Below are 72089 nucleotides of genomic sequence, written 5' to 3'. Positions count from 1 at the left end.
GAAAGCGCGGCGCCCAGTACAAAGCATTTCACGTCCTCGTACTGTGGCCCCATTCTGTTCCGGAATCATTCCGTCCCCACGTGAATCCTATGCGTGTCATACTCGTTAAAATGCCAGTTCGTTTATACGAGAATTGCCAATACTATTCCTACAAATACGGGGAAAATATGTGTATTCTGCTCTCCATAACGTGACCTGCTCAGGTAACATCTCATTACGGCCGAAGTCTCAATACGGCCGAAAGTCTCATTACGGCCGGAAATCCTTTAATCCCCTCATTACGGCCAAAGTCTCAATGCGGCCGATGGTAGTCTCATTTCGGCCGAAGATGTTTCATTACGGCCAAAAAAGAAAGGAGAAGCATCTACCATATTAGCCATCGCTGTGTTTTATGCTTCCCCAAGTGTGACCGAGGCGGCGTGCCCCCACGGCTTGTGTCACACACAATGGTTCATGTACACAATACTGCGACACAGTTGCATGCATCCCTCGTGAAAAATGTTTTTATTCCCATATGTATCTGTTACGCCATTTTCTCCCAGTATTCGAGCAACATTCTACTCATTGGTTCTGCGAGCAAACCGTCTGTGTGTGTTCTGAAAAGGTTACTCCACAAGGGCATGTACCAGGAGCCACAGGACCTATGACCATGATCTTTTCCCCCACTACCTGCGTTCTACAATGTACGTCCACCTGAAATTAAAAAAAAAAGTACATAGGGTACTGAACAAAACGACATATGCTCTTGTTTGATGCTGATCATAAGACATATGTTGTCAACCAGACTTTTTTTTCATATATTCAAACCATATTCAAGAAACTACAGTAAACAATGACAATTATGTCATCGTGATGCAGTTGCATAGTCATAAAAATATTTCAGAAGGTGTTTTTTGAGGCTTTACAAGGGGTGGAAGAGTCCCCCTGTTCATCTTTGAGTGGCACTACATTAGTGCTTATGCCACTGCACTGATGTCACAATGTTGTAAGCGTGTGTCACCCTGGGCATTCGGAATTACTCTATAAGCTAGAATATGTAAATTCAGAATCAATATATCAGAAGGGTAAGCAGCAAATGTTACCTGCAGGCTTCACGCTGAAACGCTTGTGCGCAAAACACTCCCGCCGTGGTGGGCGACGTCGTCAGTTTAATCATACACGCAGGACAATTGCGGGCACATGGAGCAGTGGTAGCAACCTGAAAACAGTACATTTTCTCGTTATATATGAGCAATCAAAAGTATACCTTCCCACATGTCTGGTTTTGTCGTTTGTAGGAAGCGCTAGTAAGGGAACAGCTCTTGGTTGGTCACATGCAAGCTACAACACGCGAGGTGCCGATGTTACTTGCGACTTTGTTATGCGTCTTATCTTTTAGCTGGCTTGTCATGCAAATGGAGGATAGTTGCAGAATAAGGGCCAGCGATTGAAGCGAGGTATGTTGCGTGATTGTTGCAGGAAAACATTTATGCGTGCCACTACCTATACTTTTGCAGCCTTTTTTCTACAGGTTTTCTTAATGAAACAGAGTTCCCAGTTCATTCACAGTCAAGTATGGAGCAGCACTGTTTACTGGCTATCAGGGTGATATAATGTTGTGAAGTGTACCTTTTGCACAAACAGGATTGTAGATACTATAAAGTAGCAATGTGGGGTAATTGGCGTTGTCTATTCATCCCAAAGGTACAACATAGGACAAGGACAACAAGTGTAACGGCAACTGTCCTATTCACTCGTCGTTTGTGTTCTGTGTTGCAACTTTGAGATGGACAGGATGAACATACGTTTTTCTGAGATGCCAAAAAAGTATGTTCAATGCAATGTGTCGATAATAGCCATTCCAGTAATCCAGTTCTTGAACTATGAGTTACTTCTAGAATGTTCTCAGAGTGAGAAGACACCGTCAAAGGACCACCACCACCTACTGGACTGCATTGTCCTGTAGCAATATATACTGTATTTGGAATATGCTCGAATATATGTACCCGTTTTGGGAGTTTCTAGTAAAGCGAGATGTTCATATCCTCTACATTTTGTTCTTTCACTGAGATTGTAGTGGGGTTAGTAGTCAAAGCTGCAGCTTCTGCTTCAGGGTGGCTCCGAAGATGGAATGACATCAAACATGTTCCTGTTGAATTCATTTCGAAGCTGATTACGAGTCAGCTGGAAGCTTATTTTAGCTCTACAATCCACTTGCGAGTGGGCCTAGACTGGTCCCACTGAAATCCCATCCGTCAAGTGGTCCCACTTCCTGACTGGTTCCAGATCCCAAGTAGTCCCCATTCCAGAGTGGTTCCCTGCGGGACCACTTGGGAATGGGGACCAGCATGAGGCCTGTCTCAAAAACCACTTTGAACTGGTCCCACTCTAGATTTTTGCCTGGGTTGTATTCTCATAGGAGTAATTTAAATGAATCAAAACAGCCGAAGTGCCTGTAATAGATGTAACTCGGTATCTGTTCGTAGGTTTGCGCCGTTTCTAATTGGTTGCGCGTTTAGGAACAACAAATTTATTCGAAGACGATAAGACACCGATAATGCGTCACCGCACAGCAGCATTTACTCGTATCATTGTGAGCCATATTTAATTTGTTAAAATTTGTCGCCGTATTTGTTCAAAAATAAAAGCGCAGGTCGGCGTACTTGAATTGATCTCCTTGAACTGCTTACGTCGAACGTCTGCAAATGTTGTACTTATGTGCCTTCGCGCTCCATACTAGGCACAAAAGCATATCTGATTACAATAAATACTTCAAGAGGAAGTCATTCAAATACATTGTTATTTATAGCTGGTTTTCCATTCCAGGCATGGTATGTGGCTGCACGGAGGATTCCGAAAAAGAAAAACAACAACATGACTAATAGGATGTTGCTGCCCAGGGAGTCCTGGCCGAAGAGGTGAGCTGTTAAGATCATCATAAGGTTCTGTTTTGAAGTGAGAAATTTTGTAGTAGTGCACGAATGTTAATTCGTGCACTACTTTTATAAAAAAGAAACCAGAAATGGAAAGTTATGCATGCATCATTTCATGAATTGTAATGTATCACTATTTGGTATTTACATGTTTCCATTAAGGGAATGAACTGATGAACCTAAATTCATCTCATGGTCATGCCCTGTGTTTACCTGGAAGTCACATTTTTAAGGCTTGTCATTCTTTTGTCTAGATGAAGGTTTATGTTAACCTTGTATGTAACAGACACATATGACCACGTGTGCAGCTTGTGTCCATTAAAACCAGACATGTAGAAACAACTGCTTGTTTTCTTTTTTTTTTTTTTAAATATTCTAGCTTATTCATGGTTGCTCTTCGCTTCTTGCAGGTTTACTCATTCCAGAAGCAAGAATTGTACCATTGCAAGGCTAATGGAAATAAACTGACATCAACTGCGATAGGCGTTCCTTCTTGGCTAGTGACTGTAGGATGACTCCAAAAGCGTCACAACAAAGCTAATATCCATCTAGCTCTCCACAAGTAGCTAACTCCACATAGTAGCCTGCTTCACAGCAACATCAACACTACCTTGTGGCAGTACACATTACACAATATGTTTCATTGTGCTGTGGTATGACAACATACCTTTGGTCTCGCAATATGTGTATATAAATATGATAAGGGCCCTAAGGGCACAGTGCATGGCTTATACCCTGCTGAATATACATCCATACCTGGTTGCGACATTGCATATCAATGCAGGTTACAATACAGATTTTCACATTTGGCCGTTATGAGACATCTTCGGCCGTATTGAGACATTAGCCGTAATGAGACTTCGGCCGTAATGAGATACAATCCCAGCTCATGGGTTTGGGATGACGCACGTCAAAGCAGGTTTAGGAATTTCAGGATGACTGATGATGCTCTTTGTGGTATGGCCATTATACCTCACAGGGAAGTGTCCTTAGTTATCTGGCCGTTAAATGGTCCCGGAAAAATGGTCCCTAGTTGTGTGGGCGAAAACGGAAAAAAAAAAAGGTCCCGCAGGCACCTGGGCGGTCAAAAGTACAGGGGCGTAATTGCTGGTATAGCTGATGAAACACGTCACAGCCGACGGAGTGTTATCATTCGCTCTTCCGATTTGTTGAAATTGGGACAAGAAGTTCTTTTTTTTTTTCTTGCGTCAATGGAGAATGAGTTCTACACGCCATTGAATGGTATAGGCTCTGTGCATTGCGCTTGTGGCGCCTCCTCGCGGAAAGAGCGGCTATCGCTCGGGGGAGACGCCGAGAGATTGCGTCTACCGTTCGCTTGCTTTGTAGTTGCCTTTCGCGATGACAAACAACAAGAATTGTTGCCTTGTGGATTGTTCGAATACGTACAGCAGATGTCCACCAGGAACACGCTTCTTTAGCTTCCCTACAAGACCGTGTTACGTGCACCAGAGGCAGGAGTGGATTCGTGCTGTTCGCCGTTGCAAGTACGTCACTACGTATGTAGATCAGTCTTATGTACACAATTTAACAGGTCGTTTGTTATCTTCTAGCTCTGACAAATCAAGCTGGATACCAACGAAGAACTCGCGTATTTGTAGTGAACATTTTACGGTGGTGTCCAGTCGAAAGATCCGTCATCTCCGTCGTACGCGCCAACCATTTTCCCTGCTCGCTACAGAATACGGAACGCAAATTTGGAGGGGTCATAGCTAGGTTGGCATGATTATTTTCAAGTATAATATGAACCTCTGAACACCCGCGCAGCGTCCGTCTTCAGGACGAGAGGGGGGTTGCACGCTTTGTCCTTCCTAGAAGCCCCCAGTTCAGAAAATATCGCGGGAACGCTCATTGGAGCGGATAACAAATAATCACTTGAATCTCATCGCTTGGACGTGAAGCTAGCAGCACATTATCGACTAGGATAAAGTTGACACGAAGGAGTTTCTAGAAGATGAGAAATTTATTTGATCACCTGTATTTTCACATCGTACGGCTTCTTCCGCATGCTTGTTTGTCACACGCACTTTGCGATGACCGAGCACGACGTCACCGTCTCCTCCTCACGAACTTTCTGGACATGGTTGCTTCTGCACAACAATTCTCCTTTCTTTTCCGTCTTCAGTCTGAAATGGCCCCTCGCGTCGATGCTGTCAAATCCCGCATGTTTTATAATGTGATTTCCCGCACGATCCATTGCGAGACGGTGCTAGACGCTCCCCCGAACGAACACAGTCGCCGTCGCAGAGGGCGCCACCGGTAAAGTTATAGCGCCCCCAATAGGTCGCGCACGGAGCCTATAACGTAAAACGATATCATTCGTTGCACTACTTCGCTAGCGATATCGTTCGCTGGTTGCTAGTATTTTTCTACTGTTGGTCAGCCATGGATTTTTACAATTCTCCCATGCATCTTTTCTGTGTCGATATTTATGAACAGCAAAACAAACAACAACAGCTGTACACTCGTTCATTGCTTCACTGCCCTTACAACTCTGCTGAAGATGTGGTTCATCGACGTAAAAGGTATGAAAGAACAACTGCAAAATATTCGTCTGACGAATAATAGGAACATACTAGCATCCCGGGTGAGTTGGGAAGTACATTCAAGGGCACCCACGTACAGCGAGCGTGATGTCTGAACCTCAGGATGGTGAACTCAATTTACAGCGTTTTTATGCGTTTTGTTTCATTGGTATGAGTACAGAAGGGTACGAATTGATTGAATTATTGATATGAACGATTGGTATAAATCCATTTTGCTTACTTCTCTAATACAGCAAAACAGTAAAACCTCCGAAGTCGGAAACCTCCCCAGCTCGGGCAACTCCCTATGTCGGACAAGATTTCATTGAACCGGCAGGCTCCCATTGAAAATACATGGGGACGAAATTCTCTATGTCGGACAACTCCCTATCCCGGAAGCAGGACAGTGTTTTCCCTTCTAAGTCGGGCAGAAGCCTGGCCAAATTACTATCTCAATCTCAGTCCATCTTTGCACAGAAAAGACCCAAAATGAGCCAGTGCCCTTGACTTTATCTTCTTCCCCTCCCCTCCTTCCCCTTGTTATTTAACCAGCCAACAACAACAACAACACCTCTTTTTTCTTTTCCTATCCGCTCCTTGCAATAGAGTTTCTCCATAAAGCCCCTATACTTCGTAAAAGTAGCACATACCTTTGAAGATCGCCGCTTTCCTCCTCCCTTACGCGGTCTACTGCGTCTCGCCTCTTTCGCTGGCATTTCGCTATCTCTTTGGCCTTTCGCTATCACGTGGCGCGGAGCCCGTGTCTTCCCATTTCGCCTAATGCTTTTTAGCGGATTATCTCGCAATCCCTTAGGAGGTTCACCAACTTCCAACTCAAGGGGGTCCCATTTGGCCTAATGTATGCTGCAGACAGTCACACTTCGCCTACTGACCCGTGTCACGTGATGAAAGAAGGCGGTCCACCGGCGTGCTGCCAAAAGTCTCTTTCGTATCTTCACATAACTTTACAACCTTGTTGGTTTTATTCAAGCATATCATTGCGTTAAATTCATTGTTTAGTACTTCCTGAAAAGTAAATGCGAGAAATTTGTTATGCTTTGTCGAGAAGTCAAAGTTAACTACGCATCTCTACATAACAGCTTTATCCCGTTGCTAGTCCTATTCAAGCGTGCTGCCAGAGGCCACTTTACCTGCTATATTTCGTATCTGTGTGCTAGGCCAATGAAGTCTGTCACAGGTCACGTGCACAGGGTGCACTTCACGACCATCTGGTTGGTAACGGCGTACCCTTCGCCAGCCTTCGTGTTCCCTCCGCTCTTTTCACGGGTGCAGTTTTCTTCCTTTTTTTGAAGTGAGCAAAATCCAAAAATCTGCCCCCTTTTTTCATTCCAAGCCCAGTTCTCTGAGCCGCACGAAAAACCTGTGTCCCTGCTAGTGATTTTGCAAAGTGGTAGCAGGTTTATTTCCGTATCCAGTCTGTATGGAAACTTATCCCTTTGTTTACGTTAAACATTCGTCCATCCATCCATTCATGGATCAACGAAAACGTTTTACTCGATAATAATCGATTCATTTTATTATAGTATCGCACATACATTCGTTTGCAAATCATGCCCAAGAATTAGGGACAAAACGTAAAGCAGGCTTCACCTAAAACGGCTCCCATAGAGCCTGTGTATTATGGAACGAAAAGCGCGTGCTACGTATTCTGCTGGCAGCGCTTTGCATTCGTTCTCTAATGGCATCTTGCCTCTGCCAGGACAAAACTTTTGAGCAATTTTTTGGGCATGAATAGTGGCATCTTCAAGGTTCCATTCGGGTTCCAAATTTTCAACTTGTAAAGGAGCCTTCCATCGCCGCACGATCACGTTGCGGCGAAGCCTACGTTCAAGGCTACGCGCAACCACAGGTTTGGGAAATGGCTCAGCGCAGAAGAGACTACAAGAGAAGACAAACAAGAAATAACAATACGCGGAGCAAAGATTTGTGTGTAACATCACGTGGTAAGGGTATAGGATATAAAAAACTAAACTTGATAGCTGTTAGGAGAACTAACATCGTTGAGGTTGTTATAAAGAGCAAACGTGTGTACATTATGGCTGTTACGAAGTCTGTTGGTGTCTGCTAAACTGTGAGCAATCAAACAAAACATAAAATAAAGGTGTGGTCGGAGTGAACGGCACAACAACAACAACAATAAATGATGACAATGAGATGGGGTGTTTCACCGCGGAGGTGCGCTCCCTACACCACAGCACATGGAACGTTATGTGAAGATGATGAAGATATAGGATGCAAATACAAGAAAGAACTAAAATTAACGGCAGAAAATGGACCAACGACAGCTTAAGACGACATGTACTACTTTGCGCAGGAAAATGTGATATCTGAGGTTCTACGAACTGCTAAGGTTGTCAAACCAAGTTTATCGAGGATAGTTTCATAATTATAGACACCAATATAGAATGTACAATGACTTCAAGGGCTTCGATGCTGTCATTGGGTCAACCTCTTATCTTTGAAAATTAGTGAAGCTAATTAAGTAATACCATTTTAGTTAGCCATCGAACACTGATGCGAGCATCTAGGAAAGATATCCGAGAGGCTTCGTTTTCGTTTCTTCTTTCTCGCTCTCTCCTTTCTCTTTTTTTTTTGGGTGGGGGGGGGGGGGTATTGTGGGGGCTTATTAATACCTGAAGACAATTGATGATACAGCTATAGGATGTCACGCTTCCTCGCGAACGCAGGAGCCTCTCTAGCGAGGAAAACGCTATTGTAAAAGGCGGTCACTTGGCCCATTTGTATTATAACACGTTACTCTCCTCTCTTTTGATCACAATAATGCTCGTTGCCTTGTCAATGTCATCTGCATTTTTTAGGTACTGTAGATTTGTCGTTCACCTCGAAACTACAACAACAACAACAACAACAACAACAAAAAGTAGTTAACAAATCACGACTTTCTGCTGTTTAAGTTTGTGTTTGTGTTTGATTTGCGATTTTCTGGCGACTTTCTGTTGCTGTCATTTCTCAAATTGTATCTATCAAATTCCATCAAAATAAGCACAATTTCAGACAACGAAAAAAAGGAAAATATCGTTCCTGTCTTTTATTTTCCATACTTAATACAGCTAACGCCGTAGTGGGTCAAATCTATCCATATTGCAGCCTAATGCCGCGTGTTTTTCGACAGCAGTACGCCTGGCTTCGTCTGTGGAGAGGGTGCTAGCGGGTGTGCTGTCTCATCAGCGTTCTTCTGAAGATTTACAATCTTGATCCAGCCGTACATGCCCGCGCTTTCAGCAGTACTGCTTGGGACTGTGTTGTTCGCTATCGCGTCCTTTTTCATTTGTACATCTTTGTTTCTGTAGGTGTGAAGAAGAGCTTATTGACTGGTTGATAAGGGCAACTGCGTGCACCACGTAAAAGTCAGTTGTGTAGCATCGATTGTTAGTACGTATGAGTCGAATAAATACGAATGAAGCAAGATGAACATTTGTACACATCAGAGTTAGTGTCCTCTTCATGTTGGGAAAAACTTCGCATGGCTGCATATGCGATCACAGTGTCCTCCTTTAGCTTTGAAGCCAAAATAAACAGGGGCACTTCAAACCACCTTACTCAAACTGCCTTTTCAACTCAAACTGCAACATTTGCCTCAGCTTGCCGTCGTCTGGATCTTTGGACGTCGTTCCCGATTTCCGTTCTTAGCTCACCTCGCGTCATAGAGTCGACATCTAACATGCGTGACACGCGCTGTTCGAGTTCGAGTTCGACACTTAAACGGGGCCTCTTTCCTCTTGGATGCCACCTTCTTCAGAGTACGTGACGTAACGTTTCTGATATCTCCTAGCCTGTAGTGCAGATGAATTTTCTTTTATCCTTTAACATATTTTAGCCCATCCCATGCTGCGTCCCTTTTGTTTGTTCGCCGATGATGTAGGTTCTCTAAGGCGCAATTTTTCTTTTCTAGTCCTTGGCTAGAAAGCCATCCTAGTCAGCGCTGCTGCATGTGGTTCATCGCGGCGTGATGCGAAAAAATATGTATATACGGGGTCACGCTCTCCTGCCCGTACCCCTTGCATTTGGTTCCCAGATCTAGAAACATAGTTAGGACGTTTAACGTCTCCTGACGCAGATCTTTCCCTGCAGTATCTTGCTGAAATGTTTTTACCCCACCTCTGAAAAGATCCTATAACAACTGCGCTCGTTCAGCTCTGGTGTCCGAATAGAGGACTAGGGTCACAAGGCGTGGTAGATTATCAAGGAGTAAATCGACATTCTTTCCTGTTAATGATGTGGATTTAGCAACTTCCGTTTCGCTGTCAGTGAGCAGTCTGACATTCGCACCAGATCCCTTTATAATGTCCACCAGATTTCTCACGGACGTGTCTTTTCCTTTCGGGTGGCGCACTTATTAGCAGTGTATACGTCCTGCATTTCCAAGAGCAGGTCTCGACTATTCGTACCTTCCTGTGCAAAACATCAGGGACAATGAAGCGGGGTTCTATGGAGAACAATGGGGGATGCCGCACTGAATTTTTCATGTTGCCATTCATAACCTCAATAACCTCAATCCTAACCTCAATCTGCGTCTGCTTCCCACTGGCCGAATAGTAACTTTTGTAACTGAGCGTTTGTGTTCCCTTAGAAGTCGGCCCAGGACGCACATTCCCCCAGGGCGTCAGTCGTGACGTTGCCCACATACGTGAGGCCGACAACGGCAAGCCCTATCACCACCACCACCGTTTGACAAAATTGACTATCATAATAATTCCTAAGAGGATCGTTAATCCAAGAGCTTATATGCATTCCATTACCGATGCCAAACAATTTAAGAAATGTTTATGCGACCGCTGGGGGGGGGGGGGGGGGGTGACGTGGAAATTCCAGCGATCTGCCTGCCTACACAGGCGGCACTATGCTCGGTGAAGGGACGAAGAGGGGGAGATGAAGAGGAAGGCTCACGCGTCTGGCTGACATGACCGTTGCGCTGCATAGTCATTTTTCAATTTCCACGTCGTACGTGTTGTCATTGTTTGCTCCAGTTGACCAAAACGTTCCATGTACCTGTTTATTTACCTCCACGTATCTGCGCAATTTTTTCACGTGGTTGTAAACCTTGCTGCTATGTTAATATTATTCTACCAAATGTTAACCTCCCGTTTGTATTGCCTCATGGCCGCGAGAGTAAATAAATAAATTAGTCTGGAGGTCTCACAGCACAACAACCGTCCACCTTCGGCGTACAAATTCTTTGAGAGCGATAAATCAGCTTCTTTTGCGGGACTCGCCGATGCCACGCAACTACTGCAGTTTCTCTCACTCTCTCTCTGTTTCACTCCTTTTTTTTTCTTACAGCGGCTGCAGACCGGCCACTGCTGCACGTCTAATGATGTACTCGTACCGGGGCATCAAGCGCGGAATTATTGCTTTATCTGTATCTTGTAGAGTTGCCCGCTTCATCACGGCTTCCGCGTTAACCCCATGACAGACAGAAAGGCGAGGGCGATTACAGCAGCTATCAAGAAACCCGTGCACAAAAGTATACTTTTGTATCAAATCAAACAAAACAATAAGTCAGTCGTTACGTAACGACTGACTTATTGTTTTGTTTGATTTTAGTGACCTTTTTTTTCGTTCCATACTTCATCCAATGAAATCATTCCTTGTTCATCAAGATATCTACTGGAGCTGATAGCACTGCGGCCTTGCCTTGAGTAGGAAGAATGCTAAGACGTTGCCAAAACTTATTCGCTCTGCGCGCGTTCTCGCTATTGTTCTTGTATGCAAGAGCTTTTGTGCCCGTATAGCTCTGCGGCTGAGAATTCTGGGAGTCTGCGACGGGAGTACGAACAGATGGGCTTTCCTATATGTCTTCAGACTGCCTGTACGCCGTAGAACGAATAATTGCTAGAACCGTAATCCATAATCTGTATGAGAATATGCAAGGAATATATTACACATCCGTGAGAAAGCTGGTGGACATTATAAAGGGAGCTGGTGCGAACGTCAGACTGCTCACTGACAGCAAAACGGAAGTTGCTAAATTCACATCATTAACAGGAAAGAATGTCGATTTACTTCATGAGAATCTACCACGCCTTGTGACCCTAGTCCTCTCCTCGGACACCAGAGATGAACGAGCACAGTTGTTATGGGATCTTTTCAGAGGTGTGGTTAAAGAATTTAAGCAAGATGCTGCAGGGAAAGATCTGCGTCAGGAGACGTTAAACGTCCTAACTATGTTTCTATATCTGGGAACCAAATGCAAGGGGTACGGACAGGAGAGCGTGACCCCGTAGATTCATGTTTTTTCGCATCACACCGCGATGAGCCACATGCAGCAGCGCTGACTGCGATTGCTTTCTAGCCAAGGACTAGAAAAAAAAAATTGCGCCTTAGAGAACCTACATCATCCGCGAACAAACAAATGGGACGCAGCATCGGATGGGCTAAAATATATGTTAAAATAAATATAAACAACTGTTCATCGTGCTTCATTCAGTATTTATTCGACTCATACGTACTAACAATCGATGCTACACAACTGACTTTTACGTGGTGCACACAGTTGCTTATCAATCAGTCAATAAACTTTTCTTCACACCTACAGAAACAAAGATGTACGAATGAAAAAAGACGCGATAGCGAACAACACAGCCCAAGCAGTACTGCTGAAAGCGCGAGCGTGTACGGCTGGATCAAGATTGTAAATCTTCAGAAGAACACTGATAAGACAACACACCTGCTAGCACCCTCTCCACAGACGAAAAGAAAAGCCAAGAGTACGGCTGTCGAAAAACACGCGGCAATAGGTGTAGATTTGATCCACTACGGCGTTAGCTGTATTAAGTATGGAAAATAAAAGACAGGGACGCAGAACAATATTATCCTTTTTTTTCGTTGTCTGAAATTGCGCGTATTTTGATGGAATTTGATAGATACAATTTGAGAAATGACAATAACAGAAAGTCGCAGGAAACTCGCAAATCAAACTCAAACTCAAACAACAGAAAGTCGTGATCTCCTAACTTTTTTTTTTTGTCGTTGTAGTTTCGAGGTGAACGACAAATCTACAGTATCTAAAAAATGCAGATGACATTGACAAGGCAACGAGCATTATTGTGATCAAAAGAGAGCAGAGTAATGCGTTATAATACAAATGGGCCAAGTGCGTGACCGCCTTTTACAATTGCGTTTTCCTCGCTTGAGAGGCTCCTGCGTTCGCGAGGAAGCGTGACATCCTATAGCTGTATCATAAATTGTCTTCAGGTATTAATAAGCCCCCGCCCCCTCCCTCCGCCTCAAAAAAAGAAAAGAAAAAGGAGAGAGTGAGAAAGAAGAAACGAACGAAAACGAAGCGTCTCGGATATCTTTCCTAGCCGCTCGCATCAGTGTTCGATGGCTAACTAAAATGGTATACTTAATTAGCTTCACTAATTTTCAAAGATTGACCCAATGACAGCATCGAAGCCCTTGGAGTCATTGTACATTCTCTATGACCGACACATTGGTGTCTATAATTATAACCTATCCTCGATAAACTTGGTTTGACAACCTTAGCACTTCTTCGAACCTCAGATATCACATTTTCTTGCGCAAAGTAGTACATGTCGTCTTAAGCTGTCGTTGGTCCATTTTCTGCCGTTAATTTTAGTTCTTTCTTGTATTTGCATCCTACCTTCATCATCTTCACATAACGTTCCATGTGCAGTGGTGTAGGGTACGCACCTCCGCGGTGAAACACCCCATCTCATTGTCATCATTTATTGTTGTTGTTGTTGTGCCGTTCACTCCGACCACAACTTTATTTTTTATTTTGTTTGATTGCTCACAGTTTAGAAGACACCAACAGATTTCGTAACAGCCATAATGTACACACGTTTGCTCTTTATAACAACCTCAACGATGTTAGTTCTCCTAACAGCTGTCAAGTTTTTATATCCTATACCTTTACCACGTGATGTTACACACAAATCTTTGCTCCCCGTATTGTTATTTCTTGTTTGTCTTCTCTTGTAGTCTCTTCTGCGCTGAGCCATTTCCCAAACCTGTGGTTGCGCGTGGCCTTGAACGTAGGCTTCGCCGCAACGTGCTCGTGCGGCGATGGAAGGCTCCTTTACAGGTTCAAAATTTGGAACCCGAATGGAACCTTGAAGATGCCACTATTCATGCCCACAAAATTGCTCAAAAGTTTTGTCCTGGCAGAGGCAAGATGCCTTTAGAGAACGGATGCCAAGCGCTGCGAGCAGAATATGTAGCACGCGCTTTTCGTTCCAGAATACACAGGCTCTATGGGACCCGTTTTAGGTGAAGCCTGCTTTACGTTTTGTCCCTAATTCTTGGGCATGTGTAAAGGGTCCTCGTTTCGGACGACGTAAGGTTGTTGTCGGGCGAGCGCATTCGTTTCTTGCAGACGTCACTATCTGGGCGGGGCATGTAAATAACGCCCGCTTGTAGACAGTCCTGTTTCGCCTAATGAGATTTGCACAGCAGTCCCATTTCGCCTAACGCCAGTCACCACTTCCACCTCTTTAATCCTATAATGCGGATTAGGCGAAATAGGATCTAACTGTCCACTCAAAATCCAAAAAGGGGCAGTGCCCATTTTAATGCCATCAGCGCTCTGCTTTAGATGCCATGTTTTTTTTTTGCGAAACTCATTTGAATTTTTATTTAAATAATGAGCGCCTCCCACTCATTTACACGGTGCGCAGTTTGTAGGTGGTATCGGACAAAGACTTGTAAGAAAGAAAGGTCGTCGAGTGGTGCACCCGTTAGTGAATTATTTAGCCCGGAGTTTTAACTGAGACACACGGTATATGTGACTGTAATTATAACTAGCAGTTAAACTACAGTTTTCTCTAGTTAACTACGGCAGTTACGTTACCGTGGGCTATAACTTCGCATTTTAGGACTGTCTCCAATTTGCTTCGCAGCTCTGCCGGCGACTGTAAAAACGTAAACACGATACATGTCGTGCTGGCATAATTTTTTGTCTTAGACAAACATGTATACGCATCTTTTATCCATCCGAGTACACGGCGAATCAGAGCAATAGGGCCTGTGCCCCCTTCCCTCTCAGCGGTGTCGCTCGGTATAGTGTGCAGGTAACAGGCGTGTTTTGACGATGCTCGCTAACGACGGACAGAAGAGACGAAGACAGGCGCTAACGCGACTTCGGAATGTCCCGTTGTACTAGAAGTGTATGCTAGCAAGGTGGATGTTTGGGCTTGTTGGTACTACATAAATAGACTACCGTATTTTCACGCGTATTAGCCGCAGCTTATGCGCGATTTTTTTTTTCGCGGATGCTCTGCGGCTTATCCGCGGGTGCGGCTTATCTGGTGACTATTTTTCCCTGGTACTTTCCCCATACCCCTGATTAAACGAAAGGGCCGAGAGTGCCTCATGTTTTTCGGAACAGGACCGCCCTGCCAGTGCACGAACAATACCGAACAGGGGCGGGTCCACACCACATTCGAGTGGACTGACCTTCCGAATACATTCCCCCACGCAGCCCCCAAAAGGGGTGACAGTGATTCATGTCTCCTGGAACACCACTAACCCGTCAATCCACGAAAAACACGCAACATGGGCACAATCCGATCTTAGTAGAACGACCGTTGTAGAACACTAGAACTGAACTCTTTTGTTATACATCATGCCGACACCGGAATGTGGACTGGGTTTATGGCCTTCCCTACGGTCTCCTCTGTCGGCAGACCCACAGGAAGGGTTCAACACACCTGACATCGGGATAAAACGTGGTCAGCTAAGCGTTAGTTCTCATTTGACGAGAGCAGCAGCAATCGTGGACACGGGCACGGCAGTTAGAGGTGAGGCATGGCTCCAACGCGGACGCGCAGCTACGACAGCGGCTTCAAACTAAGAGTCGTAGACTTCGCGGTCCAGTACGGGAACAGGCCAGCTGGCAGGGAATACGGCGCCGACGAGCGTTGAGCGTCTGTGTTGATTTTGTGTGTGCATCACTGGTTTAGCGCACAAAGCAGTCGCGTCGTATTACCCGCGGCTTATCTGCGAGTGCGGCTTATCTGCAAAAACATTTTCAAAATGTATCTAAAAACGAGTCCTGCGGCTTATCTGCGGTGCGGCATATACGCGTGAAAATACGGTACATATATTTCCGATAGATATAAACCGGCTTTCATTATTTTGGCTACTTTGGGAGCGGGGTGTTGTGGTACGCGCTCTGCGCGTTGACGGTGTGCACAATTTCTTTTTTAGCTGGAGAAAAGGTCTACGTGAGCAGTACGTCGCTTGAAAGAGTTGCGATCGCTGATTCTCGGCACGCTGTACAAATTTCTAGTTCACACCTCGGGACTAAAGTCAGTAAACAGAAACTTGCAACGTAATCATATGAGATAATAAAAAATGTCTGGATAATTAATCGCAAAAAAAAAGAAGAAAGAAAAACAGGCGACTAAAACACAGAGCTCTGAATACTATCCAGCAGTTCTGCTTCGCGTAGAGCGCATCCTCCAGTTTAAACCGTCGGTGTACTTTATGCAAGACATCGCGCATAAAACGCCAAAGTAGCTAAAATGTAGTTAAAGTACGTCCAAGTAGTTAACTAGTCTTAACTATTGGGGCTCTAATGTAGTTACACTAGTAGTTAAACTACAATTTGACGGACTAGTTGGTAGCTATAGTTAAACTACAAAAAAGTGGTTACTGCCCATCTCTGATAGATAGATGATTTAAGTACAAAATATATAAATGCTATAGATGATATAGAAGATATCACTTTTTTATTCCGTATTAACGCCGCGGAGCAAGTGTGACTATGAGCGGCGTACAGACGTGGACAGATGGAGAGAGGACAGCAGGAAAGGGGTTAGTATGCGTCCTCGGCCGACTCCAGGGGGAACTGTGCCGACATTCGTCTGGAAGGTCTGCTGGGAAACCCAGGGGAATCCCCAGACAGCACAGCTCGTGGAGGGATTAGATCAAGCGTGACCTCCCGGTCTTGGTGTGGCAAGCGATCATCCTAACCACTATGCCACGGGAGCTGTAGGAACAACAGCAACGACTACTTTGTTTGAACGATGATGAGTGGGGAGTTGCATTGCCAGGGGCGATACTCTATCCCATTGCTGGCGGTAATGTAGTGAAATGGAATAACGGGTTGCCTCACACTCACAGTGAGGACGAAGTGCTACGGTGTCGAAACACTTAAGACAGAGCGTTGGTAGGCTAGATTTGGCCATGGACCAAGCAATTTTGACGTAGTGAGAGGGCGAAAGTCCAGCTGATTTAGAGACACCGATAGCGTGGATCTGAAATGTTGGTGTGCGGGCAATGGAGAAGGCTGTGCTCTAGACCGAGAAGAAAAACAAAGAGAGTACCGCGAAATGTCCACGTAAAACGCGATCCCGATTAAACACATGCTCCCTCTAAACTTGACCTCAACAACTGAATTGGCCCAACACTGACGCCTTCCAGTCAATCCCATCGCACAATCCTCACGCCATGACGACCACCGTCTTTTTTTTCTTTTTCCTCTTCGTGGCAAAGGGCCGCATTGAGAAGTAAAACGACAAAGCAGCCCATATTTTTACAAAACATAAAAAAGCAATACTCAAAAAACGACAACCGAGAAAGCACACAGTTCACCTTCGATTACGTGCCTGTACGCAAAAATAAAAAATAATAAATAAATAAAATAAAGAAGAAAGAAAGAAAGTAAGCGAGAAGTAACAAAATGCAAAAGCAAACAAGCCCGGCCACTATAATCGGTGAACGCTTTTCCTGGGGCAAATTGCAGGGGACAATGGCGTTCGGAAAGGAATTCTGCTTAAATGAAATTACGCGAAAAACTTTGGGCGGTACCGGGTGCACCGTACAATTCATACGTCTGGTGTCAAGTGTCCGCTGACATCCATTGAGATTGTGCTGCCCCGTGTGTGCTCAAAGTTTTGATTTTTTGTGAGGGTGTGAAAGCGAGAGGGTGTGTGGGAGGTATATAAGGCGGCCTGCTGGGCTAATGAGGTTGTGTCTCACCAGAGTGGGTTTACTGAGCAAGTATGATCGCAAGGGTAAGTTGGCACCGTTCGCTAGATTGACATCAGAGCAGAACAAGAATTAGAGACACTTTATATATTGTTGAATGGTTATATTTAGTGAGTCCTAATGAGAGGCAAGAAATTGCACTACACCTGAGAGCTGGATATGATCCCGAACTGAAGCACATTTTAAACCGTTTGAAATCGCATTTATAAGCTTTAGGTTTAGACCTTCAGTCGTGATCTGGACAAAATATTTTTGTCCTCAAATGGTTTCGCTCCGTTTTCCACGCAATGCAATCGCCTAAGAACGTTGAGCTCTATATTCCCCAACGCAACTTTCGTTTCCTCATAGATTCACCACCCACTTCCTACAGTTTATAGTTCCATACAGTTTCGAGAATACACACTGTTGGTAGACCGCTGATGAAGCATAGAAGAGTGTATATGGGAGATATAATACAGAAGCAGCATACATCTACCTCACCTTATCAACGGATAAAATTGCCAGTCACATGCGCCGTAATTGGCTCCGGTAGGTGCGATACATTCACATTGACTTCCGCAAGCGGTGTATAGTGCTTCTCAAACCTTTATGCTCGTCCCTTTTATCATTCATGGACGCGTCAACTTCACCGCCAGCCCTTATGTCAACTTCAACGCAATGCACATGTAAAAAAATGTAAATCAGTTAATGTGGAGAGTTTTGCGAGTTGTATACATACCCAAATCGATACAGCGCAACAACCAGGTCCTTTGTCTGACCCTTCTTGTCCTCGTTGTTGCGCTGTATCGATTTGAAAAAAAAATTACATGTTTTATTGTTTCTTCTGAGTTTCTTTGTTGCGCTAAATAGGCCTTCCAGTACTGTGCTCACCTATAAGCCGTTATAACACACCGTCGAAGGCAGTGGAGGCACCTGGCAAGGGAGATGTCCTATAAATGATATACTACACTGAATATGCGTTACTTGTTGTCATTCCCCCACCCCGGCACCTACACATTGCCAACTGAGAACCCCTGGCCAACCAAAAGTGCCTAACATCGCCGTAGAAATTTAATAATTAATTTAAGTGAAGCACACAGATTAGTAGGTTAGATAGAATAGCATACACGCAGGCTAGCTGGTAGTCAATATTCTTCACGGGAATACCTGAGCTTGGACGACACACACACGCACACGCGCACACACGCACACACACAAAGTAAACACTGACGGTAGCAAGTTTTTACTGGTTCAATGTCTCAGCAGACGTGGACAGGTGGAGAGATAACAGAAGGAATGACAGAGAAACAGGGGGAATTAGTATGTGTCCAGGGCAGACCCCACATTCTTAAAAATGAGGGGTAATCGCATAGCTCGCCCATAGCCAACCATCATCTCGAGCAACATCGTTGCTTCCTTTGATTTGCTGAAAACAGGAGGCGTACGCCACCATTTTTGTGGCATTATGCAGTTCATAGTTGCCACAAAAAGGGTGTACGCCCCCCCCCCCCCTTTTTTCGTCAAATCAAGGGAGAGAACGTTGTCATTCAGGATGATGTTTGGATTGGAGCGTGCTATGCGGTGAAGCTCTGTTGTTAGAGCGCACGGGAAACCTTGCCGACATCCGTGTTGAAGGTCAGCCAGAAAACCCATCTACACTCTGAAAACAGAACTTCACCGCATAGCACGCTATGCGCCAACCATTGCCAAGAATGATAGAGTTATCGCTACTGATTCCAGGAGAGAGGAGGGCGTACGCCTTTTTGTGGCAATTATCATATATCCAAATTGCCACAAAAAGGAGTACGCCCACCTCTATCTTCGAATCAGTAGCGATAACACTAGCAATGGTTGGCGCACAGCGTGCCATGCGGTGAAGTTCTGTTTTTCACAATCGAACACATCCTGCGAGACTGCCGAGCATACCATTCTGCGCGCGAAACACATCTCCCTCGCTCCACCTCGGGCTCGCTAGCAGACATCCTCTACCCCGCTGGTTCTTCTGCCGAACGCTCCGCCAAAGCAAGAAACCTCATTCTCTTCCTGCTGAAGACTGGCCTTGCTGATCGACCCATCTAATACTGTACTCTCATCGATGAACTCGTGCACCTCACCGCATCCCCATCCTTCAACCTCCTCTATCCTCCATCCGTCCGTCCTTCATTTGTGTTTTGTTTTGCTATGCGTTTTCCTTTTCATTTTTTGGCTATAGTCGTGACGACGCCCACTTCTGTGTGGCCAACAACGGCGAGCCTATCCTGCCATCACCCCCCCCCCCCCCCCGTCTGTTTTTAGGGTGCATAACCTCCGACAGAACAGCTGGTGTTAGCGTTTGAACATACCACCTCCCAGTCTTCAACATGGTCTTGTGTCTGTGTCTACCAGCAACGAGCGGGTACTGTGCGCACTCGGCCATGTGGCTGCACTCTGAAACCTGAACTTCACCGCATAGGACTCCTAAGGCCATCCAGAATTCATGATGCTATTCTCCTGTCTCCTGGGTTGCACTGCAGACGGCTCGTACGGCTCCTTTGTCGCACTTGCCGCATGTAAAACGTCCCCGTTTTCAGGAAGTGCGCGCAGACATCACACAACTGTGCAGCACATATTGTATGTTTCGAGCTCTACATTAGTCACCATAAGCGTGTTGCATATCCACGGCACACAAAATGAGCGTGCATTTTTGTTCCAGATCGCAGTGGTACTGGCCATATCGGCCCTCGCCCTCGCTGGGGGACATGGTGGTCACGGTGGTCAAGGAGGGTACAGTCACCAACACAGGCACCAAGATGTAAGAATTGCTCAAATGTAGTTTTTCCACTGTCACACAGGACGATCTCTTAGTGATCATTCAAACCGATGATTTGGATCCAATGCTTATTCAGGATTTCGTATACAATGTGCGAGAGGAAAATATGTAGACCTCAAAATTATACACCGTGGAACATGACTTCTACGTTCGCCATCCACGCGATCTCAACTTTAAATTTCTCCTATAGAGCGAATCGCGTGCTGCCTGAATGCTCCGAAATACAGAGGACATTCCAAATCGTTGTACAGCGTCAGTTGTTAAGGGCGGACCCACCCGAGACTGCGTGGTCGGCGTCCGCAGTAAACGCGAGTCACATGTCCCCCACAGAGTCTAATTCAAGCGCCAAGACTCTCAGACAGAGTCTAATTCAAGCACCAGGACTCTCGCTTCGTTGACCACCATTGACGTGGTACGCTTATTGTGAACGGCACGCCGTTTTATGTAACATCCACTAAATCGTGGCCGTTAAGCGGTCCACAAACGTAATCTGGACGACGAACGATTGAGAATTTATTCCCACGTATAAAAATTTAATGCGCCTGTCTCAATTTCCGCGGGAGTTACCGTTCCAAATCTGGAGGACGGTGAGATTTTACTAGTCTCGAGAAGTAATTTTAGTTAGAAGTAACTCGATACAGTAACTAGCTACTGCAAAAATAACAAGTACCTGTATCAAATTACGCTTCCTAAGAAAGTAACTTTCAGCGGTACCTAGTTCCGTTTTTACACTAACTATAGTTACAATAACTAGCTACTTTCAGAATCGTAAGTTTTTTGCAATAATATCGGAAAGCGTTCCCATTTTTCTTTCTTATAGCGGTTACCGCATGTTGTTCGTGACTCAGACTACTGCCCACAGCTATAAATGAATGGCGATGTGAAAAGGATGCAGCTATCGCAGCCACTCAGAAAGAAGGGCATGGTGCGTCTACTGCATTCGGAGGTGGCCCTCGACTTGAGGCGACCCGTGGTGGGGACACCTCACTATGCTACGATATGCTCGCAGTACCCTCGCACAGAAGTACAACGCTGCAACTCTAGCTTCTTAAAGGGCTCAAATTAAAATTAGTTGTGGTATTGCTAGAATATAAACCGTTATCATTATTCCAATGACAAGAAAGTAGTTCTATGGTCAGCGCTCCTAAGCGCAACATGGAAGAAACGACGTGCCCCAGTTGAGCGGCTGTTCGCCATTGGCAGGGATGCTTTGGAATAAAGCGGGGCTGACTTACAGAGACAAACTTGAAGCAGGAGCTCTTTCTCCAGTGTAGCCTGGAGAAGTAGTTCACATTGCACCACAAAATAATTTAGGATAAAAGTATTTCAGTTCTTGTTCCGTCATTTTGGAAGGTACTCGTAGAGTAACTAAGTTACCTATAGCTATAGTTACTATTTGTGCAGACTAACAGCACCTCTAACTTAGATACTTTGTTCGTGTAGTAACTCAAGCTGCAACACAGATACTTTTTGAAGTAGCTTTTCCCAAGGCTGCATTATACAGCGTCACCTGAAAACGCGCGTCACGTGATCCCGCAGAGTGTGATCAAACCAGCAGTACAAAGCGATTTAACTCATACTCGGAATGTAAAATATTTGAGCAAAGAATTGGTTTGTTCATCACACCTAGTGTGCGAAAAGTGTGTGGAGTTGAGAGACCGGAAAGGGCGGAGAGACGGGATTGGTAGAGACACAGCGTATGATGCGAAGGGTAACAGTAGGCCGGATTGGCCGATAGACATCGTAATCGTCCCTTCAATTTTTGTGTCAAGCCGCTGCAACATTACAATGTTTCTACATCTTGTGTCCGTTGAGTGAAAAGTTTTTGCAATTCCGATTACTCGTCTTCTGACGCAGGACCACGGACACTACAAGTTTGGCTACGACATCGTCAACCACTACGGTGCCAAGAACGGTCGCTGGGAGGCCGGGTCTGCTTATGGTCCAGTCGTCGGTTCTTACTACCTGGGTGACATCGACGGCAGACACCGTACCGTTAACTACGTAGCAGACAAGCGCGGCTTCCGCGCCATCGTCAAGACCAACGAACCCGGCACCAAGACTAGTCTTCCTGCCGCTGCACCTTACGTATCTGCTCACGGAAAGCACGTTCCTGCTTACGGCCACGGTGGTTACGGTCACGGAGGTTACGGCCACGGCGGCTATAGTGGATATGGTCACGGAGGTTATAGTGGATATGGAGGATACGGTCACGGAGGCTACGGTGGTTATGGGCATGGTGGTTATGGAGGCTATGGCCGCGGATTCTATGGTTAAAAGTTCCAGTGCGTCGTCATGTGTGCAGCCTTCGTGTGCTTGCTGTTGTGAGTATAGATCGACCTCAAGCTCTCCAACTCTTCCCTCTTATTTTTCTACTTTTTCCTTGGATTCTGGGGTCCACAACGGGAAATTGATCCCTCAAGAACCTTTTGGTATATTTATTCGATTGCTTAGAAGTACCTGTACAATTTTTCAAGATGCACCTCTTCCCAGATCAGTATTTCGTAACTCGCTTGCCTTGCACCATTAATACGTAATTATATGCAGGGCGTTTTTTTATTCGTTACAGAATGTTTATATAAAAATCTAGCACAGCAAGGTACATGCCGTTTTACCATGTGGGTTATACGGTCAGGCGAACATCCTGTAGGACATCGTATGCAACTACTGAACGACTACTTAGCTAAAATTTATTTAAAACTTATTAATTAGATGTTTTCTGGGAAATGCGCGATAGCAGAATTGGAGCTAGTCATGAGCCGAATGCACATTTGTACATATATATATATATATATATATATATAAATGGGGGGGAAAGCCATTAAAAAAATAAGTAATTGATGCTAGACGTGTTTGAAATTCAAACTTACAGATTAAAAAGGCTTCTATGGCTGCACGTAGAGAAACAGATACTCATTGAACGATGCGACAGCACCAGAGGACACGTGTTTCGCCGTGTTTGCGGCTCGTCGGCCCTGGGTAGCTGCGCATCGTTCGGGATTGGCAAACCAGGGGTCACTCAGCGAGCGATATACACCTGGGAGGGTGACTGAGCACTCCTCAATGCCACAGTGCAAGCCAGTGAATTATAAAAAGGGGGGAAAAGCCATTAAAACAATAAGTAATTGATGCTAGACGTGTTTGAAATTCAAACTTACAGATTAAAATGGCTTCTATGGCTGCACGTAGAGAAACAGATACTCATTGAACGATGCGACAGCACCAGAGGACACGTGTTTCGCTGTGTTTGCGGCTCGTCGGCCCTGGGTAGCTGCGCATCGTTCGGGATTGGCAAACCAGGGGTCACTCAGCGAGCGATATACACCTGGGAGGGTGACTGAGCACTCCTCAATGCCACAGTGCAAGCCAGTGAATTATAAAAAGGGGGGGAAAGCCATTAAAAAAATAAGTAATTGATGCTAGACGTGTTTGAAATTCAAACTTACAGATTAAAATGGCTTCTATGGCTGCACGTAGAGAAACAGATACTCATTGAACGATGCGACAGCACCAGAGGACACGTGTTTCGCCGTGTTGGCTTTTCCCCCCTTTTTATAATTCACTGGCTTGCACTGTGGCATTGAGGAGTGCTCAGTCACCCTCCCAGGTGTATATCGCTCTCTGAGTGACCCCTGGTTTGCCAATCCCGAACGATGCGCAGCTACCCAGGGCCGACGAGCCGCAAACACGGCGAAACACGTGTCCTCTGGTGCTGTCGCATCGTTCAATGAGTATCTGTTTCTCTACGTGCAGCCATAGAAGCCATTTTAATCTGTAAGTTTGAATTTCAAACACGTCTAGCATCAATTACTTATTTTTTTAATGGCTTTTCCCCCCTTTTTATAATTCACTGGCTTGCACTGTGGCATTGAGGAGTGCTCAGTCACCCTCCCAGGTGTATATCGCTCGCTGAGTGACCCCAGGGGCCCTATTCCGAGCCGCTGTCGAGCGGCAGCGACGGTGTCGATAGAGGAGTATCGGTAGAAGACGATAACGAGCACCGGGAACGACACCTGCCACTTTTGGCATTCCCATGTAGCTTTTAACGACAGTGCGCTTGGTTTGTTGGCTGTCGGTAGAGGTTAAGACGTCTGGGAACGAGACGTCGCACTCTCAGCCAATAGTGTAGCAGGAGGAGAATCACGCGGAATGCCTTATTTTGGAAGCAGACGACGACGACGACGCGTTGACGATGGAGAAGTCTCGCGCTTCTCGCTCAACGCACGAATAATATGAAATTGTGTTGCTGTTCGTGATAGAGCACCGCAGTTTAGTCACGGACATTTTGCTGACGACCTACACGCAATTAGAATCAGTCGCGATATTAAATTCCCAGAGAAGGAGCTGTCAGAACAGTTAACAAGTGGAGAAATGTAAGCTTTAGGCAGACCTTTGTGTATTGTTTGATATGTATGATAGTAGAGAATTGTCTCTGTGGCAAAGTGGTTTCAATAAAGACGTTTCATCTGATATAAACCCGTTGTCGCCCGATCTAAACACCGGCGCCAACCGTGATCGTGTTTAGCCACGCGACTTGCAGCCGTCTTGACAGCTCTCTCTCCGCTTAACGACAGTATCATTCACCATATCGACAGGGTGGAGGCTGTCGTTCCCGTGAGCGACACCGTCGCTTACGGGCGACGCGTTTGGAGCGCAGGGAATACCAAATTCTCTTCGATAGCGTTACGTTGCGTCACATACCACGTGTTCTCGCTCCCGAACGACACGTTCGCGCTACCGATATAGATCGGAATAGGCCCCCTGGTTTGCCAATCCCGAACGATGCGCAGCTACCCAGGGCCGACGAGCCGCAAACACGGCGAAACACGTGTCCTCTGGTGGTGTCGCATCGTTCAATGAGTATCTGTTTCTCTACGTGCAGCCATAGAAGCCATTTTAATCTGTAAGTTTGAATTTCAAACACGTCTAGCATCAATTACTTATTTTTTTAATGGCTTTTCCCCCCTTTTTATAATTCACTGGCTTGCACTGTGGCATTGAGGAGTGCTCAGTCACCCTCCCAGGTGTATATCGCTCGCTGAGTGACTCCTGGTTTGCCAATCCCGAACGATGCGCAGCTACCCAGGGCCGACGAGCCGCAAACACGGCGAAACACGTGTCCTCTGGTGCTGTCGCATCGTTCAATTAGTATATATATATATATATATATATATATATATATATATATATATATATATATATATATATATATATATTCTGGCTTTCCGTGGCCAGGTCCCTTACCTTACCTGCCGTTGTGGAAGGAAAAAGACGCGGAGAACAGATTTTAGAGAAGTTAGGAACACTAGATTATGTAATAGGGAGAAATTAAAAGTTCAATGAAAACTGGCCGACCGTTTTGTTAAAATATCATGTTGTACTTTTCGTGTTAAATTCTCCACTAAATCAACTCGATTTTGTTAACCTCTGTAGAGAGTGACTAGTAGAAGTGAGAACTAGAGCTTTATTTCTCGCGCCGAGCGAGGTGTATGACAAACGCAAAAGCCAGGGGTGATGGCGATGAGACCGCCACAATTGCAACAGAAAATTCGGCAAGCATCAAACTACGTTGGTTTGTCAAAGTGGTCACCGTGCGCATCTACACACCGCTACCATCGCTGTGATGCTATCGTGTGATGCTATCGCTCCATGACGCCTTTGGCGTAGAATGAAGTGGGCTGCTGTCGTAGCTACTGTAGCATATCTCTCTGGAGGGCCTCATCTGTGTGGATCGTCTTTCCTCCTATAGGTGCTCTTTAAGGGACACAAACAAATGGTAATAGCTTGGGGATAAATCTGGGTTGCGTACGGGCACGGGGAAAAACTTCCCAGGGCGTTTCGGCCAGGGTCGTAATTTCTGCGGTTTCGGCCTATCGTCAAATTCGCCGTGTGAGGCAGGGCATCGTCATGAAGAATGGCCCTTCAGGACAACGCCCCAGGCCTTCTATTGCGAATTGCGTTTCGCACGGTACCCTGTATCGACGTAAAGTAGTACTGGCAATTAATCATGACTCCTGACTCCAAGAAGTCCTTATGGATGACACCCAGCACGTCCCAGAAGACAGTTCCCGTAGACTTCCCACCAGACGACTGCATCATGCTTTTCTTTGGTTTAGTACAGCAACCGCCACAGGAATCCTTCCTTGGCTCGATCTCGAGTACAGTGCTTCGTACTGTGTACTTGACAGTGAGCTTATGTGGTCTTGTATGTTTACAGGTGTCGTCAGCCATCTTCCGTGCTCATGTTAAATCTACAACCCTGCTCCAGCTTCTTCGCTTTGTTTCTCGGGTCTACGGGTCTATTTGTTTCGTCGACATCCGTTGCGTCTGTCCCGCTACCATTCACTTGGCAACACGTCTGTTCTTAATCTATTGGTCTACCATGTCATGTTGCGTTTGTGTGCAAAGTAGTAATTTTATTATTTATATGTGTAAATAAAGAAAGAGTTTCTACGATGCTATGGCTACTATCTGTTATCATATCCCGGTTGACACCGCTCCGAAAGTTATAGAGACTTCAGATGGTCGTTGTAGTGCAGAAAAAGTTGTACTGGCTCGAGTGTACATGCCACGCAGTCGCCTCAATCCAACGTGCGTCGCGTTTCATAGGTCCTTCTGTTCGCTCGTCGTTCGTTTGAAGGCAGGAATTATTAAACCGAGAGCTTTAGAGCAGTGGTTCTCAACGTTTCCAGCTCCCCGGACCCCTTTTGGCACTCGTCAAGACGTCATTCCCCTCCCCCCCCCTACGCGCGCTGGTGTGAACTACGTAGGAACAGATGCCAGACCACACGAGTTGCCGAAATACGGTGTCCACTTACGGAAAATCCTTTATTCAAGGTTGCATGTACGACAACTTGTAATTACCTTAAAGGGACTATGAAACAATTTTTTTTCTTCGTTTCGTTCGAAAGAAGACATTTTTCTGAGTCTAGAACCGAAATTTTACTTTCGTCGCGCGAGCGGATTTCTCGGGAGCGAATTTAAACGGAGCGGCGAAGGGAGGACAGCTGGCGCCACGCCGTGGCGAGCTGCCGAGCGGAGACACAACGGGTAACGGGTGACGCGACCACGGCCGGCTCAGCAACACGTCATCGTGACGTGTTGCCGAGCCGAGGAATCCCGCCAGGAGCATGCGCCGTAGGATCCCGCGTATGCGTTCATCGGGAGTGGAAATCTCCATGACAGCAGCTTTCGCGCGATCGGCAGATTTCGGCAGTGGCGGCAGCCACAGCGCGAGCTCGCGGCATTACTTGCCATTGTGCAACACCGGTGACGTAACGGGGAACCGAAGTGCGGTCCGTACAGTTACACCATCGGCAGGGAAATATGCGCGGGAGAGGAGGAACGCGGAAGAGACATTTCCAGAGCGCGCTCCTCGCAGAGTGGAGCGATTTCGTCCGGAAAAATTTGTGGCATATTAGTTTCTCTGCGGGAAGAACAGTTTCCATCGAAAAAAAGTATGGGGGTTCGGGAAATTTCATAGTCCCTTTAATGGAGAGATATCCGAGCCATTTCCAACTCGCAGCTTATTTTCGAATCAGACAGAAAGGAGGAGTCAGAGAAGACGTACACAGGATGACATTAATATTGCTCCAGAATTTGCTTGAAGAATCCTGATAATGTCATACTGCCTCTGGCAAGGACTGCTACTGGGAACTGAAGCTTAGAGCCCTGTACGGGCCGACTTTTCCGGGCCCGACCCGGCCCGGGCGCATCGAAAAATGGCCCGGCCCGACCCGGGCCCGGACCTTCATATTTTTATGCGGCCCGACCCGGCGCGGCCCGGTGACCCAGTGACTAGAGCACGGCCCGGCCCGGAAACTAAGCAAATAGAGCCCGGCCCGGCCCGGCCCGGCCTGGCCTGGCCCGTGACCCGGCGAGTAGATCTCGGCATAGTATTTGCAGCCGCGACGTACGCGTTTCTGGCGATTATCAAACAAATTTATGAGTAAATCTATAAGGAGAGAAGACAAACATACAAGTGAGGGCGGTTTAACACCATAACCGTACCAGACCAAATTAAATCCAGAACGTACGCGGGCATGGGCGTTATCGCTACACTGTCAAGATTTTGCGGAGGTAAAGGATGCTGTCGACAAACTCCTTCTTCCAGTCCATACCCCTCTCACCAAGCTTTGCCCAGTGATTGTGACATACGTGAGAAGTGAGGAGCAATGTAAAGTGGCTTTCAGAATGTTCTAGACGGTCGAATCATATGCCTAATGCAGTATCCCTTGCTTGCTTTTGCAAAATATGCACAGGAATGACGCAAGCGCATGAAGATATGAACTAATGCATCTCTATTGTGTGGAATTAGCTGCGCGGCCCGGCCGGGCCTGACTCTCGGAAACATATTTGTCGGGGTGGTGGCGTATTTTAACGGCCCGAGCCCGGCCCGGCCCGGAGCACACAGCCACTAACAAGCCCGGCCCAGCCCGCGGGCAGGGTCGGGCCCGGGCCGGGTCGGGGGCACGGGCCCGTGCAGGGCTCTACTGGAGCTCAGTGGCTGCAAGATGAAAAAAAAATTGGTATCAAATATACAGTTATGCATGTGAAAGTTCCAATGTAAATAGAAAGAATAAAGATGCTTCTGAATGGCGAAAAATAAGAACGGTGGTAGGGTTGTGAAAAGCTCGCAGCCATGGGGTGTGATGAGCGACCTTAGTACAAAAAATACCTTTTATTGCGCTACTTCAGAATGACATTGACAAGACTCAGACTTACAGTAGCGTCATACCTTTACACAGTACGACGTGAACGGGTGACATTTAGATGATATTGTTTCACGAAAAGAAATATAGTCTACCATCGTACCTGCAAAGCTATACGCTGTCTGTCGCGGTCACCGCGTATTCCGGTAGCTGTTAAGCAACTTATTCACAATACACAAAGTGGATGCGGTATTGTTAGGCAACAAGCAAAGACAAATGACTTACCTCTCGGCAGTCGTTGACCAGGTATCGGGTACGAGGCGTTCGGACGCTCGAATAGTTTCTACACCAAGAAGCAGAGCACAAATGCTGCGCAGGCATCTTCCCTGGCAGCTGTGAGTGTTCGAGGACACTCACATGATACAGCTTGCGTTTTTAAATAGGAAAAATCAGAACTCATAGTCCAACACAACCGCCACACAATACGAGCCGTCGGAAACGGACGCCGGCGACTCCTTGGACGCCAACCGGCACAGCCGCCGCGCTGTCGCGTGTTCGAGTGCTCGCGAACAAATTTGAAAACGGCCAATGATCGCTCAGAAAACGAATTCATCCTCATAGGAACCAATCAGTAATCACTAGCCACCGGATGTCTCCATGACGTTCAATTTATGACGTTTTCTGACGTCCGATGACGTGAAACGCATCAAGCGCCTCACTTTATCCCGCAAAGGAACTGGCGAGTTTCGGGCCCTTGGTGCTGGCGTCTGGCCAAACCCTCTTGCCACCTCGGGCGCGTGTCGCGAGCTTGCACCGTGTTCGGAGCGTGCGCTCCCGCTGCCTGCAAGGCTCCGAAGAGAGTGCAACCGTAGATTTGAGGCGCCGTGCAAGCCCGCGACTTCTGGTGCGGCGTGCGGTGTTCCTACTAAAAAGCGAAGGTGGACCAGGTCTAGGCGGGCCTAATTCCTCCCCTCGAGGCATGAAATTCCTCCCCAGGGGGGAATTCCTCCCCGGTTGAGAACCACTGCTTTAGAGGGTTAACCACCGTGTAGGTCCATCAGTAGCTTAAAGCACCCTTAAAACTGATGACGGTGGTGGTGGTGACGAGACCGGTCTGCCGTTGTTGGTCTCACTCATGCGGAAAGACTGTAGCCAGAATGAGATGATAGGATATTATATTTATTTATTTTATTTATTTACCTTAAGAGCCCGAAGGGGCATTACATAAGCGGGGTACAACTGATGCACCCAAAATGAACAGCAACAATAGAACAATCTTACATAGATAATACAAAGATACATTATAAGTGTTAATTAGATAAATAAATCAGACAAAGCAGCCTTAAACAGTGCTGCATCTTTAATTGTGACTATGGAAGATTGTAATGTGTCCCATTCTGAGACGGCCAATGGGATGGGTGATTTAATAAATGTAGTGGTTCGAGCCCTTGGGCGGGTAATGTAACATGCATGATGAATACGCGCAAGTCGATGAGGCGGAGGAAGCAAACTCAAGTCTTGTTAATCGCACCACACCAGATAATAACGAGGATGCACTCCGCGATGCTCTCGTTCTTCTGGAGGAAGCGTCGCAGGCCAATTGCACGGATCTTGCTGTCTCTCCCTGCTTCGTGGAGGAGTGTCACTTCCTGACATTGGCCTTATGAACAGAGGAATCGCTATGAGAACTGTGCTTCGTGTTCTAAATAGCGAGCCGTCGCCAACTCAAGTTTTATTAGTCTACTGTATGGGCCGCCTCGCACGGGACCTTGTTGCGCATGGCTATGACCAAGTGGCTCCATCGGCTGCGTCACCTCCACAGTTTCATGCAGCCGTGCACTCCTATCACCGCAAGCTGTCCTCTGTTCTACCAAGTCATTTGCTGGCTTCTTCTCCTAGCGTGCTGTTGGAAGCAGTGGTTTGCCATGAAGTGGACAGCAATTGTTCCGATACCGAGCGACGCCCAAGAAGCATGTCGTGGTCGGTGTTGATTGGCTCGTGGCTCCCTGGACCCCTGCGTGATGTGACGTGGTGGTTTGCCTGGGACATCCTGCCCACACGCGAAGCAGAGTACCTGTTGGACATGTGGAGAAGTAGGTCATCGTTCTCAGAGTTGCCCTAAGAACGGGCGAGATTCTGACAGGTCAGGAAAAGCCGCATGTATTGTCTCTCCTGGGCGGTACGTGTGTGCAGCGCCCAACTACATCGATTATGAGGATGCAGAACGTGAAGGATCTCCGCGCGCATTACCGAGTAAGATCGTGCTTCTCCGACCAGTTGATGGATCGGTAGAGGGACAGGACGTCGTAGTCCTGAGGGATACCGGCAGTAATCTAATTTCGGTCAGGCGGAGCTTGGTGCCGAATAGTCAGATGACGGGCAGAAGTTGTTCAGTTTACTTAGCAGACAACACGTGCCGGACGTGGCCATCTCCTCTTGTGGAACCTGGTGTCGACAAACACTTGTCCATATTGTGCACACATCGAGACGAACAGTCATGTGCTCTACGAATGCCACACGGCGAGGATCTTTTGGCGTCTTGTTCGCCGTCACACAAATGTCGTTTGCCCTGTGTCATTCGACTGTCGCCGTCCGTCTCACCGCCTTAGTATTCTCGTGACTGCTTGTGGCGCCGACGTATTGTGGACAGCTCGCTGTAAGGCAGTGGCACAACGTCGGAATCGCGCCCCATTGTTCTTGTTGCTGCGACGCTTGCGCGTGAATGTGACGAACTACCTGCAACGGGAACTACTCGTGCTCGGACGTGAACGTTTCGACAGGCTATGGGGAGCACACCCCTCAGTTTGTGCACAGGACGGCCACGTATTCATCGTGGGAGCCCCACCTTGACTGTATATAGTGTACATAGTGTACGTCGTATAATTTTCTCTTTGTACTTTCACACTGTGACATAATATAGCCTACAGACTATATAACTGATGAAATTTAGATGTATATAGTGTGCATAGTTGTATAGTAGTTATATAGTTGCATAGTGTGCACATATTGCCTGTATTTTGCGTGCCGATAGTCCTTTAGTGTAGCCATCAAATTACTGTGTGCTGAGGACCGCTTGTGTATTTTGTTAATAATAAATTTTCCCTTAACAACAACTCAAGTCAATTTCGAAACATGGAGAATAATAAAGATTATGTAAGAGACACAGTCGGAATATTTTCCTCCGGATTTCTAATGTTTGGATACCATTATTGGACACCTTTTTAGAGAGCGGAGACACTTGTGAATCGTGAGTAATTTGAAGTTATGAACCTGACGGCTCTACTTTGGGTATATTCCAGCTCGTTGATAAGAGTCGACTGATAGGGGCTCTAGATAGCTGCTGCAACCTCTAATTTCGGTCTTACAAATGCCTTGTAAGCCATTCGTTTGACGTTACTAGGTGCCGACCTTAGATGGCGCTTCAGATAACCAAGGGCCCTATTTGCTCCGGATGCTATGTGATGGACATGAAATTTCCAGTTTAGGTCGCTTGTAAAATGTACTCCAAGGTACTTGTATCCAAAACCTGTGCTGAGGGCGATGTCGCCAATCTGGTACAAGTGACGCTGTGGGATGCGTTTTCGAGAAAAACAGACATGCATGCACTTTGAGTGATTAAGCTGCATCAACCAGGTATTGCACCAGACTTGGAGGTTGTCAAGGTCAGCCTGCAAAGCGACCTGGTCAACGGAATCCACTATTTTTTTTTTTTTTTTGTAAATGACGCAGTCATCTGCTTACAACCTAACTGAAGAAGACAAATGACACGGGAGGTCGTTTATGTAGATTAAAAAGTGGTCCAAGGACACTGCCCTGAGGGACGCCCGAGCATACGCTGGACCGATCAGAATTCGAGTCATTAACAGAGGTAAACTAAACACGGTTAGTTAAAAATTGCTCTATCCACATTAAGACCTTCGGATTAATATTACACAAAGAGAGTTTATAAAGTAACAGTCTATGGGGGACGCGATCAAAAGCCTTTGAAAAATCAATAAATACAGCGTCTACTAGTTTATTTTCGTCAAGCGCGTGATGCAGATCATAAGTGAAACCAAGTAACTGACTTTCACACGAATAACCTTTACGAAAACCGTGTTGGAATTTAAAGAGAAAATTATGTTCCTCAAGGTGTGCACTCAACTTCGAATACAGGATATGTTCTAAAATCTTACAGCAAATACTGGTGATAGAGATTGGACGATAATTTGACAACACATTCCGATCTCCAGATTTGAAAACTGGTATGACCTTACCCACTTTCCAATCTGCAGGCAGACAACCAGTGTCTAGGGACTGATGAAATATTAACGTGAGAAAAATACCAGAGATAAGTTTGGTACTTTTCAGAATCTTTGAGTTAAAGTTATCAGTGCCACAAGATGATGATAACCGTTTGGGGATGATAACCATATGATATGATATATGATAACAGATGTTGAAATGATAAAGGCCGAAAGGTAAGGTGTAGGCAGGTCGCTCGCAGGATTGGTGAGAAGTTCAAGCAAAGAAAGAGTTTTCGCATAGTCTTTGGGCGACTTCTGGAGAAAACAGACGAAGCAACGAGATTTTGAGCATCCTTCCGAGAAACAGCTTCTGCGGCGTAGGACATCATCCAGCTTACAATTCCTGCTGTGTCCTAGGTATTTTCCCCCCACCACAGCATATGCGCTGCAATGAAGCAGGTTGTGTTGGATAGTTTCGGTTTGCCGACAGTGTCTGCAATTTGCGTTGTCCAGACAGCCAATCTTGTACACTTGGGATTTAGTGAAAACGCTTCCGGTTCCCTTCTGTGAAGAGCAGCGTTTGTGTATTTCGGGAAAGTCCATTCAACGGGGTATCTAGTCGACGGCTTTGCAGGATTTTCCAGATACCAGGTGGCTGTGTAAGTATACTAGCTCACTGAGAAAAAGAATCTGTCACTGTGTCCCGGCCTTGGCAATGGTGGTGGTGGTGGTGATCTGCTTGCCGTAGTCGGTCACGCTCAACGAGCAACGACTAACGACTATCGCAGCGAGTAACGTCACGACTATCGCGGAGTGCGATCGTGCGTCCTGGGCCGAATTCACCGGGGACTGTGCCGACATTTGAATTAAAACGCCTGTGGAAAACCCAGGGAAAACACCCAGACAACACAGCCGGCGGTCCTCTCCCTGTCTCGTCGTGGAATGCCATCATTGTAGTCACTAGGCCACGGGATCCGGTAAGGCGTTGGCAAAATGCAACTGCCGCTGTGGTGCATACAACAACAACAACAGCATAGATGAATGAATGATGATGATGGTGTGGGATGTTTGACTGCGTTGAGTGCAGGACCCTACCCCATTCCAAAAAGGTACATATGAAAGGATGACGAGGGAAGGATCCCTACAGTTCGTGAAGGAGACCCGTGGCCCTCAGAAAGGAAAGAAAAGCGCCAACTGCACGGTACTGATGTCCAGGGTTACTCCATGGGCCGAGAACTTTACAGATATTGAATGGCCTATGATCCAGCGTTTCAAGTTGACATTTAAAGGCCCGTCGCTCGCGTACGTACTGGCTGTAGTCTTCTATAATGTGTCGAATTGTTGCCGGGACACCACAAGTTGTACACAGCGCCGTGTTGCTGTGGCCCAGCCTATACCGGAGTGCAGGGGTGAATGCGACGCTAAGTCGTAAACGAGGCACGAGAGAGGTAAAGAGGCGAGGGCAACCGCCTGGCATTTCAAATAATAGAGTTGGGTCAACAGCATACAGAAGCGACCACCGGGTGATGTCATGACACCATTCCTGATAGGCCCAAGGCGAAGTCAATGCGGACAAGAGGGAGCGTCTATCCCCATTTGAAAGTATGATGGGGACTGCTGAGCGGCGATGGTGGGCCGCAGTAGCTGCCCGATCCGCTACTTCATTGCCTCTTATTCCAATGTGGCTAGGGACCCATTGGAGGGTCAGCCGGTGGCCCCTGTCTTCTAAAACCTTGAGCGCCGTCAAGATGTTCACTACCACCGGGGCCAAGGAGCCTCGGATGCCCATGTTGTCTATGCACTGCAGCGCCGACCGCGAATCTGTGTAAACCACCCAGAGGCGGGGGTGGTGATCCAAAATAGACTTTAGGAAGAACAGGATGGCATACAACTCCACAGAGGTGGCCGAGGTGCGGTGCGAAAGGCGGAACCCACGTGAAATTGACTCCTCTGGAATTACAAATGCCGCAGATGAGCCGCCAGTAGTACATGTAGTAGCAGTGGAGGAACCGTCCGTATATACGGCGGTTTGGTTTCCGTACGCAGCGTTCATCCACTCAAGAGTAGCCTGCTTGAGGACTGGAGCAGGGGTTTGGTTCTTCGACCCCTTGATCCCCGGGATGTGAGACGAGATGGATGGTCTCGGCAGTGTCCATGGTGCTACTGAAGAAGCAGTTGGGGCAACAGTGAAGGTAGGTATATGGTCCGTTAGTTCTTGCGCACACTGCGCGATTTTGCTGTGGTTCCGCTTACGAAGCTTCTGTACCAGTGGGTGACGGCGATGGTGAGCGCGCAATCGCAAACAGTGGCGGAAAGTTTCTCTTTGGCGGAGGACGCCAATTGGAAGTTCCCTGGCTTCGGCTACCACCATCCTCGTGTCAGCGCAACGTGGAACGCCAAGACAGGTCCGCAAGCTGCGCGCCAAGGCGCAACGGAGCTTGTGTTCGGATGTCCGTGATAGTCCGTGCAACGCAGGAAGGCTGTAGACTATTGAGCCACGAACAAGCGCTTTGTGAAGTGCAAGAAGGTCCCGCTCAGTACATCCCCAGCGCAAGCCGGCAAAGTGACGTATCACATTTCCCCAACGTTGCGCCTTTGAAGTGAGATAGTCGATGTGTCTTGCCCACGACAGGTTGCGGTCCAGCACAACACCGAGGAACCTGTGGTGCCTGACCTGACCTGCCTTAAGGGAGATCCTCCGATGAGTAATTGGAACCGGCGCATCTCTTTCCGGGTGAACGGAAGCGTAGCGCTTTTCTCAGTGGAGATGTCCATCCCTGCTTTCAGGAAGTAGGCACATATGGCATCAAGTGAGCTCTGGAGCCGACGCTGAATTGCAGGGCGGGACTTGCCAACCGTCCATACGCAAATGTCATCAGCATAGATGGACAGATGCACCCTCCGAGGAAGGCACCACTTGAGGCCCATCAAGACAATGTTAAATAACAGGGGGCCAAACGAATCCTCGAATCCTAGCCAGAGATTCCAGTTTCGCGAATCCGAACCCCATTGCCCAAAACTGAGAATCCAAATCTTTCGAATCCACCAATCACGTTTGTTCGTTCCTTTTTAAAATCGGCGCCTCCAAGCCTGCTGGGCCGGCGGCCCCCAGGGCGCGATAAAATCACAACATAAAGCTCAGATATTAGAAGTTTAGAAGTAACACGGTTTTGCTTTGATTATTTCTTAGTTTTATGGAGCGAATTCAGACTCCTGAGTTTACGTATTTCCTGTATATGCCCAGACAGAACAAGATGTTGCAAATGTGTTGCATCAATGCTACCTCTACGTTGAAGTGTAGCAGCGATGTTTCATGTCCACATTCGTCGTTGTAGCAATATACTTGCTTGAATGTTCATGCGATGTCTCAAAGATTGCGTAAAGCTAACATTGCGATGTTACTGAAGCAATGTTGAATATGTTACACTTATAGGTAATGTAGCCTTTACATTGTTGATGCAATGCTTTGGAAGCAATGTCAATGCTATGTTGCAGTTGCATTTCTTCTGATACGCTTAATCAGCAACGTAAATTCAATGTTTGTGCAATATCTTTATTTCATTGTTTTTGCCGTATTTCAAAAGATGCGTACACTCTTAAAAATGAACTTCACCGCATAGCACGCTCCTAGCCAACTATCATCTCGAATGATATCGTTATCCGCCCTGATTTGTTGAAAAGGGGAGGCGTACGCCTTTCCTGTGACACTTATGCTGTTCATAATTGTCACAAAAAGGCGTACGCCTACCGTTTTCAACAAATCAGGGCAGATAACGATATCATTCGACATGATGGTTGACTAGGAGCGTGCTATGCGGTGAAGTTCATTTCTAAGAGTGTAGAGCTAACAGTGTGATTGTGTTTCCGAAGCAATGTGCGTGTGAATAAATGTTGCAGTTACATTGCTGATGTGGTGTTTGGCAATCTATTTTATTGCAATGTTGCAATAGTATTGCTCACAAAACAGTGCATCAGCGACCAAATCTTAGCGTTGCCACACTATCATTATATCAATGTGTCTGTTGTATTTCGAGAGCCAACGGTGTGATTCTCTTGTGATAGCAATGTTGCACACGGTACATTGAGGAAACATCGCAGCTTAGAAATGTTACCTCTAGGCGACGTCTGAAACATTGCAGCAACATCTAAAGAACCATATTGGTGCAATGTTGCACGATTTGCATGCAGCATTTCCGTGGCACTTGCTACGAGTGCTCTAGTAACACAATGTTTGCACGATCTTGTTCTATCTGTAATTCCCACCAATAAACAATGAATGGAATCTTCGGAACTTCCCGTGACGCTCGCTCATCATTTATCAGTTTGTTTTTGACGACGTGTTCAAATGTTGCGGCAACGTTTCATGCACAAATGGAAAGTTACCACAATGCCTCTAGTTCAATGTTGGTGCAGCATTTTGTGACGATGCATTTCAGAAACATTACGATTATGTTTCTCAGGCACAGGTGAGGTAACATTACAATTAGTGTTACCATTATGGGGAGAATTAATTCAGACTGTGAGAGACATATTGTGCGGCAACACTGCGGACGCACTATGGGGGATGACTATGGACAACAGGATCGACACGAGGACAACATATTCTCAATAAAAATTAATCTGACCAAGAACCTGAAATTAATTAATATCCATTCTTACGACACATATGAATGCGCGCTGACCCTCGATATGGCATTCTTCCATAGCATAAGTTGGGGGCGGTCGCCCCCCCTCCCCAAAGCATAGCCTGGTCCAGGTTTCATGCCAGGGGCGATACTCTATCCCATTGCTGGCGATAATGTAGTGAAATGGAATAACGGGTTGCCTCACAGTGAGGACGAAGTGCTACGGTGTCGAAACACTTAAGGCAGAGCGTTGGTAGGCTAGATTTGGCCATGGACCAAGCAATTTTGACGTAGTGAGAGGGCGAAAGTCCAGCTGATTTAGAGACACCGATAGCGTGGATCTGAAATGTTGGTGTGCGGGCAATGGAGCAAGCTGTGCTCTATACCGAGAAGAAAAACAAAGAGGACTCTACGAAATGTCCACGTAAAACGCGATCCCGATTAAACACATGCTCCCTCTAAACTTGACCTCAACAACTGAATTGGCCCAACACTGACGCCTTCCAGTCAATCCCCTCGCACAATCCTCACGCCATGACGACCACCGTCTTTTTTTTCTTTTTCCTCTTCGTGGCAAAGGGCCGCATTGAGAAGTAAAACGACAAAGCAGCCCATATTTTTACAAAACATAAAAAAGCAATACTCAAAAAACGACAACCGAGAAAGCACACAGTTCACCTTCGATTACGTGCCTGTACGCAAAAATAAAAAAATAATAAATAAATAAAATAAAGAAGAAAGACAGAAAGAAAGAAAGTAAGGCGAGAAGTAACAAAATGCAAAAGCAAACAAGTCCGGCCACTATAATCGGTGAACGCTTTTCCTGGGGCAAATTGCAGGGGACAATGGCGTTCGGAAAGGAATTCTGCTTAGGTGAAATTACGCGAAAAACTTTGGGCGGTACCGGGTGCACCGTACGATTCATACGTCTGGTGTCAAGTGTTCGCTGGCATCCATTGAGATTGTGCTGCCCCGTGTGTGCTCAAAGTTTTGATTTTTTGTGAGGGTGTGAAAGCGAGAGGGTGTGTGGGAGGTATATAAGGCGGCCTGCAGGGCTAGTGAGGTTGTGTCTCACCAGAGTGGGTTTAGTGAGCAAGTATGATCGCAAGGGTAAGTTGGCACCGTTCGCTAGATTGCCATCAGAGCAGAACAAGAATAAGAGACGCTTTATATATTGTTGAATGGTTATATTTAGTGAGTCCTAATGAGAGGCAAGAAATTGCACTACACCTGAGAGCTGGATATGATCCCGAACTGAAGCACATTTTAAACCGTTTGAAATCGCATTTATTGTATCGGGCGAGTTGTACACATACTCAAATCGATACAGCGCAACAACCAGGTCCTTTGTCTGACCCTTCTTGTCCTCGTTGTTGCGCTGTATCGATTTGAAAACAATTAAATGTTTTATTGTTTCTTCTGAGTTTCTTTGTTGCGCTAAATAGGCCTTCCAGTACTGTTCTCACCTATAAGCCGTTATAAGACACCATCGAAGGCGGGGGAGACACTTGGCAAGGGAGATGTCCTATGCATGATATACTATACTGAATATGCGTTAATCGTTGTCATTTCCCCCACCCCGGCACCTACACATTGCCAACTGAGAACCCCTGGCGAACCAAAAGTGCCTAACATCGCCGTAGAAATTTAATAATTAGTTTAAGTGAAGCACACAGATTAGTAGGTTAGATAGAATAGCGTACACGCAGGCTAGCTGGTAGTCAATATTCTTCACGGGAATACCTGAGCTTGGACGACACACACACACACACACACACACACAAAGTAAACACTGACGGCAGCAAGTTTTTACTGGTTCAATGTCTCATCAATGTCGTACTCTGTGCATCGCGTGTATTGCCCAAGGTCAGGTTCTCGTCCCCACAGACAGGTCAGTCGGGCCAGGATACTTTAGTTGAGCTCGACCTGCTATCGACGTTTTTGCCGTACCGTAATAGCACCAGGAGAAAAAGAGTGGCTACAGACGAGCAGACGTGGACAGGTGGAGAGATAACAGAAGGAATGATAGAGAAACAGGGGGAATTAGTATGTGTCCAGGGCAGACCCCACATTCTTAACAATGAGGGACAATCGCATAGCTCGCCCATAGCCAACCATCATCTCGAGCAACATCGTTGCTTCCTTTGATTTGCTGAAAACAGGAGGCGTACGCCATTTTTGTGGCATTATGCAGTTCATAGTTGCCACAAAAAGGGTGTACGCCTCCCCCCCCCCTTTTTCGTCAAATCAAGGGAGAGAACGTTGTCATTCAGGATGATGTTTGGATTGGAGCGTGCTATGCGGTGAAGCTCTGTTGTTAGAGCGCACGGGAAACCTTGCCGACATCCGTCTTGAAGGTCAGCCAGAAAACCCATCTACACTCTGAAAACAGAACTTTACCGCATAGCACGCTATGCGCCAACCATTGCCAAGAATGATAGAGTGATCGCTACTGATTCGGGGAGAGAGAAGGGCGTACGCCTATTTGTGGCAATTATCATATATCCAAATTGCCACAAAAAGGAGTACGCCCACCTCTCTCTTCGAATCAGTAGCGATAACTCTAGCAATGGTTGGCGCACAGCGTGCTATGCGGTGAAGTTCTGTTTTTAGGGTGCATAACCTCCGACAGAACAGCTGGTGTTAGTATTTGAACATACCACCACCCAGTCTTCAACATGGTCTTGTGTCTGTGTCTACCAGCAACGAGCGGGTACTGTGCGCACTCGGCCATGCGGCTGCACTCTGAAACCTGAGCTTCACCGCATAGGACTCCTACACTGTTAAAACAGGACTTCACCACATAGCACGCTCCTAACCAACCATCATACCGAATGATATCATTCTGTGTCATGATTTGTTGAAAACAGGGGGGAGGCGTCTATCTGGGACAAGATAATCTGTCCCAGATAGGCGCCTCCTCTCATTTTCAACAAATCATTGCACAGAATGATATCATTCGGAATGATGGTTGGCTAGGAGCGTGCCATGTGGTGAAGTTCTGTTTTAACAGTGTAAGGCCATCCAGAAATCATGATGCTATTCTCCTGTCTCCTGGGTTGCACAGCAGACGGCTCGTACGGCTCCTTTGTCGCACTTGCCGCATGCAAAACGTCCCCGTTTTCAGGAAGTGCGCGCAGACATCACACAACTGTGCAGCACACATTGTATGCTTCGAGCTCTACATTAGTCACCATAAGCGTGTTGCATATCCACGGCACACAAAATGAATTTGCATTTTTGTTCCAGATCGCAGTGGTACTGGCCATATCGGCCCTCGTCCTCGCTGGGGGACATGGTGGTCACGGTGGTCAAGGAGGGTACAGTCACCAACACAGGCACCAAGATGTAAAAATTGCTCAAATGTAGTTTTTCCACTGTCACACAGGACGATCTCTTAGTGATCATTCAAACCGATGATTTGGATCCAATGCTTATTCAGGATTTCGTATACAGTGTGCGAGAGGAAAGTATGTAGACCTCAAAATTATACACCGTGGAACATGACTTCTACGTTCGCCATCCACGCGATCTCAACTTTAAATTTCTCCTATAGAGCGAATCGCGTGCTGCCTGAATGCTCCGAAATACAGAGGACATTCCAAATCGTTGTACAGCGTCAGTTGTTAAGGGCGGACCCACCCGAGACTGCGTGGTCGGCGTCCGCAGTAAACGCGAGTCACATGTCCCCCACAGAGTCTAATTCAAGCGTTCGCGACTCAACGTATAACGGTACTTTCCAATAAGCTGAACAGACATTGCTCGCTCGCTTCAGGCTGCAGGAAGATGAAACTTGGTATCCAGATTGGAAATGCACCAGGACTCTCGCTTCGTTGACCACCATTGACGTGGTACGCTTATTGTGAACGGCACGCCATTTTATGTAACATCCACTAAATCGTGGCCGTTAAACAGTCCACAAACGTAATCTGGACGACGAACGATTGAGAATTTATTCCCACGTATTAAAATTTAATGCGCCTGTCTCAATTTCCGCGGGAGTTACCGTTCCGAATATGGAGGACGGTGAGATTTTACCAGTCTCGAGAAGTAATTTTAGTTAGAAGCAACTCGATACAGTAACTAGCTGCTGCAAAAATAACAAGTACCTGTATCAGATTACGCTTCCTAAGAAAGTAACTTTCAGCAGTACCTAGTTCCCTTTTTACACTAACTAGTTACAGTAACTAGCTACTTTCAGAATCGTAAGTTTTTTGCAATAATACCGGAAAGCGTTCCCATTTTTCTGTCATAGCCGTTACCGCATGTTGTTCGTGGCTCAGACTACTGCCCACAGCTGTAAATGAATGGCGATGTGAAAAGGACGCAGCTATCCCAGCCACTCAGAAAGAAGGGCATGGTGCGTCTACTGCATTCGGAGGTGGCCCTCGACTTGAGGCGACCCGTGGTGGGGACACCTCACTATGCTACGATATGCTCGCAGTACCCTCGCACAGAAGTACAGCGCTGCAACTCTAGCCTCTTAAAGGGCTCAAATTAAAATTAGTTGTGGTATTGCTAGAATATAAACCGTTATCATTATTCCAATGACAAGAAAGTAGTTCTATGGTCAGCGCTCCTAAGCGCAACATGGAAGAAGCGACGTGCCACAGTTGAGCGGCTGTTCGCCATTGGCAGGGATGCTTTGGAATAAAGCGGGGCTGACTTACAGAGACAAACTTGAAGCAGGAGCTCTTTCTCCAGTGTGGCCTGGAGAAGTAGTTCACATTGCACCACAAAATAATTTAGGATAAATGTATTTCAGTTCTTGTTCCGTCATTTTGGAAGGTACTTGTAGAGTAACTAAGTTACCTATCGCTATAACTTAACTAGTTACTATTTCTGCAGACTAACAGCTCCTCTAACTTAGATACTTTGTTCGTGTAGTAACTGGAGCTGCAACACAGATACTTTTTGAAGTAGCTTTTCCCAAGACTGCATTTCACAGCGTCCCCTGAAAACGCGCGTCACGTGACCCCGCAGAGTGTAATCAAACCAGCAGAACAAAGCGATTTAACTAATACTCGGAGATACGACATCATCCGGCTCCTCGTGTGCATTTGTTATCCCGGAGGCGAATATCGAGAGAGTGGTGCGGCTGTCTCACGTCACCTCTGCAACGGCCGCTGAACTTTATGGAGTCCTCTTGGCAATAAGTTTCATCAACTCACAATCTTCAGTTGCTCGCTGGACCATCTATAGCGACTCAAAATGTGCGTTTCAGACCCTAGCTACTATGTTTACTACGGGATCTCTGGCGACAGAAGCGCAAGATGTCTTACAAGCACACCATGCAGCAGTATTAAAAGGTCATGATATCCAAATGCAGTGGATCCCTAGCCACTGTGGCATTGCAGGTGACGAGGCTGTGGACGCTGCATGCTGCACGCCGGGCTCTTCAACTAAGGCGCGCCCAGGTGATGCCCATTTATTTCACCAAGGGTGACACGGGGCGAATGCTGAACGAGTTCAAACAACGAATGTGCAACACCTCCTGGTTAAGGGACCGGCTCGGGATTCGCTTCTGTACAAGGTCGACCAAGGGTTACGCTTTCGAGTACCACCTTCCTTTACGCGACAAACGACAACTGTCCTGCATAGGCTATGGCTCAATGAACCGTACAGCGCAGCGAGACTCTCCGAACTGTAGTGAGTGTGGCGTTGTAGAGGATGTAGAACACATCCTTCTCAGGTGTCAGAAATACGTCGATGCCCGAAGGACATTAGAGACGAGCCTCTCTCGTGTGGACTCCCCAGCCTTCGACATCACGAAACTGTTAGGTCCCCCTTCGTCCGACAAGGCGCACTTGAAGACTTTTTGCATGCAACCGGGCTTATGGACATCCTATGACACGTGTCCTGTGTGCCCCCGGCGATTCCGCCACTTTACTCTCACTTCGGCGCAGCTCTTGAACTTTTGACCTACATGTTGAACTCCATTATCATCTCTGTTCGTGTCTGGACATCATCCCTTTGTGTTTTCATCATCTCATCATCGGTTTGAACTTTCTGTATTAACTGTACTGGGGTAGCCAGTTTGACTTCGTCGAAACTAACATCCCCATTTTTTCTTTATTCACATCACATCACATACTCGGAATGTAAAACATTTGAGCAAAGAATTGGTTTGTTCATCACACCTAGTGTGCGAAAAGTGTGTGGAGTTGAGAGACCGGAAAGGGCGGAGAGACCGGATTGGTAGAGACACAGCGTATGATGCGAAGGGTAACAGTAGGCCGGATTGGCCGATAGACATCGTAATCGTCCCTTCAATTTTTGTGTCAAGCCGCTGCAACATTACAATGTTTCTACATCTTGTGTCCGTTGAGTGAAAAGTTTTTGCAATTCCGATTACTCGTCTTCTGACGCAGGACCACGGACACTACAAGTTTGGCTACGACATCGTCAACCACTACGGTGCCAAGAACGGTCGCTGGGAGGCCGGGTCTGCTTATGGTCCAGTCGTCGGTTCTTACTACCTGGGTGACATCGACGGCAGACACCGTACCGTTAACTACGTAGCAGACAAGCACGGCTTCCGCGCCATCGTCAAGACCAACGAACCCGGCACCAAGACTAGTCTTCCTGCCGCTGCACCTTACGTATCTGCTCACGGAAAGCACGTTCCTGCTTACGGCCACGGTGGTTACGGTCACGGAGGTTACGGACACGGCGGCTATGGTGGATATGGTCACGGAGGTTATGGTGGATATGGAGGATACGGTCACGGAGGCTACGGTGGTTATGGACATGGTGGTTATGGAGGTTATGGCCGCGGATTCTATGGTTAAAAGTTCCAGTGCGTCGTCATGTGTGCAGCCTTCGTGTGCTTGCTGTTGTGAGTATAGATCGACCTCAAGCTCTCCAACTCTTCCCACTTATTTTTCTATTTTTCCCTTGGATTCTGAGGTCCACAACGGGAAATTGATCCCTCAAGAACCTTTTGGTATATTTATTCGATTGCTTAGAAGTACCGGTACAACTTTTCAAGATGCACCTCTTCCCAGATCAGTATTTCGTAACCCGCTTGCCTTGCACCATTAATACGTAATTATATGCAGGGCGTTTTTTTATTCGTTACAGAATGTTTATATAAAAATCTAGCACAGCAAGATACATGCCGTTTTACCATGTGGGTTATACGGTCAGGCGAACATCCTGTAGGACATCGTATGCAACTACTGAACGACTACTTAGCTAAAATTTATTTAAAACTTATTAATTAGATGTTTTCTGGGAAATGCGCGATAGCAGAATTGGAGCTAGTCATGAGCCGAATGCACATTTGTACATATATATGTATATATATATTCTGGCTTTCCGTGGCCAGGTCCCTTACCTTACCTGCCGTTGTGGAAGGAAAAAGACGCGGAGAACAGATTTTAGGGAAGTTAGGGACACTAGATTATTTAATAGGGAGAAATTAAAAGTTCAATGAAAACTGGCCGACCGTTTTGTTAAAATATCATGTTGTACTTTTCGTGTTAAATTCTCCACTAAATAAACTAGATTTTGTTAACCTCTGTACAGAGTGACTAGTAGAAGTGAGAAATGGAGCTTTATTTCTCGCGCTAAGCGAGGTGCATGACAAACGCAAAAGCCAGGGGCAATGGCGATGAGACCGCCACAATTGCAACGGAAAATTCGGCAAGCACTAAACTACGTTGGTTTGTCAAAGTGGTCACCGTGCGCATCTACACACAGCTACCGTCGCTGTGATGCTATCGCTCCATGACGCCTTTGGCGTAGAATGAAGTGGGCTGCTGTCGTAGCTACTGTAGCACACCTCTCTGCAGGGCCTCATCTGTGTGGATCGTCTTTCCTCCTATAGGTGCTCTTTAAGGGACACAAACAAATGGTAATAGCTTGGGGATAAGTCTGGGTTGCGTACAGGCACGGGGAAAAACTTCCCAGGGCGTTTCGGCCAGGGTCGTAATTTCTGCAGTTTCGGCCTATCGTCAAATTCGCCGTGTGAGGAGGGCATCGTCATGAAGAAGAATGGCCCTTCAGGACAACGCCCCAGGCCTTCTATTGCGAAGTGCGTTTCACACGGTACCCTGTATCAACGTAAAGTAGTACTGGCAATTAATCGTGACCCCTTACTCCAAGAAGTCCTCATGGATGACACCAGCACGTCCCAGAAGACAGTTCCCGCAGACTTCCCACCAGACGACTGCATTATGCTTTTCTTTGGTTTAGTACAGCAACCGCCACAGGAATCCTTACTTGGCTCGATCTCGAGTACAGTGCGTCGTACTCTGTACTTGACAGTGAGCTTATGTGGTCTTGTATGTTTACAGGTGTCGTCAGCCATCTTCCGTGCTCATGTTAAATCTACAACCCTGCTCCAGCTTCTTCGCTTTGTTTCTCGTGTCTACGGGTCTATTTGTTTCGTTGACATCCGTTGCGTCTGTCCTGCTACCATTCACTTGGCAACACGTCTGTTCTTAATGTATTGGTCTACCATGTCATGTTGCGTTTGTGTGCAAAGTAGTAATTTTATTATTTATATGTGTTAATAAAGAAAGAGTTTCTACGATACTATGGCTACTATCTGTTATGACATCCCGGTTGACACAGCTCCGAAAGTTATAGCGACTTCAGATGGTCGTTGTAGTGCAGAAAAAGTTGTACTGGCTCGAGTGTACATGCCACGCAGTCGCCTCAATCCAACGTGCGTCGCGTTTCATAGGTCCTTCTGTTCGCTCGTCGTTCGTTTAAAGGCAGGAATTATTAAACCGAGAGCTTTAGAGGGATAACCACCGTGTAGGCCCTTCAGTTGCTTAAAACACCCTTAAAACTGATGACGGTGGTGGTGGTGACGAGACCGGTCTGCCGTTGTTGGCCTTACTCATGCTTGACTTGAAGACTTGTGCACGCGACTCTCACGGTTTATCATGCGTTACGGGTGCTCACTGGTACGGGGCCATTACATCCGACGAGCTCTTACATCCAATGTGTCGTTACATCCATCGGTGGACGTAATGGCACGATGGATGTAACAGCTCGTTGGATGTAATACACGATTCCGTGCCACTACATCGAAAGTGCCATTACATCCAACGCGCCGTTACATAAAAAAAACGAGCCGTTACGTCCAACATACTGTTACATCCATTGTGATGTTACATCCAAGGAGACGTTACATCCATTGTTGGCCAATACATCCACGGGTCATTACATCCAACGAGCCTGTACATCCAACGAGTCATCACATCCATCGGGCCAATACGTCCAACGAGCCATTACATCCACGGACACATAACACTCGGTCAATGTTCTCGTCGGTGTTCTGTGCTTGTTACGCAGCTCCTTCCTTCGACCATCTCAAACGCGGCTCATTCCAACATCGCTGTTCTGTACTTTTTTGTCGCACCTATGTCAGCAATCAGCAGCCACCAAGTGTTGAGGTCGTTAATTCCTTAGTTGCTTTCAAAATTAGGAAGAGAGCCTATAGGTGAGTGGTTCTTATGCGAATGTCGCTGTTCTGCGCTTTATTGCCAATGATCTCCTTCACCTATGAGATAGCGTCCTGTGTGTGAATCAGGTGGTGTGAATACCAGATAGAGTTGGGAAGGTGCACACACCTGGTCACCTGAATCCGGGAAAATCCACGGGTTGAGCCAGAAACGGGTTATTGTTGCTGTCTCGAGGATTCGACGGAGAAGAATTAATCCGATTCAGAGACTCCACCCCGGGCAGCGAAATGATCGTCATGTGCGGAGATAGCAACTTGAAAGCGCTTTTGTCGACCGAGTAAGTGTTTTGGGAACTACCAGAATTCACGAATCCCGTTGTGCACCCTCCATGTGTCGATACGAGGAGAATGACACCCTGTGGAGTTTGTGCTCACCAGCCGACGTGACACTGACACCAGCCGCCCATGAATAAACCCTTGGTGTAATTTGTGACACACTCCTACACCGTTTCAGCCACTTGGGAACACTACAAAGCTCAGGTCACTTGAAAGTTACAGCTATGAGTGTTCAGCGCTGCACGTGTGAATGAGCCGATAACAATAAGTGGCTGCGTCTTTCATTGTGCGAAAGCGATACATGAAAAGCGGGGCGAGCTTTGCTCGGGAACCGTCTGCAGAGGCAATGAAGTAGTACGAGATTGGTTCAGGGTGGTAATGCCCTTCATCCCGGAACATTTCCGTCTCCCGTTCAGCGAGGATTTCATTTCCAATCCACCTCAGCAAGTATTACCTATAACGCCGAACTATCATAAGGCCGAAAGTCAAAAGGCCGAAAAATCAGAACGCCGAACTATCATAAGGCCGAAAGACAAAAGGCCGAAAAATCATAACGCCGAAGTGTCAGAAGGCCGAAAGCCAAAAGGCCGAAAAATAATAAGGCCGAGCAATGAGAAGGCCGAAAGACAAAAGGCCGCAAATCAGAACACCGAACCGATCACCGAAATAAAACGGCCAAAGAAGCAGAAGACCTAGTGTAAGCATCCCTGTGAATGACCACTGGAAGGGAATTGCTCTTTTCATTAAAAAACCAAACAAACAATAAACTATAACCTCGTATTGCCAACCTAATCTAGCAATAATCTATAATATGTTTACTACAAAGAGAAAGTGTGTGATAGGTGAATGCCAGTCAATGGCTTTTATCACTCACTGAATGAATTGTAAAGGAGATGGTGTTTCTCTACATTTGGCAACCCGAACCTGATTGCCACCGTGTACAATAAACACACAATGACACAGTGGTTCATATCTCTACTTTTCCTTTTTGTTTTCCCTTAAGTTATCGAAAGTACTTTATTAATGCGATCGTAGATGGGTAGAAATCCAGCGAACCGGTAGAATGTAGGAAGGGAGTTGCCTCAGGACAGAAGCCGCCGATATTTCGAACAGAGACTGTTCTTCTTCTGGGCACCGTCCTCATCATTGGCATGGTATTTAAAGGGTTAGGTGTGACGTGTTTAAAGGGTCATGCGAATTGTGGGTCAACAGCCCGGAGGGAAGAAAGGTTCCGTACGGGTTTTTACGGCCGGAGTGAATGGCTGCTTTGTTAGAGTGTGGAGGGGATTATGTGAACGTAGTGATCTAGGCTACAGACCGGTCACAGAAAAATGGAAGGTTCACGAACACGTGGACGAAACGGGACAACAGGCAAGAATTGGCAAGCATAGCGAAAGATAAGGAGGTTAGTGGTTACGTGGGGAAAATTCCAGAACCAGCAAAGGTTTTTTTTTTTTTTTTTTTTTTTTTTTTTGTAATGCAAAGTTGTGGCATGCAATAAAGAAAGTAGAAAGCAGTGGCCATGCATAACATAACAGATGATAATGGAGGTAGAAGGGAAAAGCATATTTTATTTGTGAAGTGTTTCTAGGGTGCCTTGTGATTTGTTGATACCGGACGGGTGAAGAGCGTTGAACTTGTATATGAGATAAGACTCCCTATCACGTCTGTCACGTGTGGATCTAAACCCGGTTTCTAGAATATATAGTTTAATGTTGTCAAAATTGTGACCAGGAACGTTAAAGTGTTCGGCGACTGCTTTGGGGAGTTTGTTGGACGTGTCGGTTCTGTGTCCGGTAAGGCGGTTGTTCATTTGTTGGCCGGTTTCACCAATGTATTGCATAGAGCAGTCGCCGCATTCAATGCAGTATATGACATTGGAGCTTGTGCATGTGAATGCGTGGTTAACGGGGTGGGTGTAATTGCTCGCAGTGCTTTTGATGGAGTTAGCGTGTTGAACGTGCTTGCATGTTTTGCAGCGCGGGAGGTTGCAGGGTCGTGTTCCCGTGTACGGGGTGCTTGTTTTGCTGATTTTGGCATTGACCAAGGAGTCTGCCAGGTTTTTTGCACGTCGGTATGTCACCTGTATAGGATTTGTGAATATATTGCTAAGTCGGTCACTGCTTTGGAGGAGGGGCTCGTGCTTCTGTAGAATGGCTTTGATGTTTGGAAGTGCGTTGGAATATCTTGTGATGAAGCTTATTTGGCACGCGTCAGGATTTTTTCGGTTTTCCAGAACCTCGTCTCGATCGAGTGTAAGTGCCTTGCGACGGAATTCGGTTAGGAGGGAGTCTGGATAGTCCCTTTGGGCAAGTGTACTGCAGAGTTCGTCAAGCTTCTCAGCGTAATCTGTGTCGTTTGAACAAATTCTGCGTAGTCTTACACTCTGCCCATTAGGAATTCCAACCTTACAGTGACGCGGGTGGTGACTCTTGAAGTGAAGGTATTGTTGTTTGTCAGTTGGCTTTTTGTACAGGGTTGTGATGAGGTTGCCGTTGTCTAGTGATATTGTGGTGTCGAGGAAGTTAATTAAGTGAGTTGACTGTTGTGATGTGAACTTTATGTTGCTATGCGCGGTGTTCAGTAGATCTATGAACCTTTGAAATTCATGTTCCCCGTGTTCCCATATTATCAGTATATCATCGATGTATCGAAGGTACACCGTGGGTTTCAATGAGAGGGCGCTGAGAACTGTGTTTTCTAAGAACCCCATGAAGATGTTTGCGTATGTGGGTGCAACAGGTGTGCCCATACTTGTACCGTGTACTTGTAGGTAGTGTTCGCCATTGAACTCGAAGTAGTTCAGTTTAAGGACCAAGTCCATTAGAGCGAGTATGGTTTCCGTGTCTTTTCTGGTGCTTGTTGTAGAAAGGGTATTGCAGAGGCCTGTGATTCCGTCGTTGTGTGGGATGTTAGTATACAGTGATGTCACATCCAGCGTGGCTAGTATTGTGTCCCTACCAAATGTACGAGTGTTGTTTATATCTCTGATTATTCTGAGGAGGTGATATCGATGATATACTGATAATATGGGAACACGGGGAACATGAATTTCAAAAGTTCATAGATCTACTGAACACCGCGCATAGCAACATAAAGTTCACATCACAACAGTCAACTCACTTAATTAACTTCCTCGACACCACAATATCACTAGACAACGGCAACCTCATCACAACCCTGTACAAAAAGCCAACTGACAAACAACAATACCTTCACTTCAAGAGTCACCACCCGCGTCACTGTAAGGTTGGAATTCCTAATGGGCAGAGTGTAAGACTACGCAGAATTTGTTCAAACGACACAGATTACGCTGAGAAGCTTGACGAACTCTGCAGTACACTTGCCCAAAGGGACTATCCAGACTCCCTCCTAACCGAATTCCGTCGCAAGGCACTTACACTCGATCGAGACGAGGTTCTGGAAAACCGAAAAAATCCTGACGCGTGCCAAATAAGCTTCATCACAAGATATTCCAACGCACTTCCAAACATCAAAGCCATTCTACAGAAGCACGAGCCCCTCCTCCAAAGCAGTGACCGACTTAGCAATATATTCACAAATCCTATACAGGTGACATACCGACGTGCAAAAAACCTGGCAGACTCCTTGGTCAATGCCAAAATCAGCAAAACAAGCACCCCGTACACGGGAACACGACCCTGCAACCTCCCGCGCTGCAAAACATGCAAGCACGTTCAACACGCTAACTCCATCAAAAGCACTGCGAGCAATTACACCCACCCCGTTAACCACGCATTCACATGCACAAGCTCCAATGTCATATACTGCATTGAATGCGGCGACTGCTCTATGCAATACATTGGTGAAACCGGCCAACAAATGAACAACCGCCTTACCGGACACAGAACCGACACGTCCAACAAACTCCCCAAAGCAGTCGCCGAACACTTTAACGTTCCTGGTCACAATTTTGACAACATTAAACTATATATTCTAGAAACCGGGTTTAGATCCACACGTGACAGACGTGATAGGGAGTCTTATCTCATATACAAGTTCAACGCTCTTCACCCGTCCGGTATCAACAAATCACAAGGCACCCTAGAAACACTTCACAAATAAAATATGCTTTTCCCTTCTACCTCCATTATCATCTGTTATGTTATGCATGGCCACTGCTTTCTACTTTCTTTATTGCATGCCACAACTTTGCATTACAAAAAAAAAAAAAAAAACCTTTGCTGGTTCTGGAATTTTCCCCACGTAACCACTAACCTCCTTATCTTTCGCTATGCTTGCCAATTCTTGCCTGTTGTCCCGTTTCGTCCACGTGTTCGTGAACCTTCCATTTTTCTGTGACCGGTCTGTAGCCTAGATCACTACGTTCACATAATCCCCTCCACACTCTAACAAAGCAGCCATTCACTCCGGCCGTAAAAACCCGTACGGAACCTTTCTTCCCTCCGGGCTGTTGACCCACAATTCGCATGACCCTTTAAACACGTCACACCTAACCCTTTAAATACCATGCCAATGATGAGGACGGTGCCCAGAAGAAGAACAGTCTCTGTTCGAAATATCGGCGGCTTCTGTCCTGAGGCAACTCCCTTCCTCCTTTATTAATGCGATGTTCGATGAAACGATTTATTTGCTGTATTAATTCCCAACAAGTTTATTGTATTTAATCTGTAGAGCTATTTTTTTTTATCGCAGTTGGAATACCAGTTCTCGTATACTAGGTTCCTCATTTGTCGGCGTTTCGATAATGCGGTTTTGTGACTTTTCGGCCTTGTGATTTTTCGGTGTTTTGATTTTTCGGCCTTCTGGTTTTCGGCCTTATGATTGCTCGATGTTTTGATTTTTCGGCCTTTTGAGTTTCGGTCTTTTGATAGTTCGGCCTTGTGAGTTTCGGCCTTATGATTGCCACTCCTGAGCGCTTCACCTCTTCTGCTGCAGCACTTCCAATCCTGCTTCCGTAATTTTGGCTGACATGCGTTCCCGTCCGTGACGTATAGGACCACTTTGGCGACTCCGGAGCACGCACCACGATGTGGTTGAGGGTTGGCACAATGTACTCTATGACCAACTCCCGAACCAGCTCCCAACTCTCGCGGAACTGCTTGCATTTTTCCAAAAGGTGCAGCACGCCGCAAAGTACCAGCTGCGGCTTCTGCTGTGCGACCCTGCAGTGCTGCCCAAGCCACAAACGCCACGAATCCGCGAGAGGATCGCCCGACATGCCGAAGAGATGGAACTAATTCTAATTATTTTAGAGTCAGTTGACAAAACCGGCGAAAGAGCACTGGACTCCATATAAGATTAAAAGTGTCTGAGATTGGTGGAACAGGACACACCCACAAAGAAAAATTTTAAATGTTGCGCAGTTTTGAGAACGCACTGGCCGAATTTGTTCTTGAATCGGGCTTTTCATGTCCCTGAACTTCGCGCCTGGCTGGCGTGATTGAGAAGGGACGGGAAACCGAAAGCGGAGCGGAGACTGAATTATACTGTGACACCGACTCTGCTGCATCAGAGTTTAACGGCTTTGACTAAACGTATTCCAAATAACGTATATGCATATATGATACGCCGCCTTGGTTTATTGTGTGTACTGGTGGCAGTAAGAAGCTTGTAGCAACATTGCGGTGCGCTTTATGCACCGGTGTGCTGTTATACATAGAACTTTTGTCAAATTCAGTCCATTTTTAGGGGTGTGCGTTATACACAAGTGCGCGTTATACACCGGAAAATACGGTAATGGCACTTTGGATGTAGTGGCACGGAATCGTGCTCACTTACCTTCCAAAAACGTTTTTGAACTACACGTTTATCCAAGGCGTACTGCTACAGAAGAATCAAGACAAACATGGATATCCATAAGAAACTCGAGTTACAACCGGGTTACATTTAGGGTTGCCACCTTTCGTAGTGAAAAATACCGACTGAGGGAGAGGAGGTGGAGTAGAGGGAAAGGAGGAAATGATTGCGGGAAAGAGAAAATGGATGATGGGTGGAGAGTATACAGAGGGAGAGAAAGAAAGAACGAGCGTACTCACTCAAAACAACAATGATAAAATAACCAAGAAAACGACTAGTGACTACGGAGTTGGGTCTGTGCTCCAGATTTATTCAAGCTGTAGTGAAACGTTGAAAGGAAAACCCCGTAAAAGCCCACATGAAAGGTATTGAGCCACAAATACCGGCAAAAGGCTGCCGGTATCACCTTGCTACCGGCAACAGGCAGAGTGAGCAAATAACCGGCCGTGCCGGTATAATACCGGCCTGGTGGCAACCCTAGTTACATTTGTGTTTTCCTAAGTGATCTGGAGTAGCCGGCTCTGGTAATGAGTGCCTATTTCTCAATTTTTTTTCTTTTCTTAACAACTCAACTGAACTCGAGTTACAATCTGGTTTCAACACGTTGGGCCCAAGCACATCACAACTGCATCCGTAACCGTGTTCCGTGCTTACTTTTTCTTTCGAATATCTTTTACAGTCGACCCCCGTTTATCCGGACTTCATTTATCCGGATCCCGCGGTATCCGGACAAAAAGCGCGGGGACGGATTTTCCTCCATGTATTTTGTTCTCGTTTATCCGGACTTCAGCTTCCGGACTCGGACAAGAATTCCAGGGAACGAAAGTCGAAAATTCTTGTAATCCAGCTTCAGTTATCCGAACTACGGTGAGTAAGACTGACGCTGACCCCGCTTCGTCACCCTTTTCGCTGTTTTGGGGTTATTTCCGTCAAACGTCAGGGACCTACATTCCTCCGTAGGGGAGACAACCGTGCACGATGACCCCCTTTTCTATTTGTGTGCGTTGGGTCACGTTGACCAGTCGAGTCATTTGGAAATATCTCGAGCAACTGTACGGTTCTAGAGGGGAAAACTCCAACCCGAGAGCCTGCTGCTTACGGCCCGTTGGCCGATCAAGGTATTCCCTTAGCTGAGCTGCGATCCCTGATGCGGAGGCTCACTGCGACTGCCGTAGCTGATGCTGTGGCTTCTGACCACGTTGACGTTGATAAGGATGATGACGCGTTTGCAGCTATGACTGGTGACGGTATGATTGCTGCTGTTGCCTCCGATCATGTGCAGCAAGACGGTGCCGACGACGCCAGTGAGAAACAAGGCTCGAACTGACAACCGCACTGACATTCTTCGAGCAGCGCAACAGCGTGGCTCAACTCTATGCAATTAGGGAAAGTTTGCAGGAATCGAGTGCCTACACTACTATGTAACAGCTGTCATTGAGAGATTTCTGTGTTTTAATTAAACCTTGCTCTGTAGGACGTTTCTATTCGGTCGTTTCATTTATCCGGATGCCCCGGTATCCGGGCGATTTCGCCGGGAACGGCACCGTCCGGATAAACGGGGGTCAACTGTATATTGTTGACTCACAGCTCTTTGAATTTCCAACAAGGAACCACAGCATGCGTTCATACTGCAAGGGATTAAGTTCGCTTTCAACCTTTCTTCGCTGTGGCTACGGATTATCCACTCCCTTTGGGTTCCCCCGGGGAAAGTGATACTTTCTCTTTTCTTTCTCTACTTTCTCTTCCGTGTTCTTGTTTGGAGCTGGGGCCGTCCCACACGATCAAAGCTCGGCTCTTCTTTCTGGGGAATGAGGAGAGGAGTGGTTCCTGGAGATTTCCTCGTCTGCCACAGAAGTAGCAGAGGTCCTGCTGGAGATATCCATTGGCGAAAGGAACACACCGCAATTCTCTGAGACACTTGCATTGCTCGGCGATACAATCTGTGCCTTCAGTTTTTGTCAGAAGTGCGGCTAGAAACAAGGTCAGGTTTCACTGACGCACTTATCTGCACCTACTTTCACGTCGTCTTTTATTGGCTTCGATATGAAACTGGGGCACAGAGTGTAGTTAACAACGGCGTCGTTATTTGTGAGCGTAGCTTGAAGGTTTCGTAGGAACTGTGACAATATGGGTGGTGTTTTTATTCCCTCTTCTTTTGGCCCTCTGTTCGTCAGGGGTTTTCTATCATGAAAAATATGGTTTTAAACATTCGGGGCGAAGCATAGCATTTCTATTCCGAGCACAAAATGTTCTTCACTACAAATATTTTCTAAGAAGACTTTCTATAAGAATATTTCAGAAGTGCGTGCAACTGAGAAATACGTAACAATCAAATTTTAGCGGCCGTTACGCTTAACGAGGCAGACATGACGGAAGACGTTGGTTAATTTATTATTAAGTTAGTCCAAGCATGATGTGTGCGTTTTTCTGTCCAGGTTAGTTTAAGTTCGCTATTGGCAGTTTCCCGTGCGCGACTGTGCATTTTATAGTCAAATAATATTTATTTCCAGTAGTTTATTTTGCAGCGTGGGTTTCGATCACTTTATTTCGAGGTACAACCTTCGAGGTACAGGTAGGTTTCGATGTAAATATTTTAGGATAAAATATTGAAATTCCACGCTTAAGATTACACCCTTCAAAATCAGTTTCCTGAAATAAACCGCTTAAAAATACACGCCCTCAAAATAAACGTTGTTAAATTAAATCAAGGATAGGCTTAGGAAGGTAACGTTCCGTATGATAATTTATGGGCCACACGATGTCCTTTCGGCAGAGCGATGTTTCTTGCTCAGATTTGTACTGCTATCAATTACACTTCTTCAAATAAGAACTTTGGGTTCCGATATATCCAGTTTAAAAGTGATGAGGACGATGCGCGATGCTGAATCTTGACACTTGAGCCAGCTGAGCTGTGAACGAGGGATCCAGGACAATTGCTCACCGGACAATTGCTCACCGGACAGTTGCTCGCCGGACAATTGCTCACCGGACGATTGCTCACCACAGAACCGCTGAAGCCGGACAATTGCTCACCGCCTCTTTCACCGGACTTATATGTAATTTTATTTCGCGGTTTTATGTGACGTGATTTTATTTATCGTTTATGGTGCTCATATACTTGACTTTTTATTTGTTAGCTGAACTTGGGTGTACCTCGAAATAAAGTGATCGAAATCCCCATTTCAAAACAAACTACTGTAAATATGTTATCTGGCTATAAAATGCACAGTTGCGCGCGGGAAACTGTCAACAGCGAACTTAGACTAACCTGGACATAGCGGTGCAAACACTGAACTTGGACCAACCTAATAATAAACTAACCACCGTACTGTTCAGTCGTCTCCGCCCTACTTAGCCTAACGGGCGCTAAAATGTGGCTTTCGTTCGCTAAACCGACTTGGACAGATATAGAAAATTCGTTAATTTTAGTAGTTAAATAATGATGTGATTTTAAATCTTTCCCGTCTCGTGTCTTGGAAGATCCTGGTGACGCAGACATGAGCGTACCGAGACGGGGACAAAGTCACTTTGTAAACTTGCGCACTCTTTATTCATAGGGCATGATTTTTTTCTCAGAGTCATCATAATATGAACCTGTGAACACCCACACAGTCCGCAGCGTCCGTCTCCAGGGAAGGAGGTGACGTGGTTGCACGCTTTGCCCCCCTGGAAGCAATTTGCTGCCCCCCCCCTTGGGAAATAATGCTCTACTAACGCCTCATGGACGGAGATCCTGACAAAGACGCTTCAGGTGTGCCTTCAAGTGGACGATCTCTCGCCTCGCCATCTTCACTGGTGGATTCCTAGATCTATTTGAAGCAACTTACACAGCTAAAAAAGAGGTTCAGCTAACATAAAAACGTCAAGCGCCATAAACGCGAAATAAAATCACAATATAAGTGTGGTGAAAGAGGCGGTGAGCAATTGTCCGGCCTCAGCAGTTCTTGGTGAGCAACTGTCCGGTGAGCAGTTGTCCGGTGAGCAATTGTCCGCGCCCCGTGAACGAGGCCAGAACCATTATAGGCTATAAACGGCTCTGAACGAGGCTATCAGGCTTCCGGGGGGAGGGGGGAGAAGATGGCTATGGCTGTGTTGTGGACGGATTGCGCTGCGACAGTCATTCGCACTGGATGTTATTATGCAAGCTATAAGTTCCACGCAGCACAATTTAAAGAGGTGTCAATGTGTGTTGAAGCTAAAGCCAGACCAACAAAGCGCACAGACACATATAAAGGAAAGGGAAAGAGAAAGAAAGAAAGAAAGGGAGACAGAGATACACGACTAAAAAATTCGGCAGCTGCCAAATCAGAAAACATCCCCCCCCCCCCCCCCCACTAACAACAACATATATATTGTGATGATGAAGTGGGGAGGTTTTCCACTCTAGGAGTGGAACGCTACCCCATAGCTAGGGGTCTAATATGAGTGGTGACAATGATCAGTGATGACGATGAGAGATGACGGGAATGATCGAAGTGGCGATGACGATGCTGGACGTGATCGTGGTGGTGTGAGTGTCCGAGGGCGCTGCTGGGGTCATAGTGGCAAGACTGGTCACGAGTCACATACAGATAGACAAAGTACTTCCGGTGCAGCGACACCTTCGTCCACAGTTATAGCCCTGGTTACGATTCCACGTCAAGCGATCCAACGAGACAAGAGATCCACCGAGTCAAGAGATCCACCGGTGGAACTCTTGACTCGGAGGATCTCTCGACCCGTTGGATCTCTTGACCCGGTTGGATCTCTTGACTCGCCTGAGGGTTCGCCAGGCTTGAATATTTTGACCCCTTTCTGTTACGTCGTTAGCTCTAACATAGCTAAGCAGAAATTACGCGTATCTAAATGCGAGGGACTCGTTTTATGTGCGGTATAAATAGAATACAAATTCAGGTGGCAAATCAACATCTCATCTTTATTGACTTAGTTACTTACTTTGTAACACATAGCGCAGTCAAAGAAAAGCCGACAGTTTCTTATGTCATCAACCGTTTTCAACCATCAGATCAACCGTTCTATAACACAAGATTTCCATGGGTGCTGTCACTCTTTTTACTTTTCTTCTTTTTCTTGTTTTGCCAGCGCTTTGTGTTAGAGAATACTTCTACAGTTATCGTGGGCTACGTATACACACGTTGGGTGGAAGGGGGGGGGGGGTGTCGTGGACCAGCTAGTTTTTCAAACACGTTGATTGCGGCTTGTATCACAGCAGGCTCGCAGTTGAAGAGCCAAGTCGCTGTTGGGGACAGACGCTCTACATGACCGAACCGTTTGATCAAGGGCTCTCTCAGGGCACGAAAGGTAGCTTCATATGCCCGAACATACGTTTTTTTTTGTTTTTTTTTGTCAGTAATAACTTTACCCTTATTTTTTCCGCGGTCCACAAAAGGACAAAGATTTTGCAACTGGGCTCATTATTATCGGTAATAAGCTTCAGTTCTGGCACAACGTGGGGACAGCTCACGCCAATAGACAAAAAAGTACAAAGACAATTCTGAGTCCAGCAGTATACCCTGCATTTTGGGGTTGAAGTCAATGAACGTCACAGGTCAATGTTGACTGGAAAGCACAGTCAGACAGTATTTTCCAGCACCTCTGTCAGTAAAAGAATAGAATAACGTGATAAGGCCGGGGCCAATGAAGAGAACGCGACTAAGTTTTAAGCCCTGCAGCCCACGGTTCTTTGTAAGTTGAGCTCAATATTCTTGGATATTCGCTATTGGAGATGACAGGTTTCTTCGTCGATGGCGCTTCCACCCGTCGCTTTCAGCCCGAGGTGGCTGCGTTACGATCAAGGGCACGCCGCCGTGAACTATATCATTTCATCGATCACCATGTTGTAAATAACCATTGCGTCATCGGTACCCATGCTGTACATAATCGTTGCGTCATCCTGCAGCCCCTGAACATGTGACCATACCTGTCTCATACCTGTCTCATTAAATTTTCCTATAACAATATTCTTGGTAACAAGCATCCGTACAGGCATAGCGTGTTACGGGGCTAGGGGCAATGAACATTAAAGTGCAAATGCCACTTTAAGCTCTGCAGGGGGACTCGCCGCCGTAACCTATAGCACAACCTCAGGATTTTCTCGCTTACTTTTTTTTACGCGTGTTCGTGTGTGGTAAGAAGAGAGAAAACACCGAAACGTATTCACTGTTACCGGGCATATTTTACTTTCCAACTTAATACTACGTACAGCGCAATCGTTCTGCAATGTACATAGTAATAAGAGAGACTTACTTTCCTCTCCAGATCCCGACCGGTATGACGCTTTGACTGGTTGGATCTCTTGGCTCGCCTGTCACGTGACCGGCTGAATCTCCTTACTCGATGGATCTCTTGACCAGGTTGGAACTCTTGAAGCTTTGGATCTTTTGACTTGCCTCTCACGTGACCGGTTGGATCTCCTGACTCGATGGATCTCTTTACTCGTTGGATCTCTTGACAGGAAGCGCCTGGCTACCCCAAGCGCGATAAGCGGGACATTTTGTCGAAAGCCATTGTCCGTCCAGAGCAATCGTCCCCGAAAAAAAAAAAAAAAACGTCCCTCGGAGAAAATATCTCCTGGAGAAAACGTCCCCGGAGAAATCGTCCTCGGTGGGAACCTAGGTTAGAACCGGGTCCCAGGTTATGTTAGGTTAGTTTAGGCTATTTTTTGACAGTTCACCATGCGGTTGAGGGGGCTACTCATAGCTGGGCACGCGCGCTACGACGCTATAGCGCCGTTTGACAAAAACTATTTTTCTTGCGAAGACGATTTTTATGGAAATCAATATTCAAATTCCGAATCGAACTGGTGTTTCTTCCAAACCGAATATATCTGAATAGTCCCGAAGCTGCACACGTAAGGCCAGCACAGGAAGGGCATAAAACAGAGCGCGCGCTATATCGGCTATACAGGATGTCCCAGAAAGCATGTCATTGAATTATACTAATAAAAGAACTACGCCTCTTGTAATCATGCGGTCAACGGCATTTGTTCTTACTAGGTTTTTGCCAACTCCTGGTGTAAATGTCATGTATCGTAAGTTTAATTGTGTAAATATTTGCGAACAGAACTCGGAAAATTTCCAACTAAAGGTCACTTTTTTGCCCTACCAATATGAAGAGCGTGCCGTATTCACTCAAATTCGGGATGATTGAAAGCGATAATCACGAGGTATCGCATCGGAAAAAATAGCCGAACATCATGCTTTTCGGAGCACCGGACGATGACGCGCTACGACTTTTTGAACGCTATCGCTGTCAGTCCGACGTAAGGAGGTTGCGAACACTATTGTTTCGGACCCAGTCCACAGAGTGATAGTAAAAAAAGTGACAGTTCCTGAAATTAGGAGGGGGAAAACATGAGAACGCAACAAGCCATGCCAGTGTTATCTCTTTCTGTAATGCCGTTATGGGCTGAGTTTCCCACCTCCTTTCGTTGGACTGGCAACGATTGCGCTGACAACTTCGTGGCGCGCTATCCTCTGGGTGCTGGAGAGCAGTACACTACCCCATCACACGCGAAACATTAGATGTGAGATATAAGAATGAAGTTAAAGTTATGTGCAAGTACAACAATTGAGTTCTCCTACAACAACAACATATATTTATACATAGTATAACATATAGTATAATATATACTTAGTATATATACTTAGTATAATACTTAGTAGTTAGTACTTATACTTAGTATAACGAGAAAGAAACAAAAGAATATCCCAGCCAAGTGTGCACGTTGTATCAACAAACGTGACAATTGATTGCAGTGTTTTTTTACGCGAAATCATAAGTGAAAGTGGCCCAAACTTTGGTACATTTTGTATTTATTTTGAGTCCGAGGATTTCAAGACTGGTAATATCGCAACCGGGGACTTCGCATCAATTCCACGCGTACCAGAAGTGGATGTTTCTCAGGGGACATTTTTTCCGGTCCGCGGTGCTCCCAGGTGGTCTGCACATATAGGATTACGTGGCCGTGAGGGCGCGAGAAGCGGCAGGGAGCCGAGCCCTTGGTAGCCACTCTCGGCGGGCCCGTCGTCATGAACCCGGCATCAGTTGCTGTTCAGCACACCATTCATTCTAGCTCACCATAGCCATCTTCTCCCCCCGGAAGCCTGATAGTCACGTTCACACCTCAGCGCTCAGCTGGCTCAAGTGTCAAGATTCGGCATCGTGGATCGTCCTCACTGGATATATGAGAACCCAAAGTTCATATTTGAAGAAGAGTAATTGATAACAGTACAAATCTGAGTAAGAAACATCGCTCCGCCCGAAGGACATCGTGTGGCCCATAAACTATGATACGGAACATTACCTTCCTAAGCCTATCCATGATTTATTTTAACAGCGTTTATTTTGAGGGAATGTATTTTTAAGCGGTTTATTTCAGAAAATGATTTTGAAGGGAGTAATCTTAAGCGTGGAATTTCAACGTTTTATTCTAAAATATTTATTTTGGGCGTACGTTTTGGTGTACCTCGAAATAAAGTGATCGAAACCCCCGCTGCAAAATAAACTACTGGAAATAAATGTTATTTGTTTATAAAATGCACAGTCGCGCACGGGAAACTGCGAATAGCGAACTTAAATGCACACATCACACTTGGACTAACCTAATAATAAACTAACCTCTCTCTCCTCCTCTTCTCTTCCTGCGCAGCTTCATAATTACACTCACATTACAGTATATGCTGGCGACATATGCATCTGGACTCTTCCGCCATTCGGCGTGACACGATCCAACGCCGACTACAAGGTTCATTAAACATCATTTCAAGATACCTCTTGCACCGCGGCTTGGTTGTCTCGCCTAGCAAGACAGTAGCCATGACATTCTCACGAAGATCATTTCATAAGTGCCTGCTTTTCATTGATGGCTCACCCCTGACCTTTGTCACGACCTGTCGATACCTGGGGATTACAATTGACAGTGGCCTGACGTGGTCCCAGCATGTGAAGCTGCTTGCTACCAAGGCAAACTGTTTGGTAAATGTACTCAGGCGTATTGCTGGTGCATCCTGGGGCCCATCATGCTCTAGCCTCAATCGTGTCCATCAGGCCCTGGTGTTGGGGACATTGCGGTACAGCTTACCCATTCTGCATGGTCTCAGTCGAACCCAAGAACAGGAACTGCTCAACATCCAGGCCCGTAGTCTCCGTGTCTGTTTGGGAGTCCTCAGGAGAACGTAGACGTATTCTGTCTTGGCAGGGGCGCGAGAGCAGCCGGTTCACATACTGCGGGATGGTGAAACCCTTCGCGCTTATATACGCTATATTACACGGCACCCGCTCCACTCTCTTTGTCGCATTGATGAGGACTGCCCGGCGTCTGCTTCCGGCAGTGCCATTGCCCGCCAGAAAGGGAGCATTCCATCTCCCGCGTCGACACCATCCTATGCACCGGCGATGTGGACTCTTGAAAGACCCTGTATTCACTCTAACATCCCTGGCGTCCAACGCAAGAAAGACGTCCCCACAGTCGTAGCCCACCAGCTCACACTGGAGCACCTCGCCTCAACACACCGACTAATACCCCAGTCAGACGGCATGCTCGAAGGACTTCGGGGAATTTTCATTTGCAAAAAATGACCTCTCAGAGCTGTGTCAGCCGGCAGCTCAAAGGACCTTTCTAAGAAATGACCATCAACGCGAAAGGAGGCCCCCAACGACATTTGAAGTGCAGAAAGGAGCAATCTCGATAACAGTGTTATGCCATTGTACCCTCGCTACCTTCGCAGCTGAATGTAGGAAAACCTATAAAATGCGGATAATGGAGTGAAACTGTGTAAACGTATTTAGATCCTATTTAGAGAAGTGCATATGACTTCTGCATCTTGATTTGTGGCGCACAGCCACACACCAACTTCAAATTTCTACGGCAGACAGGGAAAACGAAACCGAAAAAGGGAGCCGGTGAGGGCAGTCAGTTGGGGAGCACTCCTTTCCCGCCTGTCTGGCAGGCGCCCCCCGACAAAGGTCATTTGAGAGGCCGAAGGCCATTTCTCGCAGTTGACATTTGAAATGCTGTATGACTAGGGTATAAGTCGCTATATACGAGGGGCGTTCAAGTCAAACCGGGACTTTTCATTTTTCTCAAAAGTAAAATGAACTTAGAGGCGAGAAATTAGTTTTATTTTTCAACGTAATCTTCAGCTGCACTAATGCACTTGTCCCAGCGTTTCACGAGGGCTAGGATGCCAGTAGCGTAGAAATCCTTACCGGCGCGCAGCAGCCATGATCGGACCGCATTCTTGACCTCGTCGTTGCAGCTGAAGTGGCAGCCTCCAAGGAACGCCTTCAGTGGACCGCAGAGATGGAAATGGCTGGGGGCGAGGTCTGGACTCTAAGAGGGATGTGGCAGCAATTCCCAGGCAAGTTCCTGTAAGGTGCCTGTCGTGAGATGCGCGGTATGCGGGCGTGCATTGTCCTGTAGGAGGAGGACTCCTTTGGTGATGAGGCCCGGCTTTCCGAAACTGGGGGTGTTCATGAATGATAGTGTTCAACGTTCCCACAGAAAGGTCCGTCTTTCGAGCCAGTTCGAGACATGTTATCCGTCGGTGCTTGAGGATCAGGCGCTCCACAACTTGGATGTTCTCAGGAACTCTGACACTGGGCTCTGAGCCGTCCCGGCCGGGATCGTCCTGCACTGATGTACGGCTGTCTCGGAACCGTTTGCACCACTCAAACACTTTGCTGCGGCTAAGTGTATAGTGCCCATACTGAGCCTGAAGTCTTCTGTGGATTTCAGATGACTTTACGCCTTCATTCACGAGAAACTTCATGACAATTCGCTGTTCGATGTGCGCGCTCACCTCGTTGTCGGCCATCTTGTTCAGCACGTGTCTTGTGTTTTGCACAAACTTTGGACCACCACGAAGTGAACGCGGAGGCCTATCGCGTGTGAAAATGACGAAAAAGAAGTAGCGCGAGCTATTTGTACACTCAGGAGACAGAAAGTCCCGGTTTGACTTGAACACCCCTCGTATATACCGATGGCTCAGTAACCCAAGATAGTTCGAGCGCGGCTTTCTACGTTCCGGATGAAGACCTGGAGCACGGTTTTAAACACCCCTATACAGTGCCCTCGACAGAAGCCGAACTGTTTGGTATCCTGGCAGCTCTGGAGCATATTACCGGAACCGGGCACGGAACGTGGGTCATTGTTACCGACAGCAAGGCATCAGTAGATATGTTGTCGTCATCTCGCTGGGCATAATAAGCGATTTGCATACCATGACGCTTCAAAAATTCAATGAACTCTTCGCCACTGGTTACAACATCACGTTTCAATAGGTCCCTGGCCACGTAGGCGTGTATGGAAATACCCCAGCAGACGCAGTAGCGAGACGCGCTGGGTCTGATGACACTTCGCCCTGGCACCTCTGCCGCTTACAGCCTCGGCATGCCGTCTATACATACGCCGTCGGTGTGCCACATGTGCTCAGCAGTTCCGTGCCGAAACTACGACTTACAACTCATTCCTATGGTCTATCGACCCATTCATGGAGTTCGTCATCACTTGCCACCGCAGCCATAAAGAAGAATCCCTTCTCCATCGCCTACGACTCAATTTTGCCCGTACACCCTCACTTCTCTTCAAGATGGGTTGGCTAAATTCACCAAACTGTAATGTCTGTGGAGGGGAAGCTGACATCCCACACCAACTTCTGTATTGCCAGCAGCACCTTCAACACACCTTCAACAACTTCTCCAGATTGGCTGCAACGACTTTTCGTTGGCCGCTCTTCTTGGCCCCGTCTTGCACCCCAACCGGTGGGCTGTCACTGCCGCTCTCCTCGGTTTTCTCCGAGTCTCAGGACTCGTGAACTGCATGTGACGTTGTGCTAGTGTTTATTATCTTCTTTCTTTCTTCCCTTTCGTTTTGTTTATTTTTGTTTGTCTTTCCTTTTCCTTTCTGTTTGTTTCTTGTTCTCTTTCCCTTTCCTTTCTTTTTGTTTCTTTTTCTTCCTATTTTTGATTCCCCTGTTTTTCTTGTTTCTTTCATTCCTTTGTTTCGATTCCCCCTTTTTCTTTTTCCTTCCTTTTCTTTTTCGTTTTCCCCTTCCCCATTTTTTTCTTTTTTTTTTCGGAATAGCAAGCCGGCTCTTTGTCTGGCTAACCTTTCCTTTGTTTTTAATAAACATATCCCCCCCACCTCAACGTGTTTCGTCATGTTTGCCCCGCTAAGCGTAACGACCGCTATAATTTGGATTGTTATGCACATCTTTACTCGTATTTCTCAGTTGCACGCACTTCTGAAATATTCTAAAACATTTTTAGTGAGGAACATTTCGTGCTGGGAATAGAAATACTATGCTTCGCCCCGAAAAGTTAAAACCATATTTTCTACGACAGAAAACCGCTGACGACCAGTGGGCCAAAGGAGCAGCGAATAAAAACACCACCCCATATTGTCACAGTTCCTACGAAACCTTCAAGCTACGCTCACAAATAACGACGCCGTTGTTAACTACACTCAGTGGCCCAGTTTCATATCGAAGCCAATAAAAGACGACGTGAAAGTAGGTGCAGATAAATGCGTCAGTGAAACCTGACCTTGTTTCTAGCGCAATTCTGACAAAAACTGTGGCACAGATTGTATCGCTGAGCAATGCAAGTCTCTCAAAGAATTGCGGTGTAAAAATGGCTAGGAAAAGGTGTTCGTTTCGCCAATGGATATCTCCAGCAGGACCTCTCCTACTTCCTCTCCTTTCCTCTCCTAGACGAGGAAATCTCCAGGAACCACTCCTGTCCTCATTCCCCAGAAAGAAGAGCCGAGCTTTGATCGTGTGGGACGGCCCCGGCTCCAAACAAGAGCACGGAAGAGAAAGAGAACGTAGAGAAAGAAAAGAGAAAGTATCACTTTTCCCGGGGGAGCCCAAAAGGGGTGGATAATCCGTAGCCAGAGCGAAGAAAGGTTAAAACCGAACTTAATCCCTCGCAGTATGAACGCATGCTGTAGTTCCTTGTTGGAAATTCAAAGAGCTGTGAGTCAACAACATGAAAGATATTCTAAAGAAAAAGTAAGCACGGCACACGGTTAGGGTGGATTCCGTGCCACTATCATCCAACGCGCCGTTACGTCCATCGTGTTCTTACATCCAAAAAGGAGTCGTTACATCCCCCCTGCTGTTACATACAAACGACCTTTACATCCAACGAGACTTTACGTCCATTTCTGGCCGATACATCCATAAGTCAGTACATACAACGAGCCGTTACATCCAACGGAAAACCATACACAACGAGCTGTTACGCTCATTGCGCCATTCACAGACGTAGTAAAGTGTGGGACAGTGGTTCCAATGCCAGCGCAAAGAACGCAGGTGTCGCTTAATATAGACGCCTGTGTCAAACCTAGACGATGACGCGGTACCTCACGGGTACTTCTTTGAATAGAAAAAAAACTAACTAAATAAAAAGAAGTGACCTGTAATACGGATTGACATTGATTGGTTCATAGACAGCTGCTATGCTGGTACCACAAAACGACGGTGGTCGTTAGGGTATGAGGCATGTTACTGAGTTCCCTATTTCTCCCTATTATTGTTTTCGTCAACATCAACATCAACTGAGTTCTAAGCAATGCGCAATGTGTGGAGCAAAGGGCACATTAATAAAATGTTAGGTGTACAGCTGATCTTTTTTTGTATTGTCAACGGACGGCACTTTGAAAATAAGGAGACCCGCAATGCTGCGTCTGCATTCCGGGAAGTTACCTTTGTTGCTGCTGTTGTCACTTTTATCGTTCGCTGCCGTCGCGCCATTCGTTGTCGTAAAGCGGTGTTGGTGCTTTCTTACTTATGCCGGTGGCGGCTGTGCTGTCTGGGGTTTTTCCTGGGTTTTCCTCTGACGCTTTCAGACACATGTCGGCACAGTTCCCTTAGAAGTCGGCCCAGGACACACATTCCCCCAGGGCGTCAGTCGTGACGTTGCCCACATACGTGAGGTCGACAACGGCAAGCCCTATCGCCACCACCACCACTTATGCCCAGTACGGCCGTGCTGCCAGGAGGTTTTGCCTGGGTTTCCCCCGACGCACGATCACATGCCGGGACAGTTTCCTTGGAAGTCGGCCTAGGACGCGCGCTGTTGCGTTGGTCGCGACGAGCGTTCCGTCCTCAGCGAGGCCAACTACGGCAAGCAGAATATGACACACACGACCAGCAGTTTTTTTACCTAATGCGCAACCATATTATTTTGTGAATATTTTGACATTTGGGGATTTCAACTTGTGGACCAACCCAGTAATTTAGAACCTGGCCTAATTTATTCTCTCACTACAGCAACTCTGTCCGTTACTTGTGAACGTACCAAATCATAAAACAGCGTAATTTGACGGACTCTCACGAAAACAAAAATCATCATCTCTGTTTTTCATCATCTCATCATCTGTTTGTGTAAGAGTACTGGGATAGCCAGTTCGACGTTGTCGAAACTCACATCCTTCTTTTTTTTTATATCAGATCACATCACGAAAACAAACTAACAAACATTCCGAGGATACGCCGCGAAATATGTGTTACGGAGTGGCTGATTCCAAAACTACATCGATGCCATATTAGTTAGGACACGACCGACATATTCTGAAGCCGCTTATCCATCGAGAATTTACATCCAAAGGATCACCAAGTCCACCGTGCGGTTACATCGAACGTGTCGGTACATCCATACCGTGCCATTATAGCCAACGAGTCATTGCATCCAATGTGCCGTTACGTCCCCCGATGCAACGGCGCGTTGGATGTAAGGTCGCGTTGGACGTAGCGACCCCAGACCTCACGGGTGTAGTTGTGATGTGCTTGGGCCCAATGTGTTGAGACCAGATTGTAACTCGAGTTGAGTTGAGTTGATAAGAAAAGAAAAGAAAATGAGAAACAGGCACTCATTACGAGAGCCGGCTACTCCAGATCACTTCGGAAAACACAAATGTAATTCGATTGTAACTCGAGTTTCTTATGGACATTGTTGCATCTTCGCTGCCTAAAGACGACGAGCGCCCAGCTCGCTGGAGCTAGAGTCACTAAATAAGCTACGCTTCAGAGTATCGACACTGAGGCGCCATGTTGTTTCGGATGACCTCCAGCGCCATCCATTTAGCGCTCTTCGAAGTGTTGTCTTCTTCCACTGCTGAACTTCACCTTCTTCTATTTCTACTGCCAAAATAGAGGTGGGGCTGGAGGTCATCCGAAACAACATGGCGGCTCAGTGTCGATATTCTGAAGCGTAGCTTATTTAGTGACTCTAGCTGGAGCGAGCCAGACGAGCGCTCAGCAGGCCCGAGCGCGAGCGCCTGGAATAAATCACTTTCAGTGCGATGAGAAGACGGTGACAGTCGACATCAATGGCCGCCCGGAGGTACTCACGAAAGACAGAGTCAAGCCCGCCTACTTCGATGCACTACTCTCTCCCGTCCATCTTCCGCGTCGCCTCCACCTTGCCCGGTTCCCCGATCACTACCCTCCTCAAGAAAAGTCTCCTGGCATTCTCCTCTGGTTACCTACCACATCAATGTTTGTCGTGATTCCTTTGTAGCAATATGCCTTGGGTGTATAGTTCAAAAACGCTGTTGGGAGGTAAGTGAGCACCCGTAACGCATGATAAACCATGAGAGTCACGTGTACAAGCTTTTATGGTGCTGTGGAGATGAATGGATGCGTGTACATTAATCTGTATGCAAAGCTCATAAAAGAGTATTGCCCCTGAATGCCAACGTACTACTACTGAATGCCTGAAGCCAATGTACTACGTTCAGCCTTCACGGCAACGCACAGAGGAAAAGGCACTAGGAATAATTTAAGACCATTTTTCCCTGTCTTAATACAATGCTGATGGAGTACGAGTAAGCTTTCTTCGTTAATGCGTAAGTGATTCAAATAAAATTTGAAGGTGTTGCAACACGCCACCCCAGGTTAACGTAAAAGACTGCTCTTTGCACCGCAGTGAATCTGCATTCTATGTTTTACAGCAAAGACACACTAGACACAGACACACAAACATTGGATGATGATGAGGTGGGCGATTCACCGCCGCTGAGGCGGTATACTGCCCTATTGCGCATGGGGAACGGATGTGGGGATGATGATGGGGGGAGCACTTTCAGAGAGCCATCACCAGACCAGTCGAGCACAGGTACCCCGCAAGAAGACTAAGGCTTTGCATCTGGTGGGCAGCGTTCGACCACTTTCCGGGTTTCGCGACGTTGAACGGCCGCTTGTCAATACGTTGCATAACAACTCCATCAGTGCACGCACGCGGTGATATTGCCCACAAGCCAGGATGACGTGGCAGAGGTCGCCGTGCACTCCGCAAGTGGGGGGTAATAGACCAGAGCCAAGAGGGGGTAATAGAAGCGTAGAAAAGCGGCACCTCGAATAGGGTTTATTCACACGACATTATCCGCAGAAGAGCGCCGCTGTCGCTAGCAGACTTGCCGGCATAGTGTATAGGTCCACAGATTTTAACTGTCCACATCGCATTCACCGTACATTTCGCGTTTCAAAGTTATCGTGCTGCGTGAATGCTATTTGCACTATATCCAAGTAATTTCCGTGTTGTCAACGTTAACGTGGTCCTCTAAATAATGTATGGCAGCGGACAAAAACCGGATGCAACTTCGAGGGACCTACATCAAGTGGCGATTTCGCCTTTTCGAAGCTAGTGCCCTCTGGAGGTGTGACGTCAGTGAATAAACTCTATATCAGAACTCGGGTCCAGGAAGAAATGTCCCCGGAAAAAATGTCCCCGGAAAAAATGCCCCCGGAAAAATTGTTCCCGGAAAAAATGTCCCCTGAGGAAAATTCACTTTTGGTAGGCGTGGACTGGTTGACTTCGGACGTTGAATATTTACTAGGACGGTGTGAACGTTTCGATTTTTGAGCACCAAAGCGAGTAATCGTATATACTATTCCATTTCCAAATCAAATATGGAATTCAATGTTCAAGTTCCAAATCGAATTGATGCTTCTACTAAACCGAATATATTTGAATAGTCCCGAAGCTGCACATGCAAGGCCTGCATCTCCTTTTTGTGTGAATAAACATATACCCCCCCCCCCGGCACATGTAGGGAAAAATAGTAAGCGCTATACTTAGGCATACATATACCGTACATGTTTGTATTCCAATATATGTCGTATATGTATCCAATTACGGTTACGCAACGAGTCGCTTAATTTATTCGTATTAAATTCCATTTTAAAATGACTCGCACATAGCATTTCTTTGCCTATGGAGTCGCTGTGGGTCAGTTTTGGTGAATTTACTTCGTTGTGTCTTGCAACAAAGCGGCCTGTACAGTCATGGGGCTCCCGAGATGTGACACCGCTAGACATAGTGAAATACATTTTTGCCTGTCAATTTTGTTGCTTTTCCCCCCGCATGTTATTTTCCTTTTTACACATCACCCTGCACGTCGATCTGCGCACTTTTAAAACAGAACTTGACATGCTCCTGGCCATTCCGAATGACATCTTTTCTCCTGATTTCTTGAAACTGGACGGCGTACTACTTTGTGTGACACTTCACATTTGTGCTTATTAGCAGAGAAAATGTTTTTCCGTGTTAGCGCCGCGAAGCAACTGTTGCTGTACGCGGTGTACAGGCGTGGGCAGAGGACAGCAGGAGGGAGGGTGACAGGGGGTTAGTATGTGTCCTGGGCCGACTTCAGGGCTAAGTGTGCCGATATTCGTCAGGAAAGTTCGACAGAAAACCCAGGGAAAACCTCAAAGAGCACACCTGGTGACAGGATTCGAACCCGTGTCACCTCCCAGTCTCGACGTGAAAGGCGATCATCCAAACAGCTACTCCACGAGATCTGGTACAGAAAAAAGTGCGTCCCGTTCTTATGTTGATGTTGATGAAGAAAAATACTAAGGAGACGTTAATTCCCTCAAACCTGAAAGGATAGCTGTGTCATCAGGCCTAAAATCTACAGTCGCAAAATCCCGGCGTTCTGATTGCACACCAGTCACTGTGACGTCACGCATGATATTACTTCTTAGTATAAGAAGAAAGAAACAAAATAAGAATATCCCAGCCAAGTGTGCACATTGTATCAACGAACGTGACAATTGATTGCAGTGTATTCGCTACGAGAAATCGTAAGTGAAAGTAGGTCGAGCTTTCCAAGTAAAAACACTTAGTAAGTGGTTAGGAATTTTAGTATTTATTTTTAGCCCGAGGACTTCAAGACCTGCAATATCGCAACCGGGGATTTCGCAAAAATTCCACGCGCACCAAAAGTGGATGTTTCTCGAGGGGACATTTTTTCCGGGGGACGTTTCTTCCAGGAACATTTTTTCAGGGGACATTTCTTCCGGGGACATTTTTTCCGGGAACATTTTTTCCGGTTCCCTCAGAACTCACCTGGCTCTGACATCACACAGCACGAGTCACCGACGGGTTCCGGAAAAAAATGGTCCCGGAAAAATGGTCCCGAAAAATTTGATCCCGAAATGAATGGTGCCTGGTTACGTGGGCGGAAATAATGGTCCTGCGGAGTTCCGAGCGCTGAAAAATACAGAGCCTCGATGTGGACAGCTGATGAGACGGATCACAGCCGATCAAGTGCTATCATTCGCCTTCCTGATTTGTTGAAATTAGGATACTTTTTTAAATTAACATTAATGTTAATGAACAATAAAAGCTACACGCCATTCAATGAGGAACACAATAGGGGTTACATTCGCTGCATCGTTTGTATTGTGCAGGATTGCGTCCGTTTTTTCTGTTGCTTTCTTTCTCTCCTCTATTTTTTAAAGCGATTTTAAGGGATTGTACAAAGTTCTGCTACCTTCTGCGTATTTCTGGCTGATAGGTTG

The 72089-nt window shown here is 46.5% G+C and overlaps 2 protein-coding genes across 2 annotated transcripts; both read left to right on the top strand.

Moving 5' to 3' along the window:
- Nucleotides 1-13465: 13465 nt before the first annotated feature.
- LOC135384570 (uncharacterized) lies at nt 13466-22517 on the top strand (the record flags this gene model as incomplete). The annotated part of the gene is made up of 3 exons (XM_064613767.1): nt 13466-13475; nt 20131-20222; nt 22098-22517. Coding segments are annotated over 3 exons (522 nt in total), but the record flags the coding sequence as incomplete, so codon positions are not given.
- A 12732-nt stretch (nt 22518-35249) lies between these two features.
- Nucleotides 35250-44533, top strand: LOC135384569 (cuticle protein 14-like). Its single transcript, XM_064613766.1, has 4 exons — nt 35250-35309; nt 35750-35851; nt 40992-41090; nt 44114-44533. The coding sequence occupies exons 1-4, from the start codon at nt 35250-35252 to the stop codon at nt 44531-44533; spliced, it is 681 nt and encodes a 226-aa protein (XP_064469836.1).
- Nucleotides 44534-72089: the final 27556 nt, after the last annotated feature.

The sequence above is a fragment of the Ornithodoros turicata genome, chromosome 2, assembly GCF_037126465.1.
Source record: "Ornithodoros turicata isolate Travis chromosome 2, ASM3712646v1, whole genome shotgun sequence".
Taxonomy (NCBI): Eukaryota; Metazoa; Arthropoda; class Arachnida; order Ixodida; family Argasidae; genus Ornithodoros; species Ornithodoros turicata.
This window is presented reverse-complemented; position numbering and strand designations above follow the sequence as displayed.

Coding starts and splice junctions, on each gene's coding strand:
- LOC135384569 (XM_064613766.1), top strand. CDS start 35,250: ATGGATGGTCTCGGCAGTGTCCATGGTGCTACTGAAGAAGCAGTTGGG. Junction 35,310..35,749: donor CAGTTGGGGCAACAGTGAAG/GTAGGTATATGG, acceptor TGCCCACGACAG/GTTGCGGTCCAGCACAACAC. Junction 35,852..40,991: donor ACCGGCGCATCTCTTTCCGG/GTGAACGGAAGC, acceptor TTTTTGTTCCAG/ATCGCAGTGGTACTGGCCAT.